This window comes from Simochromis diagramma, unplaced genomic scaffold, assembly GCF_900408965.1.
Source record: "Simochromis diagramma unplaced genomic scaffold, fSimDia1.1 OVJJ01000449.1, whole genome shotgun sequence".
Taxonomy (NCBI): Eukaryota; Metazoa; Chordata; class Actinopteri; order Cichliformes; family Cichlidae; genus Simochromis; species Simochromis diagramma.
This window is the reverse complement of record NW_024387274.1, coordinates 195,163-260,578: the sequence shown is the minus strand read 5'-3', so window position 1 is coordinate 260,578 and position 65,416 is coordinate 195,163. Positions and strand designations below refer to the sequence as shown.

Here is a 65,416-nt window from a genome sequence, read left to right as displayed (position 1 = left end):
GCCCCATGGTACCACCACCAACTTGTGTGGAATACAAACCAGAAACTCAAATTATATTAAAAGTTAGTCTGTTGTAGAAAATGTCATTTGGGCTTCCACTTCTGGACTTTCTCTAGTATATCAATAAGATCCTGTTTTAGTTACATTTTACTAAGGTTTTCAGTCTGTCATCTTCTTTCAGCTTCATATTTCATTTTCTGTGATTTAATCTTTTCCACAATAGTCATATTTTTCTGTATGGTGATTCCTATCTTTAAGGCTGGGCGACTGGACGAATATATCGACTATCGACGTAGGCTGAGCCTTTCACCAGTCGTTTTTACAAGAGCGATTTATTCATTTATTTGCCCACGAGTAAGTTTGCTAATAATGTTGACTGAAGCTAAGAGAAGCAGCCAATGGAAAAATAATTGGGCTGTTTTGACGGCACCGTCTTCCAGCTGTGAGCAAATGCACCGACCTCAGAGTGCGCCCAAATGTAGCGATTCATTTATTCAAACTCATAACAGAAAGAAAGGCAGAAGCCCATGTTCAGAAAAAATAAAAACATTTGATTTAAATGGGAAACAAAGAGAAAGTGGCTTCTTTTTCCACTATAACTGTGTTTACAAGCTGTTCCAGTGTTTATCTGTCACACACACTCGACCAAACAATAAATGCAAGCTCAAACAAAAACGAAGTTAAAAATCAAAATGTCTCTTCCAGTGAACATTAAAAAAATCTCCATCATAAAGTTAAGTGTTCTTTGTAATTTAGCGCATCTCAAATAAATACATTTGAAAAAAAATCCAAAAGTAGCTATATTAATACTGAAACAAACAAGAAAAGAAGGTAAAATATTCCCTCAAACAAAACTTATAAATTCTAAATGTGCAAATCAGTCCGTGCATGATTGCATTGCTCCACCCATCAAAAATTCTGCACCTGCGCAAAGATATCGGCGGTTATTGGACTGATGATTATCGGTTGGAAAATTTTTACGTATCGCCCAACCTCACTGCGTACAACTCGTTAGTGTAAAACTCTCAAACCCATACCTTAAAGCAGATGACTCGTAAGCTGGAGAGGAAATGGCGTGTCGCTACTTTAGAAGATCATCATTTAGCCTCGAGAAATAGTTTGTTGCTCTATTTTAAAAAAGCTCTCTATAAAGCTTATTCAGAAAAAGGAATTCAGAAGGATTTGTTTGTAAAAGAGGAACATGGAGGAGGCTTTTTCGCAGGTGATATCATTACATAGCAAACTTTTAATATGGGCTTCACTGTTTCCCTTGTTTGGACCAACAAAGACAGAGGATTCATTTTCAGCATGGAAGGGAAAACAGCTGTTTGTACATTAGTGACGGGAAAGTATTTAAAACATCTGAACAAATAAGAAAATAATTTAAATGACAAAATAATGACTTGGTTAATGTTTTTTCTAAGATGAAGAACGGTGTTGAAGTAGAGTACAAAATATGTACAGAATATAAAATAATAATAAAATATAATAATAAAGATTAGGCTAACAATACTGTGTAATCAGCATTCACGCTAATAATTAATGAATAAGGTCACATGGATGGAAGCCTGACAGCATTTCGATTGTCAGACCAACTTTGACTCAGACCTCCTTCAGTGAGTTCGTCCAGAAAACATGGAAACATTTCTACATAAATAATTGTGGATTTAAAATAATTCTCATGACGTAGTGTTTTTGAAACAATTCCTTACATAGTATTGACTGACATAAGGAAACTTTTAACTTAGTGCTGTGTGTTTGTGTCAGATCTTGGGAGTGTGGCTCACATATTGCTACAGGAACCAGAAGGACCCACGAGCCAACCCTAGTGCTTTCCTGTGAGACAGCCAAAGCTCCACTGACCAACATCCAATCACCTCATCCCCAAACGACCTCTATGGACGTTCTGACTTGTGCATTTTGACTGATCACTGCAGTAAACCTGATGTGTTTCGTTTTCAAGAGCTAAGTTATGTGTGAGGAGCGGCGAACATGCTGCCTTCAGCATGACATTCCTGCAAAATACAGATACAGTTAGTACACTGTGAAATAAAAAGAAGGAATGCTGATCTGCTGTATAATCCAGAAGTATTTACACACCCTGCCTGAGAGTTAACTCTGAACACTTTTTTGTCATTTTGTTTCTTTTATAAAAACAGTCGATTCCACTGGAAGCAATAATATCACCCACTTCTCTGCACACTGACATTACAGATTCTGATGTTTTACCATGTGTAGAAATGTGAATGTGTGACGAGCGGCTTTGTTTGTAACCTGCAGATGTTTTGCATATTTGAAAGTAAGTGTGTGCCTATGAGTTTTTCTCTGTTTGCTGTGGATTTGCCCTTTTGCATGACTCTGTCCATTAAAATGTGGGCTACTGTATAAAAAACTGCAACTATCTGTAAGCAGTTCCTCTGAGCCTTTGTACTGGAAACCACACTATGATACTAATCTAATAAAAAGAATCAGTGTCTTCATCACATGCTTTCTGTGTCTGATACATAAAACTAAAGTAGCGATGCACCACTGCAAAGTATGTTGATGCTGATATTCATCTGCAGGACCAGCAGCCTAATGAAGGACGTCTGGGTCGGCTCTCTGATTCTCCCCTCTAGATCAAAACACTTGGAATATTTGGGTTGATGAGGGCTGTGGGCAGTAGGTTTCAACGGACTGTTACTTCTAAATGCCTGGAGTATCTTGAAAGAGCTATATACCCTAAAATACTCATATTTTTACCAGTACTGTTTCACAGAGGGCTAAAAAGGAAATGTCCACAATTTAGACTTTTTGCAGAAAATTTAATAAAGAGCAAAGTAAAATGTGGGTTAAACTCTAATTAACCTACTCTGAGCTAACGCTGTTTTATTCTTATCTTTGGGAAGAGAAAGGTTGGTGCTGGATCCGAGGATGCACTTATCTCTGTGTCCTGTCCTGACTGGAAATACAAATCTTCTTGATTCTATAATCTAACACGACAAAAACGAGCAGAGAAAAAGCCACAAAAACACCAACATGCAGGTTCACAGTCTGGGCAGCAACTGATCCCCTGGTGTCTCTGCTGGAATTTTCTACCGTGAAAGCCTGAGGTCCCTCTTAGCTGCTCGTCTCCCAGAAGACAAAAGGGAAGCACCCTGAATCTCTTTTTTACACCTGTTCTCTCTTTCTCCCCTCTCTCCTACTGGACGTCACATCTGGCCTCACCAATGGTGACATCCAGTCAAGTTGTTGACATTTAATCACGCGATGACCAACCAAGCTGGCTCAAGTCTCTGCATACAAAATGTAGACATTAGAAAAGATATTTTCATTTAACATATTGATTAAACTTGTCTTTTGATTTACTATTAGCAAAAAATGGAAAAGCTCTGTTATAGCATTGAAGACCTTCTCTAAGCTCTTCTCTTACCCTTTCTTGTTGTGATGACAAGAGAAACCCGGGGGGGGGGGGCTTCAATCTCTCTCCGCCCACCTTTTCTCGACACATCAGATGATGAACTGATGAAGCTGCATTTGACAGTATGTGCAGTCCAAACTAGGACAATCACAGGGAATCATGGCTAACTTTAATTTTACAGGGACAATTATTTTACATTTATTCATGTTGTAGGCATTATAAACATGATTTTTAAATTGTCATGTTTCAGCACTTACATTCAAACTAATAGATTCTTTTCATATTTGAATACATACCTCACATCTATCTGCTAGGAGACATATTTATCTCCTTTATAGTCTGTAACTCTACAACAAACTCACCTGGTCAAACAAACGTACAAACATAGCTTCATAGCAATTGTTTTGCTTCTTTCATTCATTCATTGACTGACATATTAATTCTTTGTCCGAGCACCAACCACAACCTGATCAGAATATTAAATGACTCTAATTCCTCCTTTGCCTGTCTGGGTCTAGTTAAATTAGGAGTGGCATGGTTTGCTCCTTCAACTTAACCAAGTCATTAAATCCCTAAAAAAAGTGGCACCTCCTCAGGGCCTGGGAGTGTTTTTTGTTTGTTTTTTGTTATGGGGGGGGGTAAACCCTCTGAGTCAGCTTCCTCCTATAAGAGGTCAGGAAGGGACAAAATCAGACTTAACAAAAAACATGATAAGCCTGATTGACTCTGTTGAGCCGTACGCAGCGCACACACATACACACACTTACTTTCAAATATGCAAAACATCTGCAGGTTCCTAACATAGCCGCTTCTTTGTAATTGAAAAGACTTGAGACTGGGTTACCCAGCAACACAAAAAAGCTTTCAGTGCTGGCAGTGTGGACCCGCCCACCCAGAATTCAACTTTACTGCATACACAGTCTTCTTGAGTCGATTCCTTACCTGAAACTGTCTGACTGACGGACATCGTGCTGACAGATCGCAGATCAGGCGTCATTATATGATTATTTCTTGTTATCAAACAGAGTAGGCAAATCATGCCAGTCTCTGCATGCTGATTGTCACCAGCACATCACTGAATCAGAGTTGTGACAGAAACATTAACTGACCCCAAATCCACTGATTGAAAGTACCAGCACTTTCCAGTTCACAACTGCCTAACCTAACACTCACAGACTCCAACTGATGCATTTAGCTTCAGTATCCTGCCAGAGGAAAGTTTGATATGCAGGTTGGAGGAGGCGGGGTTTATACTACCAAGCTTGTGGTTAGCAGACGTGCTCTGCCTCCTTGGCCACGGCTGCCTCTGTGCTGGGTGTTACGGTCAGATATTACCACTTTGGTCTGATTCAACAATCTTATCAGTTGTTCATAAGTGAACTTTGCGTGTTCTTTTCAGAGACAAGAGTCTGTCTCCTGACACGTCTCTAGAAGTACATATTTGTATTTTGTGTTTTTCTGATTGCACTGTCATAAACTTGAACACGCTAAACTCTGGTTAGTGTGCAAACTAAATGCTGGGAAAGTTGTGGGCAAAAATGTCTGTAACTATTAAACTTTTAATGCCACGCTTTTATTGATCTACTATAATTAAAGGTGAAAGTCTGCACTTCCATCACATTTTAAAAAACCTCCTATAGTGGTGTAAGAGAAAAATGACCGCACAAATAAACACCTTTTGGCCTTTTGAGATAGATACATATAACAAAGTGGTCATTATGGTCAATACAGGCCGAATGCAGTAAAAACTGCTTTTTTCTAGCCCTCCCACACAGCCTTTAAAAGTTAAACATTTAACAGCTGGGTGAGTGGAGACCTGATGCAGGCACTGAAGTTAACAGTCATTTCATTATTTTGTTGTTAGTATGATTACACATGGGTTAAACATAAAGATTTGATTCCACACAGTCTGGCAAATAAGAAGGCAGAGTATCTGTCAGTGAGAACAGCTTCATTTATTTACTCAATATTCCTGTCGTACAGTAATAATAACAAGCATTAGGAAGGAATTCAGGGAGAAAACATTTCAAGTGAAGGTGAAAAGAAGAATTTTTCCAGTGCGTTGTTTCTCATATGTAAACTGTGGAGAAAGCAGCTGTGGATCAGCATCAGTGTGTCTTCCTGGTGCTCACAGCTCAGACTTCAGAAGCTTCTTAGCTTTCTGCATGTTGCCAACCACTGAGGAAGAGACAGGAAATGTTTAATTACACAGTGTAAATGGATGCAAGCAGACAAAAACTGCATCGTGAGGAGTACGCGTCACAGCTTATGGGCTGCAGCACTTACAGAGTTTGATGTCACTTGGTTCATAGGCATACATGCGGTTGGCGTAGCGACCAGTGATGTCAGCCCTCACTGTCATTGAGGGGTCTGTGGAGAAATTGGCGCTGGGTAAGTGAAAAAACGCCAGTTGTGTGCATCAAACTATAATTTCATAACATTTCACTATAAAATATCAGATTTTTAACATTTGATTTGTTGTCTCTGAAGTATATTCATTTACACAACAGGTTAGGATGGGCGAGGATTTTCCACAGCACCAATATTTTGGAGACATGGTTGTAACTGATATACAATACAGCTAATTATAGTTAATGTCATTTCCTTGAGAAACATTAAAAGGATTCAGTGCAATAAAACACACTGATAGATGTAATAGTAGTTACCAGTCTATATAAAAGATATGTCCTAATCTCAAGCTCTTACCAACAAAAAGGAGCCTGGGAACATACTGGCCATCAGGGGACAGATGTTTGTCTGTGGTTTCATACTGTAGGAGAAGCAAAAGAACAGTTTTTTTACAGGCACCGTAAACCTACGCGCCAGTGCTGGACCACAAAATGTAATCATGTTAAGTGTGCCTTAAAATGTAATAGAGACTGAAAGACTTTAAAATACTTCATTTTGTCAGGTGTTATAACCTACCACCAGATTAAGGACGATGAAGTCCTCATCAAGGATTTTTTGGACCTCGTTATCCTCGGAGAAGACTTTCTTCAGCGCTGTGGGAGAAAATTGACTTTAAGTTTTATAACTCGGGTGTGTAGAGAAGAGCACCAGGATGACCAAGGTGACATCACATATGAACAAACACACACTCAGTCTTCAAACAGAACAGACTTCTCGCTCGAACAAACACAGTGAGTAACTTAATAAGTGAAACACTAGCAGCTACTCACCCTGGCTGTGTGGGCAGTCTTCAAGGTGAAAGATGACCAACAGGGGCTTGTTCCTAAAATACCAACCAGCCCATCATAAGCTTCAGCAAATTTTAGAGTTAAGTCAAAGTTTGGACTTTTATTTTGAAACTATGTCTTACTTTGACCTGGACCAGTAAAGACCCTCCTCATAAGTCTGAGCCCATATCAGCTGATCGCCCCATCCTGCACAGACAAAGACACCATTAGAGATAAGTGCGTCCTTTACCTCAGTAATACTGGGCTTGATGTGTGAATGAAATGACTCATATACCTCTGGACAGAGTCTGTGGGACCCTCTTCCCACTCTTGGGGATATATTTTGCAGCAAAGGTAGAGGAAATGGCTACCAGGACCAAGAGCACAGACAGCGCTGATTTAACCATCTTTAGAGTTTTCCTGTAACAGCAAACACAAACCAGCTAGAAATTCATACCAGTTTTAGAAGCATCAGCCTTTTTGCTAAAGTAACCGCGTTCACACTTCGATCAGCACATGAGCTGTTAAAACTTGCAGTAACAGAAAGGGAAGCAAAACTGAAGAGACACTTTTATAGAGAAGACTATTTTAACAGAAATCCAGATACTTTTGTATGACATGCAATTATTTCACATAGTAGAGTATTCACACACAAAAAGGTACAAAGCTATGGCGACAAGTTCTTTAGCTTACCTGTTCCCGAATAGTCAGGTAGAAAATGTGGGCAGATCGTGGACTTGCACTGTCTCTAGCTTCACCTGTCCTGTATTTAAGTACCTGTTGGCTGAGAGCCCACCTTCTTCCCTCCCCCACTTCTCTGTGCAGGAATGCCAGAGTGACGCAAAAGTTTGTTTGCCAACCAACTGCATAGTGAAAGTGGATAATTTGCATTTTCCGTGTGTATGAACAAAGACATCCTGTTGTAAGATCATGATTTAAACATTTTATGTTGGGACTCAACACACCCTTGTCAACCAGAAGAGAACTTGATGGAGCAGCACCTTTTTAAATAATATTAAATCATAATTTGAAAAGCAATAAGAGAAACCATTTACAAATTAAGATTTAAAAAGATATTCATGTAGCCATATTTGTCAGTAAGCAATATCTGAATTTTCTAGACGATATAGGTATTCAGTTATTGTCAAATCACGGTTTGTGTTATCGTTGTGGGGTCTTTACCTTACAATATAAAGGCGTAATTTGGTGCATTTAAATAAAAACTGAATTGAGTGTTTCCTTTGGCTACTACAGCAATAATTAGTTTGATGCACATTTTGCACAGGTGTGATCAGGATGAGTTGGGCTGTTTGGCTTCGATCCATGGCCAAGTCAGCATTAAACGTAGGAAAGCGATCAGAGACTGAATGATGATTGGTCTGCATGTGATTGGTTCAGAGCACAAAGCAGCAACTTGATATCCTCTTTGCTGCAAAGTACACTGCTGTTATAGTCATGCAGAGCATGAATGATGCTTTGCATGAACAAAATGATGACCTGAGCCTTTAGTTTTTCAAAACTAGGACTTGTTAGCAGACGAGAACTAATTCACGATGCACAGAGGTTTGTATCCTGCCTGGTTTTTATCTCAGAGCATCTCAGCCGTCGCCTGTGCACTGCAGCGGGGGTCTCATGGTCACCTAGCTGCTGTCAATAGCAGCTTTGTTCAGGCTCCAGCCATCCTACCTCTCTGATTGAATCAGCCCTTTCACCACAGATCTGCCTGCAGTTTCTAACAGTCCACACACACTTGCTCTCCTCTGCTCAGTTCCAGGAAGTAGAGTAATACATTCATTTGAGTTGAGCAACATTTTTCTTTATGGGCACTAACATATCATAATATGATATGAGATAATATGAGAACATTTGAATTTGCATTTGTATTTTCCAGTAACAGACATATTTGGTTTTTTGTCAAAATATTGAATACTAAAACTTTTCCACTCACAGGAACTTTTTATCCAAGCAGCTTTTGTGTAGCTTAAAACAAATGGTTTCTATCTAAGCTAATGACATTCATAAGTCATTAATAGACACAGTTCACGGGTTTCCAGGTTTGTGAAGATCCTCTTCTACCAGGATGTGCTCTTTATTCAATCAGGACCCACTGACCCGCTGCACTGACAATTGTAATCATTGCACGATAACATGTACACGTACACACTTAGTTATTTATTTGTCTTGTAATGGGGTAAAACAACAGATGATGCAGGAACTGACCAAACAGATTTTATTAGTAACGTACATCAACTTTTGGTGTGATTAAGAAAAGGAAATTGACGTTTTCCCTGTTTCCCCTCGTGTCTCTTGTTGCTGGTGCACTTTGTGTCAGTCTTTGTTGTGTGTGTTCTTCTGTCTGGGTGTGGTGCTCCTTTTCTGCTCCTTCAGCCAACTCACCTGTACACCTGAGACTCATCAGCTAACCGTGACCTGCAGCATCTGTCTCAGCTTAGCTCTCCAGTTCCATTGTCCAGTTCACCCATTGAACTAACACAATGGCTCATTCTGGCCGCTCTGAGGGTCTTCGTGTTATTCGACCTTTTTCCGTAACTCCTTGTTTCCCTGTGCCTCAGGTCCATGACCTGAACCGGCAACGTGAGAAAGACTAACATTTCTTTTTGTGACCAGTTGAACCTCATAATCATCATCATGGCCTTTTTGCCATAGTATCTAAAAACTCCAGATCCTCAGTTTCCCATTTAAACCACCATGAACATATCATCATATCTGTTGCATTGAAATGGATGCTAGTTTAGAGCTTTCCAGTTGCATCAACTCACCAAAGACAGATGTAATGCCAGAAGTGAACAGGGCCTATTTCCACAGAATACATTCCACATATTCAGTTCATAAAATTCAATTCATTTTTATTAATATAGTACTGACAGCAGTCACCTCATGGGGCTTTTATATTGTAGGTTAAAGGATGACGTGAGGGTTAAATAACCTACAATGTTAGAATTCCACATCTTAGATCCCAACACAAATACTGAAGACATATAAATTCCTTCCACATATTAAACGGCCAGATATTTTAAGGCCTTGGTGGCTACTCAAACCTTTGTTCTGGTTTTATCCATTTGATTTCTCTGTCCACGTCTTCTACAGTTTTGTTTTTTTTTCCCTTTTGGTCATTTTTAACATTTTCTTGTTTTTTGTTTATTTTGTTTTTGAAAATGACAACAAGAAAAACAAAGAACTGAATTAAAAGGGGATAAAACACATATCAGTGACTGAAAAGGTCCAAACGACTATCCTTTGAACATACAATAACAATCTAACGAGATTGCACTAAAACAAAGACCAAAGAAAATTATTAATTAAGAATAAATATTAAATAGAGAGAAGAACTGAAATATATGAGAAAATACCTCCATTTTGTATTGATTTGCCTCAAAAATTGACAATCATTTTTTAACTTTTACATACATTGTCGTCACTATTCCAGAAGTTTCCCTCATTTAGAAGATTACCTCTTTTTTAAATGTCTGACCCCTGCTTTTTGAACTCACCTTTTCTCATGTCTATTGAATTTCAAACAACCTCTGAATACATTTTGGGGACAGATTATTTTGCGCTTTGTATATTATCATAGCAATGATCAGCTAAATCATACAATTTTAAGGCATGCAGTTAAATGAATAATCCATTGGTTGGTTCATAATAATCTTGCTGTGGCTGCAAAGTAAGTACAACGTAAACTGTTGGAGTTGTATGTAGTGATGGGAAAGTAATATTGCCAAACAGGGATGAAATTAGAAAAGGAATGTCAACTTCAGCTATGCTTTGGCTTCACTGATGTGACCTATGACACCCAATCCAGAAGCAAACAAGCTTATCAGTGTCAGTGTTCTCAGCCTCTGGTGGTAGTTCAGATCATCTACTGATCGGAAGGTTGGCGGTTCGATCCCTGGCTGCTCCAGTCTGCATGCCAAATACGGGCATGATACTAACCCCAAGTTGTTCTCTGGTGCATCCATCAGAGTATGAAGGTTAGACAGAAAGCACAGAAAAGAAAATCTGTAAATGACACATGGTGTAGAAAGTGCTTTGACAAGGCAGATGGCCTGAACTAAGCCACATGGGCTCTGCACAGGGTGGTGAAGAGAACCAGTTGTTGAAATGGTGAGAAAAGTGAGGATGCTGGAGGAAGAGTAGAATTGGAGCTGGGTGAGGTTGGTGGCAAGTTAAAAACAGGTCAAGGACCTCAGGCACAGGTAAGCAGGGTAAATGGCCTTTACTAGTCCCTAAGGACCCCAAAGCATCCAGTCATCCACACATTCACACACTGGTGATGGCAGCTACATTGTAGCCACAGCCACCCTGGTCACATAACACAAAAAGAGGGCTTGATTAAAGTATACATGGAAGTGAGTTTAGTGAAAGAAGGGAAGTAGAGCCCACAGACCACATTTCCAAATATAGACCCAACATACAGATCTGTAGATACTTCAGAAAGTGAAACATTGCATTAGTGTTTAGAAAATAATCACTATTGCAAATCCAAATTCACCAACTGTCTTTAATTATGATAGCTCCCACATACTCATTTATAAGTTGCACATTTCTGAGAACTGTGACCTCGTTTCCCTGTGTTTTGTCTCAAACATCTTTTCTAGGATTATCAGCTAAAGCTGTCCTCAAAAGCATTGCTCTTATGATTTAGTGTCACTCAGCTTTTGATTCACTTTTCCTGCTTTGCAGCTTTGTTTTATGTGACACTCCACTTGCATGAGAGGTCGTCATTCATTTAGTGTTCTTCTTTGCTTTTACCCTGACTGCAATTTCCTGTTGAAATCTTCTGTTCCTTGACACAGCACTAAATAAATGTTTCTGTGTTTCTTGCAACAGGATGTGGAAGCAGCTTAGTGATGAGGTGTCCTTACTTCAGCTCCCTCTATTGCCTTTCACTCCTATGTCTTTCTATCTTTGTGTGGTCTATACACCACGGTCAATATTTGCACTAAAGGGCAGGGTTAAAGGCCACTCCTCGTAACACTTCACTCACCAGATGCACTCAGCCCTGCCCTGATAACACGGATCTGACGTCAGCTGTCTCCACACGCACAGAGGATAGACCTGCCTGAACAGGATGTGTTTTCCTGATTTAAAATGAAACACCTGAACTGACAAATATTCCCAAGGTGTTGTTCATCATTCTGTGCAGTACAGACGCACATTTCACTCAAACTGCTTGTTGCTCACATCAGTCACACTTCAAGGGAAAACACAGCAACACTTGCTCAGTATTTAAACATTTATTTAATACACTGTGTACAAAAGAATTCAACTGAAAATGAATTTGTATGAATTTATTCATACAGTTCATACCTTCACGAAAAAAAAAAATGACAACAAAACCAAAAAAAGATCCTGAAGCACACTGTCAAATTTATATAAAAAAAATGTAGAGGGTGAAAAGTTAAAAAACAAAAACAAACAAAAAAACCTCTTACAGTCCCACAAGAGACACAAATGACTGTTTTCACAGAAAACACATAATATAGGCGACCCACAGAGGGACTCATCGTCCCATCTTTAACACTGACAACACAAACCCCTCCTGGATTTAGATGAGTACAGAGGTGACAGGCAGCGGCTCTTCTGACAATAGCATAGCATGTTGTGATTGCCCCACCACGCGCTTACATATGACACACTGCTGTTGGAGAAAAGCAAAAGCAAAGCAAAGGATCTACTCAGATCAGCAGAGTTCATAGCAGCAGTTTTCTCAGGGGTAGGCAAACTCAGGCGGTTTAAGTGTTATGTTTCTTTACAGGCCCAGTTTTCAAAAATCATAGATGAAGCCAAGTTCAGCTGGTTTTTCTAAAGTTTTGTCTCATGCAGGAAGGGAAAACATTTCCAATTCTTCTGTACAAATCTTACTGATGGTGCAACAAAACTAGAGAGCAACACTATAAGAAGGAAACGAAGTGGTGTGCTGAGTTGGACGTTTTCATTTGGCCAACTCTGTTAATGATTTGGAAAGTGACAAAGCAGACAGGCACCAAGCTGCAGCAATTCAGACGTAGTGGGGACACATGGTAGCCCAATCTCACTGTTAAAAATGAACACGATAAAAACAAAGTCACATCAGTGATCATCTCACAGCCTTCCAGTCATTCATTTACAATCTCTTGTCTTCTCTCTTCTTGTTCTGTCACAGACTCTTCAGTTACCAGCAGCAAGCTTACTGTTCAGGACAGATCATCCTGGTCTTTCCATAATTGTCTAAAGACAGACGTCTGCATTAATTGGATCGCCGTTAACGGCTACTCTAGTGTCTTTCAGTTATTCCCAGGGTGATGGCAACATCACCTAGTGGCCATGCTGTGGGTGCTGATTATGTTGGTTGTTAGCGGGGTATTTGGGGGGCAGTGGTGGTCCATTAACACCAGGGTGGTAGAAAGCACAGCTGCCCTCATACCTGCAGCTTCCTTTCATCATGAAGTGACGACAAACAGGCCTCTTGGACATGTCTGCCAGGAGAAAACAGCATTATAGATTTAAGGGTGAAGTATGTGAAACAAAGAAGGTGCGAGCAGCAAATTGGTTACTATTATATGACACTTGTATTCAGTACATTTGAGTGAAACATACTCTAAATGCTTCTGCACAGTCTGCAAACTTTGCAAACACATTTAAAATAAGACTTGAAAATAAGGTACCATTCATATTGTTGTGTCCTCCTCCTCTGGGACCTCCTCGCCCTCTGCCTCTAAATCCTGGGTCTCCTCCTCCCCGACCACGGCCTCCTCGGTGAAAGTGCCCCCCTCTGTGGGGCCCTCCTCTCATCGAGTCATCTCCCCAGTAGTTGCCGTCTCCTCTCCCCTGACCTGGCGGTGGTCCCATCATGCGTGGGCCTCCACCGCCACTGAAAGGTGGTCCGTGGTTGTGAGGGGGCGGGGGGTGGTTAAACCGAGGACCACCAGGTGAACTGTTGGGCGGGTAGCCACCATTCATGGGCATCTGCATGTGCATGGTGTTCATGCTGTTCATGCCTGGACCATGTCCCAGCAGACCCTGGTTGACTGCAGAGGAAGAAAAAGAAGAAGTAAGAAACACACGGACACGACCCTACGGTAACATATTTAATATAACAATTTAATTTAACAGTTAAAGATGAAAATGAATTCAGTTAATTCACCTGGTGGAGGTCCACTCTGGTTCTGGTTCTGATTCTGAGTCTGCTGGAGGGAGCCCAGCAGCTGTTTAATTTTATCTGAGAAGTCTGGTTGCTTTATCAATTCTTCAGTAGACTGGTTACCAGAGGGCCCCTGATGATAGACAGTTGTCATTAGTTACACTGGCCAGCAACAACAAAAAGAAAACTTAAACCAAGTGCAGAGATATTTTACAAAAACTTCCATAATTAGAAAAGATGCTACTTTGTGATGATTGTCCTATATTTACCATTATGGATGACAGCAGCTCCTGTATATTGACAGAGGGAGGCACAGTGCTGCTGACAATGTTGGAGGCTGGTGGGCTGCGGGAACTGTTGTTCAGGTTACCAATGAGATTGGCCAAGACAGGCGGCAGCTTGGCGCTCTCGCCAGAGCCTGGTTGTGACGTCGTGTCCATAGGTTCTACGTAGCCGTCATCCTGCATTGACGAGTCCTGGATTGGAAATCAGACTGACAGCTTAGTAGGCTGGTAGTACACATGTAGAATATGTAAATGACAAGAAATAGAATTGTAGAGAGTGTGTGTGTTTAGTGAGCCAACCTCATCGAGTGGGATGAGACGGGGGGGCATGGGTTCATACGGCTCTGGATCTGGTTCGTGTGGACTGTCAGGCACACTGATGATGAGAAAGGATAGAAAACTGTAAACACCAAATTCTGGTTTTAATAACAGGACAATTTAACTTTTTGGTATGAACATGGTAAGACTCGTTTCTTAGAGTGACCTAAAGTGGCTTTTCCTCATTTTCTCTCAGACCACAACAATGGCGGATGCCCATACTAAGCAAGACCAAAGCTACTAATATGAAGAAATGTATGTAAATGATGCTTGAAATTGTAATCTCAGGCACACAACTGAGGGCATAGCAGCACACATACTGTTGAAATGTCTTCTTCTACATTTTGGCATCTGTAATGCACAGCTTGATCCTGGAAAAATGCACTTACTAACCACCACGGATACATATGCCCTACCTCTCTTTGCTGAGAAAGATCTCTTGCAGGATGCCCATTTCACGGTCTCTTTGGGTGAGTTTCTCTGTGCTGTTTGCACCTGAAGTAACAAGACTGCCAGCCAGCGTCAGGGGTCTTGGGGGTGTCCAGGGGACTCTTTCTTCCATGGTATCATGGGAAAGCCGACGAGCCATTTCAAATGTCTGCCGGTCCATCATTAGCTCTCGTTTTGCCGCCTCACCGAAGTCCTTAATTTTGTTGACATTGACTGTGAATTAAGTATAATAGCATTAATAGTTGTTGTTTTTTGATGATTTACAGACCAACTGTAAAAAGTCAACTCAAACACTTTGGTATTTGAACCCTCCAGCTTTACCTCTTTCTGTCTCGTCCAGATCAAAGTAAAAATAGTGTTTGAGCTGCTCCTCTTCAGCCCAGTGAACCGTCTTCTTCTTCTTGCCTTTCTTGGTCAAGCTTTCTTCTTCTCCACGTGGCTCTGCCAGTGCATTTGGTTTCTCGCCTGTAAACAAGACCCAACAAGGAAAACATTTTATGCTCGTTTCCAACAAAACAAGAAAACACCCTGGAGGCAACATGTGCTCATTACAAATCATCATCCTCATCATCATCTTCAAGAACTAACCATTGTCAGAGGGCTCTGGGTCCTCAGAGGGAACAGGGGTCCCAGGCTGCTCAGGTTCCTGGTTTTCATCTGCAGGAGTGCTGGAAGCAGCACTTTCTGGAGATGCTGGTTTTGTAGAAGATGCAGAATATACAGGTTTGCTGTCGAATGGGCTTGCCTAAAGGAGACAAGGCAACAGTGGTGAGTATCTGGTGAGAAAAACCGACGATTCTGTACAGTTTCTGTGTCTCACACAACAACAGACTAAAGAATTCTATACAAATTAACAGAAATACAGCAAAACAATGTCTATAATTTTCTGTCAAGCAAAAACAGACTAATTCTGGGGACATTTACATAAAACAACAATAATTTTAAAAATGACAAAATTACTAAATTAATTAAGAACAACAACAACAAGGAAACAAAATCTTGAATAAAATCTGAGGTCAGACTGTCCTGAGATTCATCACTACCTTGTTAGTTGTGGGGGAGACCACCTTGGTACTAGCTGTAGCGTTAGCACTGGGTTTCTTTTTCTTGATCTTGATCCCGGGAACTGGGGCAGAGTTCAGAGCATCTAGGAAGCCAGTGCACTCCATTGCTGCAGGAAGAAAAGAAAACAAGATTACTGATACGTCACCATCATGTCCTTGTATTTAAGAGCAAAAGTTCTTCGGTGGGTATATGTGAACTCACGTTGTGCGGGAATGATTTTGACTTTGATCTCCTTGGCGGAATTGGAGGGTGTATTTAGAGGTTTATACTTTTTCTCCTGAGGTGGAGCATCTCCTGAGCCAGAGCTGTAGATGAAAAAATGAACACAAGAAGAAAAATGTTAGTACTACAGTGTTAGTACCACCTGAGGGCACCAGTGAGAAAGCTACAAGACTATGATGCTTTGCTCACAGAACAGGCTGTTGTGGAGGTGCAATACCTGTGTCGTTTGAGGACTGGAGGCTTGATGTTGTACTTGCTACCCAGCTGTGGGGCAGCTGGCGTCTTCTTAGGAGGGGCTGGGTTGGGAGGGTCTCCGATTTCCAGTCCTAAGTAACATAAAACACTGATGCTCACAAAGAACTTAAACAATTCCATTTTATTTATTTACTACAACTTCAGAACAACAGTCCCCTTAAGGTGCTTTATATTGTAAGGAAACCCAGTTTTAGAAAGAACCCCAACAATAACACAGACATTTATGAGCAATCATTTGGCAACGGTGGTAAGAATAAACTCCCTTTTAACAGGAAGTTTCCCTTAGGCGAGCCAGGCTCAAGGAGGGGCAAAGTTGGTGAGGGAAATGACAAAAGCAGAGGGAGGCAAAGAAAGACGAAGAGACAGACAAGACACACTATTGGAGAAAGAGCCAAACAGCTCTCCACCTTTACCTATGGAGCGAATCTTAGTGTGGCTGGGTGCATGAGCTTTGGGTTTGTCCTTCTTCTCCTCATCTCCACCTTTTTCCTTCATGTCACGCACAGGCACCTTAGTCTCCTCTTTCTTCTTTTTCTTATCTATAAAAGACATATAGAAAGTCTTTAAATCTGATGCCTACAGGATACTTTGATGCCAAAAAGAAAAGTAGATCTGTACCTGCAGGAGAGGTGGTACTGCCTGAGACACTTTGGGAGCGGATTGTAGCCATCCAGCCATCCACAAGCACAGCAGCCAATTTCCTCAATTCTACAAACAAAAGACAACACAATAAATTGAAAATACACTGCTGCCTATATTTAAGAGGTTTCATTTCTAATGTAAAACTAACTCACCCTCAGTCTCCGCACTCTTGCTCAGCTGCTTCACCAACTTGGCAGTATTGTTCTGGGACAGATTAAAAGCAGGTTAGATGTTATTGTTTCTCTATAGATTACAACTATAAACACAACAATAAAAAATACCTGTTTTAGGTGATCGACTTTAAGGGGTAACTTCTGCAGTGTTAGCAGGATAAGTTGAAGTAGAGGAGAGTTGTTGGTGGTTTTGGAGTAGGTGAGCCAGGCATTAAGCAGCTTGTAGCCACCAACTCTGATAAACCTAAGTGAAAGAGCGAACAACAAATTATAGAGAAGGCATGCAAGGATAGACAGAAATTGAATAACCAGCAGGTTTTGCCACAACACTATTTTACTGGGACAAATAATTAAAAACAACAGTTGGGTAAATTACACAAACACACAATTGTTCTATAAACCTCCCACCCCAATTTTAAACCTACACTCCAGAAAGTACTAAAACAACTTCACACAGCTCTATTCATGCTACAAACAGGGATGTGTATGCTGACACAGTACATATGCAAACATTGACACGCGTGGTGGCGCCTCAGGGCAGGGTGCTTGGATGTGTTTGGATGAAAAATATAAGAAGTCAAAAAAAAAAAAAAGTGTGACTTGAACTGAAAGTTAACAGCTGTCATGCTTTTATCAAGTCCGGTGAATGAGAGTAACAGAATAGAAACGTGACCACAGAATGTGATTTCCAGCATACCTGTTAAGAACATCGTGGGATTTCGTCTGCAGCAGGATGTTCAGGTACATACATCTACTGACCATCTTAGTTGAAGCTTTCATCAGGCTGCATTGGGAAAAGGTGTTTAGAAATCATTGAGTTAAAGTCCTGAACTAAAGGTGTTGTTCACAGTGAGTGCATATTCACATTTCAATTCAGTTCTTTACCTAAACACTTTTGGGACTCCTTCCAGACTGCGGAGCTCTCCATCCTTGCCCAGCAGAGCCTCCACACCTTTCAAAATCTCTCTTGGGTCTACTGGTCCCCCTGCCATACCCTAAAACACAATACTATATTAAATACACTCATCTACATCACACAGCTGTATTACATTTGTGTTATATGGAGATGCTTTATCTGTTGTAATAAGTATCACATGGGCTATTTGTCTGCCAGATAGAAAAACAGGGCACCGTCCAACAGAATTCCAACCAGACTGTCTTTTAGACTTTTGACTAAGACTACAACCACCCACCCCACACACACGCGCGCTTCTCAGGGACACACATTGACAACTGTATTAATCAGATCCCTTAAAATGTGTCAGAACAACAAAGTTACAGCAGAGTCAGCCAACAACCACTAACACATTCAGATTCCACTTTGAAACCGGTCCTACAGCAGCTCAGAGGATGACAGCACCAACCTGTTCAAGGACATTCCACCAAGAACACACGTGCCACCATACGCCAACAAGGCCCTATTATATCCACTGTACTGCACCAAAGGAGGCCTCTATGACCAACTATCTAAGAAATCATTTAAATGTGTGTGTATATGTGTGTGTGTAGAAACACAATCTGAAACACAAATCACCAAGTACAGACAGTCAGTAGCATTTTCTTGCAGCCATATAGCCATAAAGGTTATATGTGCTGTGCTGTCTTGTACTTGAGGTGTTTGGAGTACCAACTGCAGTAAAGTAGTGACCAGGCCGGGTCACTGCTACTTGCTCTTCAGTACCACAGGGGGTCTGCTCTCTGGGACTTTCACTTGCAGGACAGCACATTGCCATAATGCTTTCATTTTGTGTGCGAGGAAACCCTGTTTATTCCATTTCAAGCTACAATTAAAGAAGCAGGAGCAACGCAGACAACTATGCACATTTATAAAGTTCATGTACAAAGCTTCACACCTGCCATTAATCGTTTTTATTTATTTCAATATTTCACTATTAAAATAAAAAAGAATATTGAAAATCTATTTACCTTGGATTTCATATGCTTATTTCATCATACATTTCCACTTATGTATCACAGCTATATAAAATAGTTCAAAATATCCAAAGAGAATACTTTTAAGTAATGCTGAATATGACTTATCAGTGTTTGTTTTTAATAACATACATCTATCACAGTCATATTCATTTGTGCAAAAAATATAACTTTGTAAGAAAAAGAGAAAACAAACAAATACTTTATACAAACAAAATCTACTGTCATTAATTAATTATGACATCTAATGAAAAGGTGAATGGTACAAAGATTATATTCAACGAAAAAATAAAATATGATTAAAAAGAACTGTATGAAGAATGAAATGCTTGGAAACTGTGACATTAGTTTGTTAATCTTCACCTGTGGTCATGTGATCATAGTGTCAGTTTCTCTGTACTGGATTATTCTGTTTTAATGAGATAACTGACAGTTATCCCAGCCAGAAGGCACAAGTCTAACCACTTACTGCCACCTATAGGTTAGTTTTTGCACATTGGCACTGCACTCTCTGTAGTAACAACACATTTTAAATGGAAACACCTGTTAAACATCACATGAAGCTGTCACAAATTAAAGTGACTGTAAAGTTTAAAGGTGTTGGGTGTTTACTTTTCATCTTTGAAAAGTGCAATATGAGCCAAACACAAACAGTGAACACTCAAGCACATATGAATGCTTCAGTGTTTTAGATTATTATTGTGTTAATCTGAATAACCCTCAAATGATTCATAATATAACTGCTCGAACTGACCTTTATAATAAGCATGCACTTTATTTTCTTTCAATGCATTTCGTAATGAAACATTTTGCCAATTTATGGAAATGTCATGATGTGAGGAATCAGTTAGGTCTTACCCGCGTAACTGTTGTAGTAGAAGTTTTATATAGTCTCAGACCTCCACAACACTGCAAATAACTCAAATCCTGTAAATGTCACAATTGTTACACATATACACACAATCAGTGGTTATACATGACCCTGGTTCCTGGTTCAGGAGGAGAAGCAGTTTTGCATAGACATACTGTGGTGTTACTACACATCACCAATACCTTATGTAAAACAAATGTATGGCTTTCTATGCTTGGAACAAATAGATCGTCACTGTATCGTTCATGGTTACTCAACAGACGGCAAATTGAATATATTCAATCAAGAAGCCTCAGAAGAAATCGAGCAACAGTGTAAAACGCCCTCTGTTATATAAGGGCAACTGAAGCAGCCTATAAAAGGCTGCTTCTTAACCTGAAATCTGTCACAGCAGAGGGCAGGCCTGCTCCTGCTCTCAGCTGCTTGACGAAGGGGAGGGAGGAGGAGGCTGCCTGCTAATCAGAGCACTCCCTCTGTTAACCACTTCGGCGACAACCCAGCTCCTTCACAAACAATCGCTGTCACAGCGGAGACAGTACTGATGGAATAACACAGCGAGCACCATATGCGTATCAAAGTCAGACAATGCGATGGCGTATGAGTCTATACTTGATCTGCACAGCCGTTTGCCAAATACTCCAAATGTAGTTCCGAGGAAAACACGGCTAGCCCTCGGAGCTGTCCCGAGGACAAAAAGCAAATCGCAACTAGTCCACCATATTTGTCAATCCTGTTTGTTCGCCGGTCATCTTGCAATCTTTATCCTCAGATTGCCGAGTACCTGGTTTAGGCTTTTCGTGAACTCCCTGTGCTATAATTATCGTCATTTAAACACACACGCATACACACACACACATACAGTGCTTCACAAAATGTCCACAATCCTCAAACTAACGCAATCTTTATGTATAGATTGCGGTGGGTGTTCGTTCCGTGGATCAGCCCCTACAAAACAAAATCTGGCAGGCAAAAAGTCCGGCTTCATGATCTGGAAAGTTCCCTTCTGTGCCTACGGCAATCTTTATGAACAGATTGCTTATGGTTATTTTACGAATTTTCCAGTTATATCTTTATTTGTATAATTACTCAATTCCGTCTCACACACGAAGAAACGGAGCATTTTGCTTCCGTCCACGTTCCTGTGTGAGCTCATACTACAAGTCTATGCTCAAATTATTTGCTAAGAACCAAGCTAACATACGGTGCCTGCTAGCCAGCTACCGCTAGGTAGCCTATTGTCTACGACTAATTTCATTTGAGGAATTTCAATTCAACTTCAAAATCAACTTACTATTGATAATATAGATCCTCAGCGTCTCGGGAATATTATAGTGTGCTTTTAAGGCACTTATAGATCCTATTTAAATAATTTTATGTCTTCAACCTTCATGGTTTTAATTTCAACTGAAAAACTTCTTGTGGGTGGGGCTGTGATAGCTAAATGCTAGCCTTTCCTTCAGGAACAAACTGGAGGCAAAAATAGTAATCAAATGTCCATTACTTGAAGAAAAAACATGAATTTGAGTTGTTCAAAGTCCTCGACGGCTCAGTCTTCGGGAAAGCAAATTCATACCTGAAAAACACACAGAAAGCGCACATTTAATTTCATTTGTTTACAAAATTCCCATCCATCATCAACATCAACGTCCTTGAATGTTTTGTTTTATACACTCAGCAGCAATTTCGCATTAACAGCTGAACAATGCGTCGAAAATAAGCCCCTCTGTTTTTCTGACTTGACTTACCTTTGACCAAATCCAGGAATAAGCGCGTGTAGGAGGGATTTACCTTTTATACTACGTGACGTTTTTAACGTCACCGGAAACGTTTTTTTTACGTTTTCGTTGAAACAAAATGGAGGATAACGGTCGTTCTTTGCCAATCAAGGACAATATGGCGCATCTCACATTGTTGGAAATCTAATTTTGAATTACTCCTCGTAATCGCCATTAATGCGTTAAATTTTTGTATAATTCGAATCAGACAAAACTACATCAACATATTTTATCGACAAACCCCAGTTTCACTGATTCTTTGATATATAAATTTAGTAAACAATATTCCTTCAAAATGGCGACTAGTCTTTTTGTTTGTCACGTGCTATAGATGTCACATGTTTGTGCTAACGGGAACGCCTCATTTTTAAAATAATCGTCTTCATTCAACTAATTGAAATGAAAATGGCAGGATTGAGTTTTGCATCAACTAAGATTGATTTATTACCGAAATGATTTAGATTTAGATTATATACTTGAGAAGCAACTTAACCTTTCACCTTTTACCTCTAACCCGGGTAGGATCTGAAAATGGCTACCTCCATGAAGTACATCGCGACGTTTTTATGTCGTGTGTCGCCTTTAATTTCGTATTCAGTTCGTCAGTATCAGGTATTATATTTCATTAAAACGACGTGACGTGCTGACTGACACATTACATGTATGGTCGAATATTAAGTGCGGGGAAAATGCTGGATGCTGCCTTGTTGTGTTGTACCGCTTTTGTTAGTGCTGTGGTTTTTCTACCACATAGACATTGGTCCTACGGATATCAGATATCTGTTTGTAAGTGAGGCATAATAATTAAATGAAAACACTAATTGATATGTTTTTCATCACGATAGTGGTTTAGCTGGTCTTTAGTTGGTGTGTGCTCCAGTATAGATCTATATCACGCTGCTCCTGCCTGGGGGTGGGGGTGGAGGGGTTTACAGCTTAGTGACACTTCATTTGGTTGAACTGGGGTTGATATACAAGTTATTTAGAATTAGAATCTAAACAGTTTTTCAAAGTTCTCAAATGGCTTTAGGCTACATTTATGAAAAGGACGTTTTGATGTTTTATGGTGTGATGAGGTCATTTTCTTGTGCTTTCAGTCCCGTCTACAGAGGCTACCTGCAAGGACGTGTCTTTCTTTGTCTCCATTTATACATCCCAGACACTCGTACTGCAAAGCAGCATCGCTTCAGGACGAGGCTGTTGCTCAGGCTACTGAGGCTTTAGCCCGCTACAAGGACAGGCCCTGGGATTACCTGGAGAGTGAAGGTAAGTGTCTGTAGGTACCTCGACAGACGTGTTGCCTTCTGTCCACATTTTGTGATCTCATTGCTTTTCCTTACCCTGACAGAGTATATTGAAAGGTATGGAAGCAGTCCAGTGTGGGCTGACTACAGGAGGAACCACAAAGGAGGCATCCCCCCTCAGAAGACTCGCAAGACTTGCATTGTAATATTTCAGTTGTTCGTTGTTGTTGTTTTTTAACCACAGATCACTTATGTTAAGATTGTCAAAATAACCAGGGCACTTCTGTCTCTAGAGAGGTGACAAGATATGTGGAAACCCCTGCCCAATTTGTCGTGATCCAAACATCATCATTCACCATCAGGTGGGTTACTATGTTGGTCTCACACACACCAACTAAGGACTTGGAGAATATTGAAGTTTTCTGTATTGAGCCGGAGCTTTTGGGCCAGATTTAATTTTTTTAAATAAATAATATTGTTCTTATGATGTGAAGTTTTTATCTTGGCGCATATCAGCGACAGGCCAATATCAGCTGTAGTTTTCTTATACATCACGTGGTTGGTAAAAATAAATTGCATGTCTGATTTGTCTGCAGATCAGTACTTTCATTTTTTTGACACTAATGAAAAGAACAAAGCAGAATGAGAACATCTTGTCAGCTACTTCTCTCAGTAATGAATGATCAGTGTCTTTATGACAGTTTGGTCATAACCCTGCACAGCAGCAGCCTGCTGGAGGTCATTTTGTAGGGCAGTGGTCCTCCTCATACAAAGGAGTAGATACTGGTCCTGTGGCTGCACTGTTACTCTGTGGTCCTCTCCAGCTCTTCATGTGTAAAAAGTCTATCATTTGTTGGTAAGCTGCAATTTATTTTTCTTGCAGAATGTCAAGTTGTTGCAGCAATTCATTAGTCCCCACACTGGAATGGTGTTGGATTCCACTCGAACTGGTAAGTTATACCACCAATGTTAGGAAGTGTATTAATGCAGCAGGATGTTCCACTCATGTTCTGATGGTTCTGCCGCCTTCAGGTGTGTGTATGAAACAGCAGAAGAAGCTAAACGAGGCAGTTGACACAGCACAAGATCACGGTAGGTGAATCGTGATTGCCTTAGCTGCCACTCATCTCCGCCAGAGCACTTTATAACACTTATAGTGCATTTATAGCACCTTTTTAAATAAGCACACCTTCTTGCACTAATCTTTTCTAGTGCAACAACTACCATCTTCTGTGCAACCCATTTAATTTGTCTTTAACTTCCAGCTTAGCTACATGCTAGGTAACTGGCTCAGTCTTAAAGTATAGTGTCAGGCTACAAGTTAAGAACTATGACCTCAAATGTAGTTTTATTTGCTGTTAGAAATAAAATGAAATGACACGAGTGGTAAGTCGTGTCAAGCGGGCGATCGTGGCTCAAGAGTTGGGTGGTCGCCTTGTAATCGGAAGGTTGCCGGTTCGAGCCCCGGCTCAGACAGTCTCGGTCGTTGTGTCCTTGGGCAAGACACTTCACCCGTTGCCTACTGGTGGTGGTCAGAGGGCCCCAGGTTGGCTGTGGCTACAATGTAGCTGCCATCACCAGTGTGTGAATGTGTGGAACAAAGACATCATTTTAAAACAACACTCTTCTCTTCTAGGCTTGCTTCCTTTTCAGATTCCATATGTGGAATTTTCAGGGGAGGACTACTCCAATTCCCATGATGCTGTGGGCTCCACACCACCACCCTCATCCTTAACTTTAGGTGACAACTGGTATAAATGGTATGGGGAAATACTTCCTGATGAGAATGAAGTGGCTAAAGTCAAAAAGACATATAAAGCTTACTTAAAGTGAGCGAGGCGCTGATCATGCTGTCGCAAAGAACCTATTGCAAAAATGAGTTTGTTTTTAGCCCCTGTGATGTTTGTTCTGCAGGTGCACAAAGCTGTACAATAAACCACAATGAAAAATTGAATCACTTCCTGTTTTATTTAAGCAGATTATAATTCAAGACATTTTATCACCTACATATTTATAATCCAGTATCTGTGCAACTTCAACCCCATAAAGATGTTACAGTCCAGAGGAAGATCCATATTATGTGTGCCCACACACACACTGGAGGGCTCAGCAGGTGTGTGTGCTCACACACACTGGAGGGCTCAGCAGGTGTGTGCCCTGGCATCAGCTCTGATCATGGATTGACCTTGCTGACCACAGTCTCTCCCAAGGCTTCCAGCACCTCCCGCTTGTAGTCATCAAAGTCTCCATCAATCTGGTTGATGGTACAGTCCTCCACCACCCAGAGCTGGCACTGTGTCTCTGTGATGAGCCGTGCATCGTGACTCACGATAATCACAGCTGGACGAGAAAGTCAAGATGTTAATGCTCCGATACACACTGGAGTCTAAAGATTTATTGATAAAACCAAAGCTCACTCATTCTTTTGAGTACAAATATTATATTTTAACAGAGCGTCTACATGTACCCCTAGCTGCCTACTCCACGATGCTGCAGAAGTCCCTACTTTTTCATTTACGACTTTGGTGCTGGTGAAGAAACAGTTGCAATTACTCTTCCATGTATATAATTATTCTGAACGTCCACACGGTGACAGTGTGGGCACATAACTGTGAGTGTGATAACTTCAAATTGATATGGGTGTGTCTGCTAGGAGGCCGTCCTAATAAAGGCAGGCACAGCCATATCATTTCGAAAGGTTCTGCCCAAGCCAGGAGTAAACAGAGGGATGGAGTCATTTAAAAGTATTTAAAATAAAAATATTTCCCAAATATGGGATAAATAAAGAATTTCTTAATTGTTCCACAGTAGTGCTTTCCATCTAGCACATTACTTCAAGCATTTGAAATAGATGTGTGAATTATGTGAGCACTTAAGCAGTAAGAATAGTCATCCCTACTGAACTGACCAAGCAGCCAGTCTCACCTCCTTTGTATTCATTGATGGCCTCTGATAAAGCATCGATTGACTCAATGTCCAAATTGTTGGTAGGTTCGTCCTGTGAGACGAGAAGCGATTAATCAACAAGACAGTAGAAAGTGTTCATCACGAGGAAGAGCAAAAGACCGAACAATGCTTACCAAGATCAGTACGTCAGGCTGACGACAGGCCAGTTCAGCAAACACTACTCTGGCTTTCTGACCACCTGATGAAGACAAAATCCAGACACTATTAGAAAATATTTCCCTCACAAGATAGTACAATAAACATTCTCGTTCACCAGTTTGTTTATACCAGAGAGTTTGGAGATCTGAATGGTGTGGGCGTGGCTCTCGAGGCCAAAACGTCCCAGGCACTTCCTGCCATCCTGGTAGGGAAGATTGAAGTTCCTCATCAAGTACTCTGTGGCTGTTTCCTCCATGTTAAGCTGATCTGCATACTGCTGGTTAAAGAAGCCCACTTTCTGCACGCAGAAAAAACCTACATGTTAGCTGGTGAAAACAGTATTTCAGATTTCCACATCGGCTGTAGCTTCAGTGTTTTCTAGTAAAACAGAAGGCAAGTTTTGTGGTCTACAAACTGAGAGCAGCAAAGTTAACCTTGGTTTCATCTGTCCGAACAGTTTTTCTCAACTTTCCAGCCTCTTTCATGTTTTCCAGCCTCATTAGTCTGATTGTCTGGTGTCTCACAAATGGCACTGTACCACAAAGCTGATCTGAATTCCAGTGAAAAGCTACTAAAAGCACTATCGTGCAAAAGTCTTCAGCCACACCTCCTTTTTTTGTCTTTTTGAAAAGCTTTTTTTTTATGTTGGCTGCTTTTTCACACTCTGTGCAGAAATGGAGGAAATCTGACAAACGGAGGATAAAACAAGACCCTCATTAGAAAATGTAGCTGTCACAAAGCCATTCGTAAGGATGAGTTCTCAACCACAGAGGAAGACCAAGGTATGACAAATCCCACCAAAACGGAACTGAAAATCAGTGGGAGCTGATCTTATATAGTGATGAGTCCAATTTTCGATTCAAATCATCATCGACACAGATGGACGAAGTCAGCAGAGAGGTAAATAGTGAATGTCTAGAGTCATTTGTAAAACATGGTGGCGGCTCGGTCATAATTTCAGACGGTGTCAAAACCTACAGAACACATAAGTGGGTTGACCATCGATATGTAAAACCAGAAAGGATCTAATGGGCCACTGCTTCAGTTTTTAGCACGACAATGATCCCAAATATAATATGTCAGTGCAGTGAAGCGAAGCCATACAGTGGAACATTATCAGTTAAGGATCAACAGAGCCCTGAGCTAAACCATGTGGGATCACCTTCACAGCGAATAGAACAAAAGACAGCCAACATCCAAAGACACTTGTAGAAGAAAGATCTCAATAAACTGTTTGTACATCGACTTTTAAATATTAGGCTAAAAACCCTACAATATTAGAGAGAAACCCCTCTGTAAGCATCAATAGAGGGAGGGAAAAACTCCAGGACCAGGCTCAGGGAGGGGCAGCCATCTGCTGTGCCTGTGTGCAGGTCAGGAAGACAGCAGAGTAAGACGGCTAACAGCCAGAGTACGGGAGAGATCGTCCAGTTACATCTGAGCTGCTGAAAGTGGGGAACTATGCATCAAAATGGTTGCAACTGTTAAAAGTAAAACCCTTGAAGCATCAGTAGGAAGTTACTCACCAGCCGATGATTCTTCCTCATCTCACCTTTAGTCTGAAAAGTGAAACATCCTGTTAAGTCAGCAGATTGTAAGTTTTTGTAAATTTGAATATTACAGCTTTACGTCTCCAGCCTTACAGGATTTAATTTGCCAGTAAGCAGTAACAGCAGGGTACTCTTTCCAACACCGTTGGGTCCAACTATACAAACTACAGCAGGAAGAGACGAGAGAAATAAAACGTGATACATTACAGAACATCATCTGTAACCACGCATCTCATTCACAACAACACAGTGAGCAGCGCCTCCACATTTAGTTTAGAAGATGCTGGGTACCAGGTGGTGATGTAATCCTTCCTGTATAGAAATGTGTCTCACAAGCCTACAAGCAATAACATGGAATACAATCTGGATAAAACAGAAAGACGCAAGACAAAATCTCAACGTCTTCGATGTCAAAGTCGTTACCCTGGAAGGAGTTTTTCAAAAGCTTTGTTTCCAGTTACCTAAAATGACATTTACGTGTAGATGAGAGGCTAAAAAGTACCCGATTACTTACTGAAAGTGTTCTTATGAAGCCGAATACTTACTCCTCGATTCCATGTCAATACCAAAGTCCACATTTTTGAACAGCAGCTTCTGACCCTCATAGCCAAAGTCTACACCTGCAGGTGGCACAAATGTTTTCATCAACAAGATGAAATGACTGTTACATTATTAAACAAGCCACAGGAAATGTTCTACATTATTGCTTTTCTGTCCTAAAGATGGCATCATTTAAAGTATTTACTGAACACACAGACTCCACTTGTTAACTGCTTTATGTTGATATTTATACACTATTAGGACCCATGGACAGAACCAGGATCACAGGAGGTGACCTGTCACAGGAAAGAGTAACACAGTGTTTCCATCCACTCACTATACTGGAGAAGTAAGTAGATGAAGTGTATTGTTTAGGTTTGAATTAAAAAATGAAAGAAGCACATGCTCAGTAGGGGAGGAGGGGGGGAGATGTGAATATGAATGAAGTGTGCCAGCAGGGCTGGGCAATATATCGACTTTTAAAATATATCAATATATTTTTATACGAGATATAAGTTGTGACAATATCGTTTATATCGACATAGTCTATGTTACGTTATAATTATACTTGTGGAGCCGCAGGTTTGCCTCTCTTTCGTCCACTTTTGTCTCTACACAGCGTTACTCTGCCTCGCCTTCACTGAACACAACTCCCCCTCCTCCCCCATCGCTTCACCTGCAGGCAGCACAAGATGGGCACGGCAGCTATCAAAGAGGAGCTGGTCATAATTATTATTACTCTTATTTGGAGTGTCAGACGAGCAGCAGAATAATGTATTCTGTAGAGAATGTTGGGAAAGTGTCCCGACTAAAGGTTGGAGCACTACCAGTATTTTCACCCTTTACAACAGCGCCATAAAGTGCAAATGAAGAGTGTGTGAAACTGTGCGCCGAATCCCAGCCTCCTGCCCCGAAACAAACCACCTTACAAAACTCGTATACCGTATTTTCGGACTATATGCTTACACTAAAATCCTTTCATTTTCTCAAAAATCCACAGTGCGCCGTATGTATGAGTTCTGGTTGTGCTTACTGACTGCAAACCAATTTTCTGTGCTACACGGCGCTCAGCAATCTGTCAAAAATATTTTAGTTCGACTTTGGTAAACTACGGTGCTGCACCGCCTGATGGATTATTGGAGCATTACGGCTACCATAGTCCGGAGCCTCGCGGAGTGATACGTACTGTGCTTCAACGTAATATTACCGTATTGTGTGCGTCTAAGGACCATAAATGGCACCTGTTCACAGACGTGGTTACGAAGCAGACTTCAAACTCCAGGCTGTCGGTCGCGCAGTAGAAGTTGGGAACAGAGCAGCTGTGAAATCTGTCTTTGTTATTATGCTCAGCATCTGTTAGTTTACATTTTGACTGCACAAGTGTGAGCTTTTTGTTATGCACAAAAACAACATTGTTTTTTAATAAATGCTGATAAAAAAATGACTCAAATAAATGATGTCCATCTACGCTGTTAATAAAAGTGCCGATGTGACATCTGGGACACAGCTTGGACTAAGAACTCTCTTTTTGTTCTTACTTAATGGCTTTAAAAAGAAAATAGAAAAGAAACTTGGTTTCTGGGTGCTCAGACCACAGCAAGCTCGGTTTCATATTTGAGATATTCACATGTCGCTTGTCCTGAAACATTTCCTGTACAGCTGGGAATCAGAGAGAGTAGACTGAACGCTCGGAGCAGGTGCACATGTTCTTACTATGCAGTCCCAGTATGGGTGGTGAGAGAGGAGGTGGGTTGGGGAAGGTGAACTTTACGGTGTACTCTTTGGGTCTTTTCAGCAGCTCTGTGGCCTCATGGCTCTCCTCCTCCTGACCTCCCTTCTTCTTGCCTTTTAGCTGCTTTCTGGTCAGGGCGTCCTTAGTCTGTTTCTCCTGAAATGGAACAACGTAAGTGATGTCAGCAGGGACACTAGCCTTACAACAGATGGATAAAAGTGTCACCTGGAAATTAAGAAATATTTTGCTGAGTCTAGACCTTGCAGGCATATTACAGCAGCATTAACTGCAACAGAATGATCAGCTGATCATAGACGGGTTCCCCTGACAGCCTAAACGGTTGGATTTTGTTTAAATTTTAAATCCTTCTTCTCCTGGTTGAAAAGACAGTATTTTTGTAACTAGTTGATTTGGTGCTCAGGTGTACTTGAGTGAAGAGAAAGCCATACTCACAGCCTGTTTGGTAGACTTGCCACCAGCCTTCAGCTCCTTGAGTTTCTTCTCCTGTTTGTCGTACTGTTTCTGCAGTTCTTTCTGCTTCTGCACGTACATCTTCTTGAAGGTCACTTAAAAAATGAGGAAGAACTGAGGTAAAGCTGTCTTAATGTCTTTAACTAAATCACATAGTTTCGCACAAACTTCTCTCGCTGCAAGTAATTAGTGACTAGCGATGACACATTGTCACTTACAATAGTTCCCTCTGTAATAGTAAAGTTTCTGGTTGTCCAAGTGGACGATATCTGTACACACATCGTCAAGGAAACTCTGGTCATGGGAAACTATGAGGAGAGTCTTCTTCCAGCCTTGAAGGTAGCTGCAGGTGGGAAAGAGAACAGTCAAGAACAACAAATGAGTCACATTACTAAGACTGAAGCTACTTTCATAGCTGATGGAAGCTGTAGACTGTAGGAAAGAAAATGTGACGTTTTCTTCTGTACAGCAATTTCAATAAATTAACAACAAATCATGGCAATGTTGTTTCATTCATTTTTCACACGAACCAAATTTAAACGAGTTAAGAAATAATTAAGATAAGACCTACTTGTCCAAAATTATGCAATCATAATAATAATGGTTAAATGTCATTTAATTCGCTGAAATCAGAGACAGAAAAAGGTAACAAAAGAGGGAAGGACAGAAGAACAGGAAGTTCTTTCCAGCACCACTGGTTCCAACAATACCAGTTGGAAAGTGTATGGAACTGCACCATAATTAGAGACTTGAGTCTCTTTCACTGTGAGAAGTAGGCTAACATGTTTCATGAGAACCTGTTAGAAATTTAAATGAGCTGTTATTGGTTAGAAAGATGACTCGTACTTGTTAAGCCAGATAACAGCATTCAGATCCAAGTGGTTGGTGGGTTCATCCAACATCAGTAAAGTGGGCTCCATGAACAGGGCTCTGTGGGCACAGACGTTAAGGTTGAGACAGGTTGATGCTATACCAGTTCCACTGAGGATGTTTGCTGCAGCGCACCTGGCCAGGGAAACTCTCATTCTCCACCCTCCAGAAAACCTCTTGGTGGGTCTGTTCTGCATCTCAGGAGTGAATGACAGACCAGCCAATATCCTTCTCGCCTTGGCCTCAGCTGCTGCAGCTCCTATTGCCCTCAACTCTTCATAGACCTGTGGAGAGAAAAGTCAGATAATCAGCATACAGGCCAGCAAAGATCACTAAAGGACTCTTAATGTGGGTCCATTATTAATGGGAAGGCTGTCGACAATTAAGGGAAGCACCGTCTGCCAGAACACTGTGAGGAATTATTTTACTGCTGGATGGTTTTTCAAACGTTACATCTCTACCTAATGCTGAAACGGAGCCTCTGGCTCAGCGATGAAAGTACTGAAATACACTTTACGTGGCATGCCCGAGGGTGTCTCTGCTCACACTGCTGTATAACTTACTGCTAATGCATTTGAAGTTGAAGGTTAACTTATGGCCACCATAAATTAGGAAGTCTTTATTCATTTGTAAAATATGGCAGCAGGACTATGTTCATAAGCTGTATACTGTATCAGGTCTGGTAGTGCACATGGACACCAACCTTATCCAGCCTCTCAGCTACACTATCCTCTCCCTTTTCCAGACGAGCCTGGAGCTGTTTCTCCTCTTCCAGAAGCTTCAGGCGGCGAGTGTCCGCCTTCAGCACCGCCTGAACGGCTGGCGTGTCATCAGCGACCACCTCTAACAAACAAAAGCATTCCACAGAGTCAATGGGTGATAACAAAGGGCACACAGCAGAAAAACGACAGAGCACAAGAGGGACTTATCGCCTACCCTGTTCACACAGCAGCACATCAATGTTAGGAGGAATACTGAGAGCTCTATTAGCTATATGCTTCAGTAGAGTGGTCTTTCCTTTTCTGAAAGAAAAAATGAACACGAGAAATCAGATTATTTCTGATTCAAAGTGCCTGATGTGATTTACATACGTCCTGGTGTTTGAGCCCATGCTGAAGAAACCAAGTAGTGCTATAAACGAAAAACCAAACATTGAAGCACACATGTATATTAAAAACATTCCTCTCACGCCCCTGCAGGCGGTCTGTCCTCCAAGCTCGGGTCCTCTACCAGAGGCCTGGGAGCTTGAGGGTCCTGTTCAGTATCTTAGCTGTTCCCAGGACTGCGCTCTTCTGGACAGAGATCTCCGATGTTGTTCCCGGGATCTGCTTCTCGTGTTCCTTCTTCCTGATGTTGCTGTCATTCGGTATCACTACGGCTGTCTTCTTCTGTTTGTCTACCACCACTATGTCCGGTTGGTTAGCCACCACCATTTTGTCCGTCTGTATCTGGAAGTCCCACAGGATCTTAGCTCGGTCATTCTCCACCACCCTTGGGGGCGTCTCCCATTTTGACTTTGGGACTTCCAGGCCATATTCGGCACAGATGTTTCTGTATACTATGGCGGCCACTTGGTCATGGCGTTCCATGTATGCCTTGCCTGCTAGCATCTTGCACCCTGCTGTCATGTGCTGGATTGTCTCTGGGGCATCTTTACACAGCCTGCAGCTGGGGTCTGACCCCAGCCTCTATGGATCTTCAGATCAGAGCTTGTTCCTGTGTTACCACGATTACTGCCTCTGTGCTGTCTTTCAGTCCAGCTTTGTCCAGCCCCTGGTAGGATTTCTGGATGTCAGCCACCTCCTCTGTCTGCTGGTGGTACATACCTTCCATGATGGTTCCTCCTCTTTCTTGGGTTTCTGCTGCCTAAGGTATTCACTGAGCAGGCAGTCGGTTGGGGCCATCTTCCTGATGTATTCGTGGATGTTTGTCGTCTCATCCTGGATGGTGCTGATGCTCACCAGTCCCCGGCCTCCTTCCTTCTGCTCAGCGTACAGAATCAGGGTGCTGGACTTGGGGTGAAACTTGTCTTGATGTCAGTGGCTTTTATCTCCTCCTTTAGCCAGCTCATTACCCCAGCAGGGTACCTGATCACGGGCAGTGAGTTGGTGTTGATTTGTGAAGTGCTCAGCCAACGCCCCCTCATGTGTCGACACTGTGTGGCACTTTGGCCGATTGGGCCCCACTCAATTTTGTGCCCCTCCATTTTAATGGTTTTCCCACATAGAAGCTCAGAGACATGCAGATATACAGCGGACGACGTTGGAACAGTTTAAAAACTTGAGTGTTTGTGGAACAAACCCACTCAAAGTCTTGGGTTAAAGTTTTCACTTCTTTCTTTCTACATCAGCGCTTATGTGGTGGTATTGTCTGAGCGGCGACACCTATCGTACTGCAGCGGCTTAACGGCGGTTATAAATATAAGTGACTGTAAGACGAGGATGCGGCAGAGAACAAAGTGACCATTGTGACGGTAGCTGCTTTACACCACACCCTCCAAACTTCAATATAGCATTTTTAAAAAGAAATCTACGGTAATTAAATGTATTGCCCACTGTGGTGCAGTCCATCATCATACAATTACATGTTATATATAAAAAAGGGTTTACATGTCAGGACAAGACAAAGTGTGATTAAAACGATGCTTTTTAATCATCCAGAAAACGTCAGCCTCTGTCAAAACCTCATATTAGTCACGCAACAATTTTTAAATTCCAAACGAGCAGCGTGCCAAACGGTTTTTGTTCGTTAGAGCTGCTTCTGCACTACAAGAGGAAAATGTCAATCATATATATTTAATCTCTGTTATATTCTGGATATTTATATCAGAGCCATTTCATATATTTTTTAACTTTGTGATATATTTTATTATTTAACTGAGTTAGTCTGTTACTGTTCTTATTGTCTTGGAGCGACTGTAACCACAGTATTCTCATTATGATTGTGAAAATGTCATAGAGCCAAGACGCCACGTTTCCTGTTGACTGTAAGAGTGAGAGAGTCTCCGCATCTGAAAAATGAACAGACCATGTCCCACCACGACAACAGAAAAATCCATACTGTTGGTACACTGTGCAGCTAAAGTAGCTAATGTTACCATCATGGTTGGAAACACACCCACAGGGCAGAGCTATGTGAAAAACGCCTGAAAATGAAAAGATTCAAAATGATCTGAAAAAAAATAAAAAATAAAGATATTCAGTGCAACTTGAGTGGCTTCATATATTTTCATCCCTTTTCTTGTCTTCCATCCAAATATTGTACATTAATATAGTCAAATTCCCAAAAGTCAGTTATGAAATGACAGAACAAGTTTGAAACTGGTACTGAAAAGTGTCTGTGCTGCTAAAGTACTGATGACAAAAAGATATTTACCCATTTGGTCCAACTAAACCATATCTTCTTCCTGCCACAATCAGAAGGTCAGCATTGACGAAGAGCTCCTTGCCATGAGCAGATATGCTGAACCTCTCCAGCTAAAACACACAAAGCAAATCACTGACAGAGATCGGAAAGAACAGTCTGACAACAATCTGTCATTCAGAAATGTAACAAAAACAAAAACAAAATGAGGAAAACAAAAATAAATGAGCAATTCCTATACCTAGTTCATTTTTACCCTTTTCAGTATATGGACATATGAAGTGAAAGGTTTCAAGGAGGCTAATTGCAGAACTGGGAAAGCCTAAGCACATCCTTATCACTTTGTCCGGGATTAAAAGGACCACCTGTACCAACAGGTTCAGTTCTGAAGTTTTGTTTGTTGCTCTGGTGTGTGTGTTGCTCTGGCGTGTGTTAACACAATCTTTCTAGCAGATTCAGCCCAAGGTCAGCAGTTACATCTCAGACTTCACAGGCCTGAGTTAGCATGTGAAATATTAAAGTTCATGATAGCACAATGAGGAAAAAGACACACGTGGCTTGTTTGGAGGGACTTTCAGGAAAGGTGCTTCGACAAGCTATTAAATCATGGGGTGTACTTATTTTTTCAAAGAGCTTTATAGGACAGAATTTCAGGCAGTAGTCGCAGAACACTGCAAGTATCAAGAAAGCTATAATAACCTTGATATCAGAGGCGTTCTCCAGCATGGCCTGTCTGGAAGACATCTCAGCCTGGGAAATGGAGAAATCTCCTTCCAGTGCATTCTGAGCACGGACAATGGCCACCTGACGCTCATACTCCATCTGAAAGGAACGGCGCACACATGGACGCACAACCACACAAATGAGAACAGCAAGGCACAAAATATGCTAATTACATCAGGACCACAGAGATTATACCCGTGAACCCACAGTGATGCCATAGCAGCCTATGGTGCCTACAAAAACGTGTACGATCCTGCAGGGCTGCTCTTATGTTTTCATTTCACACTGACAGCATAAACAGTGACGATGAAGTCTTTGACTCTGAAAGGCAGTTGCACTATATAGGCCTTCACACGCATATGAACTTTGTGACATCTCATTCTGGGTGTGGTCCTGTTGGCTTCATCAGCTGATGGCCTCCAGCTCGCCTTGGAACGGCCTACTTGGGCACTCCACCCTTTCAAGTGGAGGAGTTTAAGTATCTCGGGGTCTTGTTCACGAGTGACGGGAGAAGGGAGCGGGAGGTCGACAGACGGATCGATGACCGAGTATACAGCCATTTACTTTCATGCCAGTTTTAACTGCTTTTCGTTTTTAAATAAGACTCAGCTATTTTCATAGGTTTGGTAGTTCTCTTAACATTCTGACACAACAGCATGGAGAGTAATTACCTGTTTTTTCTTCTTCTTCTTCTCCTTTTTGGTGAGATTAGCATACAGGTCATCTTCTGGCTTCTTGGCCTGCTCTGCGATGACATCCTCTGCACTCTGAGGGTAATAGTCAGAAAAGGTTTATTCACTAAGCAAAGCAGAGAAGACAGGACAACACCCTTAGAGAAAGACTTACCATCGTGGTGTCACCTATGTCACTACCCTCCTCTTCCACATCTTCATCCATGCTACGTGGTCTCTGAGCACTTTTTTCTTTCTACGTGGACAGATTGAGAAAAAGCACACCAACTCCATCATTATCCAACAGGTGGCATTCCTCTTGTGCTGTTGTCCAACTTCTTCGTGTTCCAGTGACTCTAAGACTTTAAAATAGAAACTGACTGGTGCTTGATTGGTTCTAGGTGTTGCACCTCTTACTGTTTGTAATGGTTCACGGTTGCTGCCAAGAAACTCTGTTTTAACAATATATCAGTACAGAAGCTCACAGATCATACAAAGGGGGATATGACAACAGTGTGAAAAGATGAGATTTTCTGTTTATATCTCCTCCTTTTAATAAGGGAATTCTTCTTTCTCACTAAGTGCTCAGGCAGCCAATCACCTGAAGGGTTTCTCACTTATATTGTGGGGGTTCTGGCTTGAATATCAGTGTCCGATATTTCATACTTTTAAAATTTCACATTTCAAGTCTTTGAACTGTGATGGCTGAGATGACAACTACTGCAAATACATTTTAAGGTTAATGAAATGCAATATAAAAATGTAGTCCACTGACATTTAATAAACTACGGTCAAAGCTAAGAAGCAAACAGAGAAGATGCTATAGACTGAAATAAAGCTGTGATTAATGCCACTGTAGAGTTTGCCATACAGACGTTATTTGCTCAGCAAGACACGCATTGACAGGTATGGATGTGAGCAGGACTCACCTTGGACTTAACTTCAGCCTCCTTGGTCTTCTTTGTAGGTTTCTCTTCAACATCCTCCTCATCAGACCCTGACTGACAGTAAAAGAATCAGAAACTGCTGTTTGGTAAAGTGGAAAATGTCTGCAGACCAACATTACAGACGAGACACATTAAGTGTCCAGCAGCAGACCGAAGGAAATCTGATGCAAGCATGCATTTTTTAAAAAGAGAACACTGAGTCAGTCGCTGGAATAAAGAAGTCAGAGATGTTGACCAGCCTTCTCTTAATAGTACAAAGGTTTTACATTCTGTATGTGCGCTGTTATGTTATCAAAAAGAAAAAAATCAGAAACTGAATATCAGCAGCACGGTGGTGAGCACTGTCGCCGCACAGCAAGAAGGTCCTGAGTTCAGTTCCACCATCAGGCTGAGTCTTTCTGTGTGGAGTTTGCATGTTCTCCTCGCGTCTGCGTGGGTTCTCTCCGGGTACTCTGGCTTCCTCCCCCCATCCAAAGACATGCACTTAGTGGGGATAGGTTAACTGATTCATCTAAATTGCCCATGGGTGTGAATGCGGGAGTGAAACACAAACTACCAACCAACGAGTTCACGCGACTTCACGTAACCAAGCAAACAACACATTTTCTAAAAGCCGAGATCTCACAGATTCCAAAACTGCAAGTTTCGGCACGCTCCAGCCAAGATTCACTGAGACGGCCACAAACATGTTTCCCCGTTTGATAAACAATAACATGAAATCATGGATATAAACACAGTCTATCTGAAGCAGGAAGAACACAGCTTATGTTGTGATTTTAATGCTTTTTTATGCAGACTGTAGCAGACTGCTGGATGTACCAACAGATGGCTTATGTGTCTCTATTGCATTGTCATTAACTTCAGTCTCTTCCATTGCTTGAGTTTTATCCTTGTGTTTCCATGCTCTCCTTCTTTCTCTTCTCCTTCCTGCACCACCAGCTTCTTTTGTTTGGTTTCTTGCTAGAAAGGAGTTTTTCCTGTGCTTGCTCACAGGTCTGATTGTTAATACTCCAAGGTTCTTCTCTTATATTCTAAAGCCCCTTGAGGCAAGTGTTATCTGTCTGCATTGGTAATATATATATTTATAGAATTAAATGCCTGCACTTAGATAAAGCTACCACATTATGGTCACAGCCATACTGGCAGGAATATTAACTGTTAACACTCTTAACCCACATGAAATGGAGTACTGCACCTTTTCTGCAGGTTTTTCATCTTCATCCAAATCACTTTCCTCATCCTCATCACTCTGTCCTTGGCTAAGAGCAGCAAAGATGTCCCCACCCTGAAAGAGACCAGAGATGCTTTACAGAGAGTCGGCGTGTGAATGTTGCTGATGGCGGAGGTCAAGCAGAGTGTTTGTGAGTGCTGACAAACCTTTTTCTTACTTCCTTTACTGGAGACAGTGACTGTGGAATCAAAAGATAAGTACATTGAAACAGCGTCATACACTTTATGAGGAAAAAGAATGATATTGTTTTAGAAATATACCTGAATCCTCATCGCTTGCTTCCACTGAGAGTTTTGACAGTGTCAACATGACATTTTCATCATCTGCATCGTCACCTTTTCCTTTCCGCCGATCTTTCTTTTTTTTCTGAGGCTTGAAAAAAATTCAAATGTTACAAGAAGTCAGAATCTTAAAGACACTGTTCCTGGTGCTTTATTTAGAATTCAAGACCAGTTTGAGCTTAGTGACACCGGTTCTTTTTCAGCAGGGCTGTTTAACCTACAGGCAGGAAGATGGATTGCTCCATCACATGCTTTTGAATGAGCTGGAATTCAATGTGAAAAAGGGTGGAGGGGGAGGGGGGCAAACAAAAAAACATCCTACGCGATACAATTTCCAATTCTGGTAAGATGTTCCTGTCTTTTTGCCCGTGTTAAGTTACAGAAAGTGAATGCTGTTCTTTTCAGTGTTTTGGTTGAACACCTACATGTCATGTTGATTACCTGTTTTCCATGCATGTCTTTCACAGGCACCACGTCCACCTTTTCAGCTTTGCTATCTGTGGCAAGTTCCTCAAAAAACTGGAGAAAAACACATCCAATGAGACATGCTGTCTAAAAAACAATAATGTTATATGTTATATTAAACATGTACTCACAGACTTTTTCCCCTTTTTATCTTTCTTCCCCTTTTTGACAGTTTTTTCTGTTGAAAGAAAAGCGATTTGAAATTTTACAGAAACACAACTGGGCATCACTGATGTAGGAAATTCTGTGTATCAAGCTAGAATAGTAACTGTCATAACCTAGTAGAATGGAAGAGGGAATTTACCAACAGTGTGAGCAAGTGCACGTCAGTGCGACAAAAGCTGTACTACAAAGGTAGAAGCACTATGGGGTTGGCTGGCTTTATGCATGTTTGTTTGTGCCGATTTCAGAAGCACAAACTTTGAAAAGAAACACGTGAAAACAAATGAATCACACAACCACGACTGACTAAGGACTACTGGAAATGGCGACACATTTAGAGCTAACAAAACATGTCGTTTTGCACCTGGTGTGCCGTTGAGAGGTGCTGAGCTGGAAAGAGCTGAGCTTTCCGTCTGGTCTTCAGTATTCCTGCCAACTTAAAATAACACAGTGGAAGGAGTTGGAGAATATTTACACCCCAAAAACCCAAACAAAAACACAGTCTAGCTTCTCTGGATGTCTTAAGTTACATTTCTCAATGATCAGAGTGGTTTTCAGCATTTAAGGTTTTTAAATCACATTTCCAGAGTGAGATCACTCCAGAACATCTACAGTGAGCACAAAACCTGCACGAGGGTCAGCAGATGGAAATGAGCCCAAGGCTATAACCTGGCATATGTTCATTAACATGCATTGTCCCTTTTTCTAAGTAAATTCCTGACTTTATTCAACAGTGCACACAGATGACTTCTTTTTTAATTTGTAATGTTGGATCTTAAACACTGACTACAGCTTCAGTCAGTTTTAAACATCGTTTTTTAACACTGTCCCATGTGTCACTCAGTGTATTTTCTTTGCAGGGACAGTTAGTCGCCCACAGGTGGCAGTGACTCTGTTTTGATAAATACTTGCAACCAAACAGCATGTAGTTTAATTTACGCTGCAGTGGTTTCACAGCAGGGCGATTTCACGTTTATACAGTAGAAGAGTTTCTAAAACTCAGCCCTCCTCTAGCTAAATACTCCAAAATCACTTGAGCTGTCAGATTTACCCAGATATAACTCTGCAAAACACCCGTCTCAATCTACAGCCGTCCCTCGTTATCACGGTAGCTACGTTCTAAAAAGAACACACGATAGGTGAAATCTGTGAAATAGCCAGCTTTATTTTTTACAATTATTGTAGATGTTTTAAGGCTGGAAAACCCCTCACTACACACTTTATACACTTTTCTCTCACTCGCAGGCGCCTTTGACGGTGCGAAATCGACATTGTGGTGTTTGTTGGGGAGAAAACGTACAAACAGTACAGTACAGCACTTTAGAGTCACACTGCCATCGAAAAATCATTATTTAAATGATCAGCATCTGTGCTCAGAAATGTACTTTTTTTATAGTCGATTCTACAGAACCATTCACTCCTTTCAGAGCAATAGGATCCGTAGATGAATGATGGTGGGCTTGTTGTCTGTTTTAACAATAGTTTCTCAACAGTAGGCTGGAAATGAACATGCCATCTCTATTTATATAAAGACCTTCAGGAAGGCTTAGACCACAGGATTTACTATATGCTGTCAAATCAGTTGTATTTAAGTAGAAATCCAAACGCAATGCCTTTCAGGCAGTTTACCATACTGAAGGCCTTACACATGTTAAATCTAGATCCTAGGTACTTCATAATTGCAAATCCTCTAAAATGCTGCAACATTAGCCAGTGTGCACCTCCCTGGCAATTTAACTATATCTGTGCTGACACAGCTATCGTGATTGGCCTGTTCAGTACTGTCGATTCCTCCTGTGCATTTCCAGGCACGTTTTCTTTGCAGGTTTAAAATAAATCAATGAGACAATAACAATCAGAGCTTTAATACAAGGAAATGTAAAAACCTAAGGGTTTCCATAAAAAAAAAGAAAAAAAAAAAGACCACAATTCTTTATTGTGGCAGGCGATGTATACAAAACAGTGGGACACAACATGGTCTCTAACACATAAAACACTACGCAAAAGCTAGAAGGATAAAACAGACTGAATGCTGGTAAGACACTGACCACTTACGTGGGTTACATAGACTCTACAAAGATTAATTACAATAATCAAAATAAGCCGTGACTTCACAACTAAGTCTGCATCACTTAACCTTTTATTCTCATTCTGCAGATCCAAATACTTTGACACTATGTAACATCACTTTTCTTGTTATGTACATCCTGATTATTTATGCCTCACATGTTGACAAATTATGTCATTCTTTCCAAAGGTTGCTTTTGTGAGCAGGACAATGCAATTTTAAATGGAATTACATATTAATTAGTGGTCAGAAAAACAAACTTTGAAAAGAATAATTCATATATATATATATATATATATATGTGTGTGTTAGCTAGTACAGTTTATTCGGACCACTTGGTAAAGCTCAGCGACATATCTGTCGTTCATTAAATATCAATTTCTACTTTTATCTTTTACTATTCTCCCTTTATGTTACACGGGTTATCAGTGTGGCATTAGCTTAGGAAATGGGTGCGTGGTGTAATAGCTTAAAGCATGTTGTTTGCTGATCCATCGTTTGGCATCAGGTTGTTTCCCTAAACCTGTACTGTACCATCACCAACATGAGCTTAGAGTCGACCGGTGCTGAGCCTCTGCGTGACCATATTTAAGCTAAACAGCGATTTGGTAAAAGTTGGGCTTCAACAGATCAGACAATACTCAGGATTCATGACAGTTGCGCTTATTTATGAGATAGCGACTCTTGGCAGCGTGCAGTTTTAAATGAAGACTGTAAGTTTTCGGTATTGTTTCTGTTTATATTCTCTTTATCTGTGCTACTTATCGTTAACTTAGCTGTAATGCTACTTAGCCTACTGGCTAGCTTCTCACGCGTCTCTCACCAGATGCCGGAGTTGCTTCATCGTCCACCCACTCTGCTTCTTCTTTCACCTTTTTGGGCATTTTATTATTTTAACTACAATTTTCTGAAATTACAGCTGCTAAAAATTTGGTTTGTTTCTCTTCTTTTTTAAGCCAGTAGGCTTTCACAGCCCCACACACATGTGACACAGCGACCTGATGACGTGAAGAAGTCGGATCGCCAACAACGTTAAAATTCTTCTTCTTCGCCAAATGAGTCAGGTACCACCTCACTTTACCGCCACCATTGTGTTGGATGACCGCGTCCAGAATATTTCTTTAAATACAACCGTGTTTGTTTATCTGACTACGGAATCAGTTTCACTTATAATTTTACATTAGGCTGTTTTATTTGCAGATAAGCACATCTGGAGAATAAAGAATACAAATATGATATACCCGGGTTTAAGTAATGAAATGAATTGAAAGGAGGGTTTCCTGTTCCTGAAAGAGAATTAACTTTAACTCTGAGTCAGCTGCCGTGGTAACAATCTCTGTGAACCTAATCTGCTCGCTAACAGGTTTTCTTTAACAAACTCTGAATTTCTCACTGACCTTTGCCCTCCTGCTGCCCCTGAACCAGCTGACTGACACACCGATTCCTTTCCTCACTCATAAAGGAGCCAATTAATTTGTACAAGTTTACAGTTTTACAAAAACTGAAATTCAGATTTATGTTAGTTTGCTATTTTGTGTAATTAACTTGAATGTTTTTACAGCCACTCAGTCGTAAATATGTAATTGAGACAGCGTTTACATTTATTTATCAGCTCAGAATAAAATCAATAGTCTCCATCTTGACTCCATCTGGACAGTGATGCTCTGAGACTGTTAGCTTCCATGCACTGCAAACATTTATGGCCTAGTGTATGTTACACATTTATGAATGATAAATCATCTGTCACCTTGAATGAAAAATGTCCATCACAGTTGAATCTTGGAGATGATCTGAATATTTGAGTGAAGATGAGGCTGAAATGACTTTAAGATTAAACACTTAACTAAATCTACTCAAAGTAACATGAAATGCAGCTGACAGTCAGTGTTCTGACTACATTAATGTTGAATTGTGTTCATAGGTTGAACTTCAGTCGTTTAATGACAAAACAACATTTTGGTGGTGTCTGAAATTCAGAATCTGAGCCTCGACATATTTTTCATTTTTGGCATATGTGCATATGACCTGAATGATATAACAGTGGGTTGAGTCACAATGTTCATCAGTGTGACAGCCGGGGGGAAAAGCTGTTTGTGGCGTCTGGTTTTAGTAAAGCGCTCTGTAGAGCCTCCCTGAAGGCTGCAGTTTGAACAGTTTTTATCTGGGATGTGAGGGGTCTGCAGAGATGTTTTCTGCCTGCTTCCTGGACCTTTACAGGTCCCGGATGAAGAAAAGATCAGCATCAATGAGCCTCTCTGCACACCTGATAGTCTGCTGCAGTCTGGCCCTGTCCTGCTACATGACTGAGCTGAGCCAGACAATGACTGATGTACATTGGACAGACTGGATGATGGCAGTGTAGAAGATGACCAGCAGCTCCTGTGGCAGGTTGAACTTCCTTAGTTGCTGCAGGAGGTACAACCTCTGTCGGGCCTGCTGAGCGGGTTCAGCTCCAGGTGGTTCTGACTGCACCATCTTATTGTTATATATCAGACCAATGACGGTGGTGTCATCCATGGACTTCAGGATTTTCACAGATGGTTCTCCTGAGGTGCAGTCATTAGTGTAGAGCAGGGGTCCCCAATCCCAGTCCACGAGGGCCGGTGTCCCTGCAGGTTTTAGATGTGTGCTTGATCCATCACAGCTGATGTAAATGGCTAAATGACCTCCTCAACATGTCTTGAAGTTCTCCAGAGGCCTGGGCCCTATTTCAGGAAGCCGGTTTAGAAAACTCAGAGTGAAAAACGATACTCAGGGTTGAGTAACCCCGAACTGTCCAACTCGGAATATTCGGTTCCAGAAAGGCTGATAACAATTAGTTCAGTCAACGCGGAGTTGCTTTAACCCCAAGTTAAGCGCGCGCACGAGGATACATAAAGCCCTGATTAGTGGAGCACAGATTAAGCGAGTCACCATGGAGACGGAGGGAAAGAAGGCGCGGTCAATGTATTTTACAGCGCTTGAGGCCGAAATTCTGATGGCAGCATATGCCGATAACATGCAAATTTTGCGGGAAAAAAGTAACACAGCCTCAGCTGCAAAACAAAGGGAGCATGCATGGCAAAACATAGCCGACAGAGTCAATGCGTGAGTGTTAATTTAAACATTGACCCATTTAACACGTTATTTTATTATATTTTCTTTAATTTTTTATTTTATACATTTTATTTTGTGATGTGAGCGCAGGTGCAACCCAACAGGCCCCAAACGTTCCTGGCAGCAAGTAAAAATGAAATATAAAAATATAGTCCAAACAGGTAAGGTGTAATTGTATTATGAGCCATAGTGCTTGGTCTGTTTGTAAATCAATTGCAGTTAGAGGCTACATTAATTTCCCCTCTGTAAGCACTTATTGAAATTATCTGAGCACATTACAAGTACATATTTGCTTACTCTGTATGCTCAAATGTGACCCGTTATAGCCAACAGAAAAAAAAGCGGAGGCCCGAAAAACAGGTGGGGGTCCTCCACCACCACCGCTCACAGAGGCTGAGCAGTTGGCTTCCACATTTGTGATAATGTTGGCAGCATCACATATGATCTTCACAGTGCAGAGAACACAAATTAGCATCCATTACTATAATGAAATAATCTGTTAGTTTGAAATGTTACAGGGAACTATGTACCTGTACATTAATGCTGTGGAAAGACTTCCTGTTCACATAGTCTCCTTCATTTACTGAAGGAGCAATGATTGGAATGTGAGTGCCATCTATACAGCCAATCACGCCTGGGAACCGTGAGAATAAATGTAAAATTTAAGTAGTAGTTCAAGTATCACCACATCATGAATTAAGTTTCGTTCATCCTGATACCTGCAATTTTGTGGAATCCCTCTTTGATAAATCTTGTGGGTCTATGACCGGGGAACACCACAAACGAGTACAGGAGACGTTTCAGTGCAACTGTAACATTCCTGACTGCTCGACAGACGGTAGCCTTGGAAACGTGCTCAGCGTCACCAATATTATACAGAAAGCTCCCGTTTGCAAAAAACCGAAGTGCAATACAAATAATATGTACAGAACTGAGAGGATGTCCGCGATGTGTCACATGAGCAATATTAGGCCTGAGGATGTTATTCAAATAAATTATAGATTGTGCTGAAAAACGGTAACGTTCACACAGGAGATCATCAGGAAATGATAAAATGTCCGAACGCGCTCTAATCACTCTCTCCCGGCGGAGAGCTCTGCGGAGAATTTGGGCTTCAACATCTACTGGCTCTTCAAGGAAGGAGCACGCCATGTCTGACACTTCCTACAGTCAGGTTTCCGACAAAGAGGCGGAGAAAGTCTGGGTTAGTTGAAGTAAACCTGCTAGGGGGCAGGTTAGCTTCACGGAGTGTGTCGTCATAGTAACTCACTCGGAATTAATCTAAACTCGCTTTGTGAAACCGAAAACCCAGAGTTTTCGTTAACTCAGGGTATACTTACTCAGAGTTTGCACTAAACCGGCTTCCTGAAATAGGGCCCCGGTAATGAACTAATCATGTGATTCAGATGTGTTGACCCAGGGTGAGATCTAAAACCTGCAGGGACAGTGGCCCTCATGGACTGGGATTGGGGACCCCTGGTGTAGAGGGAGATCCTGCAGACCCTAGTCAATAAATTACTGACTCTTGGACTGAACTCTTCTCTTTGTAACTGGGTTCGCTGTTTTGTAGAGAAGCTGTTTTGAGGAAGGCATTTCTTTGCTACAAGAGTTAGTAGGGATCTTGTTATCTGGTTTCCCCATAACAACATACTTGAAACATTTGTCAATATACTGTCGCAAACTGTCCAGGTCTTCCTTGTGGTTCTTCACAATGGTGAAGATGCTTTGAATCTAAGTATAATCCCTATTTTTGTAACTTTAAAAGCTGTCATGGAATAAACTGGCAGAGAAAATTAGTGGTGTAAATGTTTCAGTGGTGCACCTTGTTCAGTGCTGCTGAGATTCTTGCTGCACTGCACGTTACAACAGCATAGTTCTCCTCACTTACCTGTCAACCTGGTGGTTTTCTCCATGTCAGTTATCTGGTCAGTGAGCTGTTTTTGAGCCTCTGACACGCAGGTTTGTGGTGGGATGTAAACACTGACCAGAATGAATGAGGAGAACTCCCTTGGCGAAGTTTGCAATTTAAAAGAAAAGCCTGTAGGGGAGGGCTACATGACTTTCCTAACACTGTAACATCAATACACCAGCCTTTATTGATGTAGGAGCAGTTTCCACCTTGTCTTACTGAAATATACTGTGACTGATACTGAAGTATCCAAAATCTGTAAAAGTTCAGACATTTGTGATATGTTTGCCTTTTATAATAAAACTGTACACCTATTAGACCTAAAAAGCTCCCCTGACTGTCAGATAGCCATCATCAGTAAAGGCTGATATTAGATTCAATTATAAATGCTGACAATGGGAACATCAAAGCTGAGGTTTAGTATCTTTAACAGTTTTTATCTGTTGATAGCAGAAATAATGGAGTTCTTTATTATTATTATTGGAATTATAAAAAAATGAAATGGTCAAAAACTTTTTAAATTATTATTATTGTTGTTGTTGTTGTTGTTGTTGTTGTTGTTGTTGTTGTTATTATCATCATCATCATAAAAAGGCTTGAGGACAGATCCACGCTGGAGTCTGGAGGTAACTGACATCACAGGCCCATCACAGTGTCTGATCTCTTCCTCCAGATTTTTTCACTTTCTGTCACCTACCTCTGGTCCCTCTCAGATTACAGCTCAATAATTAGATTTAAATTCAAATGTAAAATTAGGATTCATATTAGTGACTCATAGGAATCATACAACATATTAGTGTTGGCAATGACTTTCTTTCTCTGCTCGGGGATGCTCTTAATTTAGAGGTGACTGAACTAAGTCTGATCAGCTAAAATCAAAACTCCCAAACATCCAGCCAGCTGTTCTGTTATTCTGGTTAGATCTTAGCTGATCTAAGAGTTATTCAGAGTTTATTTTTAAACTCAGAATTTGATGAACATGTTTTCTGGAATAAGGCCTTGTCCTCTACTGTCCTGTGAACCTGGGCCCTGTTTCAGAAAGCCGGTTTAGTGCAAACTCTGAGTAAGTATACCCTGAGTTAACGAAAACTCTGGGTTTTCGGTTTCACAAAGCGAGTTCAGATTAATTCCGAGTGAGTTACTATGACGACACACTCCGTGAAGCTAACCTGCCCCCTAGCAGGTTTACTTCAACTAACCCTGACTTTCTCTGCCTCTTTGTCAGAAACCTGACTGTAGGAAGTGTCAGACATGGCGTGCTCCTTCCTTGAAGAGCCAGTAGATGTTGAAGCCCAAATTCTCCGCAGAGCTCTCCGCCGGGAGAGAGTGATTAGAGCGCGTTCGGACATTTTATCATTTCCTGATGATCTCCTGTGTGAACGTTACCGTTTTTCAGCACAATCTATAATTTATTTGAATAACATCCTCAGGCCTAATATTGCTCATGTGACACATCGCGGACATCCTCTCAGTTCTATACATATTATTTGTATTGCACTTCGGTTTTTTGCAAACGGGAGCTTTCTGTATAATATTGGTGACGCTGAGCACGTTTCCAAGGCTACCGTCTGTCGGGCAGTCAGGAATGTTACAGTTGCACTGAAACGTCTCCTGTACTCGTTTGTGGTGTTCCCCGGTCATAGACCCACAAGATTTATCAAAGAGGGATTCCACAAAATTGCAGGTATCAGGATGAACGAAACTTAATTCATGATGTGGTGATACTTGAACTACTACTTAAATTTTACATTTATTCTCACGGTTCCCAGGCGTGATTGGCTGTATAGATGGCACTCACATTCCAATCATTGCTCCTTCAGTAAATGAAGGAGACTATGTGAACAGGAAGTCTTTCCACAGCATTAATGTACAGGTACATAGTTCCCTGTAGCATTTCAAACTAACAAATTATTTCATTATAGTAATGGATGCTAATTTGTGTTCTCTGCACTGTGAAGATCATATGTGATGCTGCCAACATTATCACAAATGTGGAAGCCAACTGCTCAGCCTCTGTGAGTGGTGGTGGTGGAGGACCTCCACCTGTTTTTCGGGCCTCCGCTTTTTTTTCTGTTGGCTATAACGGGTCACATTTGAGCATACAGAGTAAGCAAATATGTACTTGTAATGTGCTCAGATAATTTCAATAAGTGCTTACAGAGGGGAAATTAATGTAGCCTCTAACTGCAATTGATTTACAAACAGACCAAGCACTATGGCTCATAATACAATTACACCTTACCTGTTTGGACTATATTTTTATATTTCATTTTTACTTGCTGCCAGGAACGTTTGGGGCCTGTTGGGTTGCACCTGCGCTCACATCACAAAATAAAATGTATAAAATAAAAAATTAAAGAAAATATAATAAAATAACGTGTTAAATGGGTCAATGTTTAAATTAACACTCACGCATTGACTCTGTCGGCCATGTTTTGCCATGCATGCTCCCTTTCTTTTGCAGCTGAGGCTGTGTTACTTTTTTCCCGCAAAATTTGCATGTTATCGGCATATGCTGCCATCAGAATTTCGGCCTCAAGCGTTGTAAAATACATTGACCGCGCCTTCTTTCCCTCCGTTTCCATGGTGACTCGCTTAATCTGTGCTCCACTAATCAGGGCTTTATGTATCCTCGTGCGCGCGTTTAATTTGGGGTTAAAGCAACTCCGCGTTGACTGAACTAATTGTTATCAGCCTTTCTGAAACCGAATATTCCGAGTTGGACAGTTCGGGGTTACTCAACCCTGAGTATCGTTTTTCACTCTGAGTTTTCTAAACCGGCTTCCTGAAATAGGGCCCTGTTCAGGGACTCCTGGTATCAAGCGGCCACCAACACACATATATGTAGAATTTAGGTCTTGTTGTTGTTGTTGTTCCTTTTTTTTTTTTTTGAAAAAAACAACAACAAAAAAACAAACAAACTACTTTTCCTGGGCTTATTGGAGAGCAGTAAACCAGCTTAAATGAGCATTACCTCCACCTACTGGACTGGAGTCTTGACAGGAAAAGTCGAGCAAAGCCTTCTGCAACAATGTATTGCTGCCATTTATTAAGAAATGTTTAGTTAAAACACATTTTTTTACGTCATAAATGTCTTTTGAATGTGAGCTTCCACTTAGATGATGGGAGGAATGCTGTGTAGCAAAACTATTATACAAGCCACTGTGTCACATATAATGATAAAGAGATTTTAACAATTTAAAAAATGAAATATAACTATAGTTATATGTTTTACAGTTATAAATATAACTGTAAAAATACTGATATCGATTTTAAGAGCGGGTGTACTCGCGGCCTACTACCAGTGCTTTCTACAGTCATACATTTTTTTAGATTCAGAAACTAAAACGTCACATGATGTGGAAGCTACTTGTGTTTTAAACACTTTTTTATAAGTCAGAGAGAAAAACAAACCACAAACAAGAGGAATTTTCTTTAGTTAACGCGACTGAAAGTGTAGACGCTACACTTGACATTTTTTATGCCGCATTGTTTGATCGTTTGTGGCGCTTTGAGCCAGTGGCCGTTTTTCCAATAGACTTGAAAGCAGCATCACGACTGGGTGCGTGAGGTGTGTTTGGCCGGGCAAGGACACTTGCAGGGTTGGAATGACATTTGTGTAAGTTACTAGCGGAATGTTACTAGTTTGTTAATTGATTCTGCGGCGACTGTTGTACACAATCTAACCGGAGACTTACAACATTTGGACGGACCAGGGACTTCGTCTGGAAAAGATAACATGAGGATCTTTTCCAAACCGGTGGCTAGCTCATTGCTAGCTGTTGACTAGTTAGCATTGAAAGCTAACTGCTATTATTTGACTGTCACTGCATGTAACCAGCACTAGCTGAAATCTCCGAGTTAATATCAGCGTTGCAGGGATACATGTTATGGTTTATGTTGCGATAGTTTCGGAGAAAATCCAGATGTGACCATACAGGGATGTCTGACAACTTAAAACGCAGCTGTGCCCCATTTAACCTCCGGAGAATATAAAAAATTTGAACATTCATTTTTCCAAGTTATTTAAAACAACAATTTGTACTGCAGTAATTGGATTGTGTGACAGTCTAAAACAAAATAGTCCTGAAATTTTCTAGCAATGCTGTTTTTAAACTTTTTTGTTAAATGCTATAACCCAATAATTTCCTTTTACGAGTTATGACCTAAGAAGTGTCCACTCAAAAGCCGCTGTCAGCTGGAATATATGCAACTGACAACTGAACTTAAAGAAACTGTTGAGACTGCTCTGATCATTTTGGCTGTAGTGCATATTAAGTTGTAAGGAAGAGGCCTGTGTTGACGTGTTCACGTGTTTCACTGGATGCCAGCTGTCACCATGGAGTTTCTGATTATAAACGTGAGGTGTGCTTCAGGTCCCGTGCTCCTGGCAGTCTGAGAGAACCTTCAGTTGAATGCCTGAACTGTAGAATTTGTGTTATCTTGCTGCACAAATACCACAAGATTTATTATCACACAAAATCTTCCTAATACATGCAAATGTCGGAGCTTGCATAAAATTATTGATTTAACAAAGCATATTTGTTTTTAAGATGAATCATGTGACCAGTAAAACGTTACAGCTTTAGTCACAGTGATTGCCTGATTTGATTTTGCCAAATGAGGTGCTGCAGCAAAAGCTGAGACGAATCCTCTGCCAGTGTCCTCTGCACTCCCTGCTGTACTGATGCAGCTTTTTTGAATAACTAGTGTGTGGTGCAGTGCTAACTGTCAGAGAAGCTGCAGGACCTAGCCAAGCATTCAGGAGCTGGTGGTGCCAAAAACAGAGCTATAAGACTTGCATCTGTTAGGTGGACAAAATAACCTTCAGCCGTTAGCCAAGTGCGGTTTTTTGTTTTTTAGAAAAGAAGGTGCAGTACAGCTTTTGTGTTTATTAAGCTCTTATTGCGCCAGACTGAACAAAATGTTAGCCAATATTAACTTTTTAGCAAATATATCATATCCGTGTAGTCAGTTGATTAAAAAAAGTCATTTGGTTATCAGACACTGATAATGTTTCATGTTTCGGGTACGAATTACAGTGAAAACATAGAAAACTGCCTTTGCATTTTTTGCTTGATAATCAACTAATAATTTTGTCAGCAGGTTAATATCTCTGTTATAATAATGTCATGTAGCCGTGTGAACAGCTAACTCGATCTATTCTCTCTTCTGTGGTCTCAAGTAGATGAGGTAGAGGGCCTCTGGAGTAGTTGGGAATCTTCCAGTCGTAAAGTCTTTGTGCTGTTGTCTGTGCTGTGGGTGATGGTCATCGGGTGACCGGGGTTGCCCTGACCCTGTGGTGAATGTCTGTGAGCAGAGGAGGCGTGGCCTTCTGGGTGGGTTGTATCCGCAGCCACGGGAGAAGGCAGCCCATCCAAAAATGGAGCTGGAGTGTCAGACAGGTAATTTACTGGATTTCTTGTTATGCATCAGTTGACAAATACTCCAGTATTCCAGTTATTTTAGGCTGTTAATAGTTTGTTTTACTTAGACCTGTACTACAAAACAATTGAACATACCTAGAAAAGCATGTGTGAAAATTTCATTCAAGGTCCACAAATACAAATAGGTTCCCTGTGAAACATTTGTTTAATTACTTAAGGTCCAAGAGAAATCTTCTGGAAATGCTGTTTTACAGGAATTTGATTGTTCAGTAGGCAGTGATTTCATACCTGCTGATCTCAAGTCTCCAGCATAACTATTTCTGGAGCAGGTAAAGTCTGCAGCATAAACCGATGGACCTCGGTAAGAAGTAAAACATCTTCATGCTACTAAAACCCAGGATTAACCCTAAAGCTACCTCGATGAGCCCAAGTCCTGTTTCGTAGTACAGTCCTCTGAACTGTGTGTTAATTTAGATGTAAACAGACATAGACGAAAGTGAAAAGGGGCGTGACCCCATGACCCTAAACTGAATAAGTAGTTAAGAAGGTGGAATTTAGTACTCAGTATCCTGAAAATAATGCTATCAATGAATGCCGATCCCGTCTGTCTGTTTTTTAAAGAGATTTCTTTGCATTAACTGGTTGACAAAGTTCACAGTTGGACCTGTAGCTTTATGGTTGCTGTCAATTTTCACTGTTAAATTCAATTTAGTTTATGTATAGCGCTAAATCATAATATGATGCAGACCTGCAGATCATTTTTGCTGCATAGAGTTTTTTTTAATAGGTTTTTAACTAACCTATAGAAACAACGTGAGTTGTAATAAGAGTATATTTTTGGGCAGAGATGCAGCTGTTCTCTGTTCTAGAACAGGTCTGTGTTCAGCTTTCATCGTTGTCTGTCCAGGTAAAAAGCAAACTCAATGTTGGACATGGAAGGCTGATTGCAGGCTTCACATACTTCTATCACAAAGAAATCTTACTTCTTGGACACCCTTCAAGAGTTATACTTGAATTAGTGGGAACCAGCTAGGCTAGCTCCAACACTTAGGTTATTAAGTCTTCACACAACTTTTTATGTCAATGTTTAGCAGCGTAGGAACGTACAAAGTAAACAATCACATCCTCCCCAGGATGAATTGCATTCCGTTTACATTTTATTACTACAAAAGGTTGTATTATGACAGATGAGTCACGGTGAACTCACTAGGGTAAAGTGCAAAAAAAATGGCAACCAGACCGTAAAACGTCATGATCAGTCACTGCACAAAGGTTGTAAAACTTATTATAAAACAGGTGCTGCTCATCAGTTGCTACACTGAGCTGATGGGAAAGTGAGATGTGCTGAATAAAGCTGACAGGCAGATGTGTCCAGTCAGGCACAGCGAGACGCTGCAGTGGAGGAAATAATGATCTGATCTGAATTTCTCATTTTCTCACTTAGAGAGATGGGCAGTAACGCGTTACTGTAATCTGATTACTTTTTTCAAGTAATGAGTAAAGTAAGGGATTACTATTGCAAAAACGGTAATTAGATTACCGTTACTTTCCCGTAGTAACGCTGCGTTACTGCGTTACTAAAACCGTGATTTTTTGAGAATGTCTCACGACAGTGACGTAAGCGAGTGCGCTGTTAGTGACAACAGCTGTGTGCAGATCAACAATGGATCACATATCGATTGTGGGAGAGAGTATGAGCGTGCAGCGTTTAAAGCGTGGAAGTACTGACCTTACTTTGAGTTTGATTCCATAAAAAGTGACAAAAACATTAGTGTCCGCTGTGCGTGGGAAGAAAACTTCTTTTTACAGCGAAAAAAACCCCTAAACTTCCAAGCAAGCACCGAGTGCGCAACGACGTAATGGGAAACTCACAGAGAAACTCGCGGATTCTTCCACTGACCGCCGCGGCACACCTGCACCAGGGTAAACCTCCGCCTACCCTAGTCCTGCTTTACAGGTGAAAATAGAGCAACAGGACCGCTGAGTCTTTGACTTTATTTATGTTCTGCTGTGTTTTACTTGCATCTATTTGAAAGACTGAGTGTAAACACAAAAAATATCTTATTTTATGTGCTGGAATGTGCAGAAAATAGGTTTAAATGTTAAACTAATTTCTTCCAGTCAGAGAAAGTTGCATATAATTAAATTTTTGCTTGATGCATAAAGTTAAAAGATTAAAACTAATAAAACAAGTTATAAAAAGAGACTTTTCCATTTGATTACATTTTGTATGATGGATTATGTAGAAAAAGTAGAATTGGGCTGAAAGATCTATCACTTTATCACCTCTTCAGGCTGTAAATCGTGTTTTTAAAAAGTAACTAAGTAACTAAGTAATTAATTACTTTTGAAAATAAGTAATCAGCAAAGTAACGGGATTACTTTTTTGGGGAAGTAATCAGTAATTAGTTACTGATTACTTTTTCAAGTAACTTGACCAACACTGCTTACAAAGAAGTGAACAGTCTCTACTTTTTAGAGACAAAACATGGGCCACAAATCCAGGAAAACTACGTTAATAACAGTTAATAAAGGGTATAAACTGATTTACATGTCACAGAGAGAAATAAGTATTCGATTGGCTCTGTGCTCATGTGACACACATTTCAATCAATCAGGTACAGATCTCAATTCATTATGTGTATAAAGCATAGCTTTATACACATAATGCTAATTTACACCATGGAGCCCTACTCTAAGCAGGTATTATACATAAATACATAAATCCAATATATGACAGCTTTTTAAAGTTTTTGGAGCTTGTTTAGCTCCATGTTTAGGGTGGCTGTGGCTCACAAGCTAGAGCAGGTCATCTACTTATCAGAAGGTTGGTGGTTGAATTCCTGCTGCTCCAGTCTGCATGTCAAATGTCCTTGGGCAAGATACTAATCCCAATTTGCTCTCCAATCCAGAATAAATGTGTGTAAGTAAAAATGGAAAAACCAAGGATATACTGAGAGATTAAACTGTTTACAATCTAATCTAACTCAAAATCTCAGACCGCTATTAAAATGAAATATCACATTCTATATGCTTACAATAATAACACCAAGTCCTTGTTGCTTCTTTAGGTGGTGGATTGCCAGACCCGCCCCCTGAGCAGTGCAGCATGGGCCCTGGCCCCACCCAACAGCCTGAGATATCAGAACTTTAGGCAGCCGGTGCTGTCTAACCCAATACATCATGCGAGCCAGCCTCAAATGCTGCGCTACGGCGAGGAGGATTGGGAGGACTCTCTCAGTGTTTGTGTGCTGGTGCGACAGGGCGAGTCACACGGCCTCCACACCCTTCTGGAGATCCCTCTGTTTGGTCACAACAAAATGGGAAGGCCCCTCACGTCTTCAGAGTTCTTGTTTCCACTGACCACAGTGGATGGTAGCAGAGAGGATGACATTAATGTAGAGACCTTCAAACGTAGCGACACTGATGCTGTAAAGAGAGAACACGGCTGCTTCAGAAGCCTGTTTGAAACTGAGGGATGTCCTGCACCATTCATGTCTGGCTCCAAGTTTTACTGCTTTCATTGCCCTGGCACACACTTGGTGCCTAACAGTGTGCTAAAATACAGCCAGGACAGCGGACTTGACAAGAAGGCGGTGGAGCTGCCCTCTGTATCGCTGTGTAGCCATACAGGCAGAGCAGAGGGGGAGCATATTGAGAGCGACAGGGAAGGAGAGGAAAAACTGGCCCTGATGTATGAAAGGCTGAGGATAGAGGTAAGAACCACTACAGTATGATAGCTGTCATTGGTTATGTTGACAGCTGTATCTGACTCAACGCTTGCCTGGCAATCAGTCTCTTCCTGGAATATAAATAGACACATTTAAATAGTCTCATACTCTTATTGACCATTCAAAGCATTTAGTACTACAGTCTGTACTGACTGTTAACTTAGACTGTACACTTGAGGCTTGAGGTATATAAATGAATCCAACTTGTGCACTGAAATACAGATTATTTTGCATTCTCTTTGTGATAAAGCGTATGGCTTACGAATGATTAATTAATTATTGTCAGTAACTTTAGGCTACTTGCATAACCCCAGCAGCATGAGTGAAATGGTCACTATGATTCGCTTCCCGGTGTAATCCTCAGAAGCATTGATCTCATTCTGCCTGTCAAACTGCACAAAGGGAGGGGTGTGGACCAGCTTCCTGCTGCTGCACAAATGTCCTGGACTGATAACCCCAGGATGCTGCTCCCTCCTGCATCCAACACCACTGTTGAATCTCTAGGGGGTGTCTGGTCTCCCTGGAGACGGGGAGGAGCCTTTCATAAAATGGCACACCAAGGGGTACTGTTTTGTCCCCAGACCCTTTAACCTGTCAGTCAGATCCTGTAAGAATAATAAAATCACACCAACACCAGACACAGAACGTGTCCCTTATTGTTACACCGTTTGTCAACCACCTCCAGTTACATTTACAGTCGAGGCAGCAAGTGGAGGACGCCCCAAGCATTTTCAATAGCGTTAAAGTTACATGTTGCACTGGACACAAAGCTCTATTTTCAGTGGTTGATGTAAAGCCCAGGTTAGTTAATGCTTCATGCCAACAGATATAATTGTGTCTTATCTTCCTGCGTGACTATGCATCTAAATATGTAGCAAGATGAATGTCCTACTGCTGCAGCATGTTCAGTGCAGCCTTCAGTGCAACCCTCAGACAGGAGGGACGGTAACACTCTGCACAGATGCCCTGAAAAACAAACCTCTGATCTCCTGGGAGTGGGATAGAGATGAAAAATATGCATCCTTCTGGCTAATTGATGTAAACCAGTAGCTCCCCGGCCCCCCAAACTGGTAACCAAAAAATATCTGCAGTGATAGCTGCTTTACTCTGTTCACAGAGCACTACATATATAGTTTTTTTCTGACAGCAAGTGAATTTTCTCCTGAAGAATGCAAATCGAGTCTACATCTCTACAGAGAATGCATTTTTCCAGGAAATTAGGGGGAGTGACAGTAAACTGAAGCCAGGAGCCCTGTTATATTGTTTTCAGTAACTAGTCTGAAGTTGTGAGTGTTGGCCATCTCTATCTGTAGAGAGAGAAAAGTGTCAGTCTCCTGTGTTTAAGGCGTCCTGTGAGTCCCCAAAACCTGTGTCGTGGGCCCATCTAGTGGCAGGTTGTGACAGCTGGTTAACAAAGTACATGTGCAGGGCACTAAACACTTTGCAGCATCCCAAACAGTAGATTCTGTTCAACTGTATTCAGTGGGAGAAATGTTTCGTCACTCATCCAAGTGACTGAAAAAGCTACGTCCAGATGAACAGATTCAACTTTTTGGGATGATTGGACATGCATGAAGACTTTACAGCATCATTTGTAGCCTCCTCTCAAGACAGGAATGGCACTCAGCAGTTTACCTGTGTGTGCATTTAATAATTTATCCTTGAACACACTCCACCATAGGTCTAGATGTGACAGTGGGGCACGCTTTATTCAATAGGAACAAAATTGTGTGCTTGTGTGACTTAGAAGAAGAACAACCTGTTGTCTCTTTCCCCTTGTGTGGTCCAAAGGGCCATAACAAGCAGTGACAGCGAGTTGTATCTCAAGGCAGTGTAACAATAGTGTAAAATTAATTAACGACAACTACAATACTCGTTTGTACTTTTGTTCACAGATCAGAAACATCATCAAATCATCACAAAATAATTTTTCATCTTCCTCATGAATGCATCTCATGCAGTATTTAGAAATGTAACTGTTTGTTCATAATAAAGTCTTATCACTATTATCCTGCTACACCTCAACAGTGACAATACTGCAAACCAAGAAATTCTATTTTAAAACCACTGCAAATGTAGCAGTTATCCACATGATAGGATTTACTCAGCTTCAGGTAAAATATTTTATTCATTTTTGCACAAAACCACCATAAAAATTATGATGACTTTACACAATCATTGAAAAGTAAATTTGCTCCAAGGACAGGTTTTTGGGACAGCCTGTTACCATACAAATACATTACAGTGTTGATAGTTTACATTTGTATCCAAATGTTTTGATGATGAAAACAAATCAAGTATCTTCATTTTTCCATGATCAGATCGGACATGTTTACCTGAAATTTACAATTTCGGATCACATGGTGAATAATCGGCTTTGCAATTTAACACCACCAGGATCATTTGAACACACATTTGTGTTTTTGTTTTGTTTTTTAATGTTTGAAGAATTAAGACATTTTATAATAGTTTCCACACTGTATCCACATTGTTTCCATAGCACAAAGGGGCAAATGAATAACAAAAAACAAACACGAGAACGCACATTTTCTGATATCAGATGGAGTACAGGGGACACGGATATGAAAAAACTCTTTTTTTGGGGGGGGGGCGCAGCAGCAGCAGCAACTTGCCACTGCTGTGACCATTGAAACAACTCTATACGCTTCACCTTCTTCAGTTTCCTCACAAACTGCAGCCTGCTTATTGTAAAACCAAAACTCTGTTTTTAGACTTAAACAAATAGAATTGGAGAATATCTTGTTGAAGTGTTTGTCTTTAACATCAGCACCTAAACTTTGAAACTGATCTTCATCTGTTTGTTTTGCAGCTTCCAAGATTCTTTATGACAAACCACGACTACTCCATGTACTCAAACGATGTGGAATTCATCAACGGCCTCATAAACATCAAGACCAGGTGAATGTGCTTGTCTAGCGTGATGGTGATGCGTTATAAGAGACTCTTATCCTTTGACCAAACTCTTGATAAGTGTGTCTGATTGCGTGTTGGTGTAGAGGCCGTGTGATGTACCGGCTCACGCTCTCGCTGTGGCGCCTGCTGTGTCTGTGCTACTACGCTGAAGCTCGACTGGATGTACTGAAGCTTACCAAACACATAGAGGACGGGACCATTAAGGCTCGCTGGAGGATCAGAGGGCTTCCTTTCCACTCTCTGCTGCTGCGCTTCTATCGCAAAGACAAATCGCACCTGTACAGGTAACAGCACATCCAGAACTGGGTGCACGGGAGTTACAAGGTTAAGTGGATATGGTGATTTCTGTCTGTATGTTATTTTAAAGCTCCCAAAAATGTAATGAAGTAATCTTTCCATAAAATAATTACTGTTCTGATATACTCGCCTTTTGGTGTTACGTATATAATTAACATTTCCTTGTTTTTGAATTGAGTGTTTTTGGAAAGAGGAAACAGATTTTCAGACAGGTTGCAATGTCCACTATAAACACTGTCATGTTTGTAACATTAAAAACATTAAGACTCATGAATAACTGATTCTTCCGTTCACACTTTTACATAAAAATGGGTGCATATTTTGTCCAACCTTAATCCAAATGTCCTCTCTTACACATAGGTCCTATGATGCGTTCTCTACATTCTACATTGGACATGATGGATTTATTCACTGTCACAAAGTTGAGAAGGTAAGGAAGCTAACAGCTTTTTGCCAGAGCACCCACAGCAAAACGCCTTCAGTGCTATAGAATAACTACTCCCAACGATTGTCTGACAGATTGAAAAAGATTTCTTTTTGGGTGCAGTTTTCCCAGCACCACTGCTGATAAACTTTCTGACCAGGCAACAAGTACTTCTTTTAACCCGCTTTAACCTTAGTGTAAAACACACCAGCGTCTTCAGCCAGGCCTCTCATCACTGTCAGTACTGGCATAGATCGAGAACATAGACAGGCGGTCAGTTAAAGACGTTCATCAGCATGTGAATGTTGGATAGAAAGCAGTGAAAGGTCAGATTAACATGATGATAGTGAGACCTGCTGTGATATGTGTGGATATGTTATATTTGTTGTTCTCTTTTTCCTGCAGGTGATGCCAGCTCAGCCCCCCGTCCTGCCCAGAGTAACTTCCCTCTTGACCGGGGTTCTGGTGGCACTGGGAGTGCAGGAACACCGACCTGCTCTCAATTTGTTACCCCTGCTTCTGTCATCACTGCGACAGAGCAGAAACTGACCCAGAACAAGCATTAGTGGAAAACCAGTGTCTCTATAGCCATGTGACCCTGAAAAGCTAAAGTGGTCTTCACATAGGAACACATGAAAACTGAAAGTTATGCTTGCTGTTCAAAAATATTCTTGTCCCTGAATTAAAACAACATCAAGTCTTTCTTCTGCTTCTCCTTTTCTAATGCTAGATCAGGGAATTGTTCAGATATTTATACCACCAAAAAAGTCAATCAGCTTTTTCCTTTTTACTCTGAGTATTGAAGTGGTCAACAGTGCAGATGTTTGTTGACAGCAGAGCAGCAGGAATAAGAACACACATTTTGTCACTCTGGAGTAACAGAGTCTGAAATACTACTGGCGGCTGCTGTACCACACCTTTCATATGGTGCACTTTTGTGTAAATGTAACCTTTGAGATTTTTATACTATATACGTATGTATTGAAATCTGCTTTTTGGATCATTAATCCAACTAGCTGCCCGCTCAGTTGTGGTAACCGGCTTGTTGGCATATTTAAATGAGTGGCACAACAATCTTAAACAGTTAAGAGAGCTGCCTTTTTGGATCAGCACAAGTTTGACTTCACTATAAATGAATATGCCAGCATTTGTCTAGAAAGGTTTTCGGTCATTAACAGTGGATTGTGTCTGCTTGCCTCTATGGAGCAAGTCTAGGAGATGTAGGAATAAAATGATACACATACACACATATACTGTTATTTCACATGTTGGGAATTGGAGCTAGAAAGCAGATGAGGGAGAAGACCTTGAGCTCACTACAGAGTGAGCATCAGATTTGGGCTTCTTACTGTTAAACAGGATGTTACAACTCAATTAATGGTGAATTTAAAAACTGCAAAAAGGAACTAGAGATGCTGTTACTGGTGGAGCTCAGATTAGCTACACCACCTCCTTTGGTGACCATGCACCTAGTCAGCACTCTGGATGAATGATAATATTGACCGAGGGTGGAAAAATGATCAAGAATCAATGTCTGATTCTAAATTTAACACAATTTCTATTATTGTGTGCCATCTGGATTGTGCTGTGAGTGCCATACTAAGTCCAATTCAGTTGTATTTTTCACAGCTTCAAATCACAACAACAACAGTAAAGTAATTTTGCAAATTAAAATCCTACAATACAGAGAAAACTAAACGATCAGATGACCCCTTTTATGTCTTTAAAACATTCCTACAATTTTAACTAGTTGGTGTGTGTTACTTCATTGATAGACAAAGCTGGGTGCATAGATGGATGCTACGTCCTCTAATGATACTGCCTGGGGGCAGTATGGAACAATTAACCTCTGTGTGAAGAGGACCTCCCATTTCCATGAACACATTGAGTCTATTAGATAGATATGATTCAAACCACTGCAGCACAGTGCTTCTACAGCATGCTCTAATCGCTGTGATGAAATATTATGGTCAACAGCATCGAACACGACACTCTGGTCTAGCAGGACAAACACAGATGGGTCCACTGTCAGAGACCACAAGCAGAAAGACATTTGAAGCCAATCATCCAGATGGATAAATACTAAAAATTGACAAACACTGATTTAAAAGTGGATTTATGATCATGATGTTATCAAGCAGGTAGTAACTGTTCACAGTTTGACAAAGCTGACAAATATCACCGATCGGGCTGTATCCTGTATTACTCAACAGAGTCAATTACACGTAATGCTCTAAAATACCCCAAAATTTAAAATGTGCAAGTCTGTGATTCACTGAAGTCAATAAGATGTGAAAATAATATAAAGCGGATATCATGGAAACACTAACGACAATCACGACTTTATATGGTAAAGTGCAACTGACAAAGCTCTATGCTACTATGTATTTATAACACAGGGCAGAACTGCTCAGTATTACAGTGTATCAGGACCGCTGCTGTTTGACAGCAGAGTACTTTAAGAAGATCATTTTTTAGCATAGATTTGTGCTCACCTATGTTTTTTTCACCATCACTGTTTACTATAACAATAAATACACTTTATCTCATAAAATATTTTTGTCCTTAACAACACTAGAACACTTTTCCTCCTAATATTAAGCACGCTGGCTTATAAATTCGGACATTTTTTTACACTGTCAGATTACACGTTCACTCTCATTGTGCATCTGTTTCACAGATTAATGAAACTTTATTCTCTGAACATTCTGACTCTGTTCTTTCCTAGCAGTGACACCACCACTAACTAATATACAGTAATATACTAATAATATCTCGAACTTTGGCCCACACTGATTAGAAACTGCATACCATAGAGGATTAGTTCTGACATTAAGCTAGATCCTGTGGATCTGTTTGCTTCTGCACTGATGTCAGGTCCTTCTGTCAGGTCCTTCTGTCAGGTCCTTCTCAGAGGTGTTGGAGGTGGGGTGTTTTAGCAAGAGTCTGCAGACTTTCCCATTCTAACCAAACTACAGCGGCGTGTGTCTCCATGACACAGAAGAGAGGAGGAAGTGAAGTCAGCAGCTGTCTTCCTTGCTTATGCCACATTACATGTATCAGGGTCTCACGCTGCAGGGTAGGTTTCATCGCCCCATCCTGCTCCTCTGTGGCACAAGCTGTTTGACTGGCACTAGGAGTCTTCTACAGAGAAAGCTCGATGTGTGTTGGGGAATCTCTGGCCGGTAAAGTCTGGATCGTCTCTCACTCGTTGTGTGATGTCACACTTTACCTGGCAGGAGGATACAGACAGAGAAACAGCAGCTCACACACAAACCTAACTCAGAACAGTGAAGTACAAGATCTGTATTCCAGGGCTGCTGGTACTGCCACGGAGTTCGTATCTCTTTTGGAACTTACCTATTTATCTACCAGTATTGTTTTTTGTAAAGTTGGGTTCTCTCACTCTTTCCTTTGAATGGGGTAATGGACCTCCTCACTCTTCTGAAGGTCATTTACAGAAAACCACTAAAAGTGGGAGCCTGGGTTTTCTGTTTTTTATTTTGATGATGTTTTTTATTTGGCTGTTAATAAAGTTAAAGCTAATACATGACGTTGTTTCCTCATACATCTGCCGGTGACAACTTCATTTTTAGAAACTCTCTGAATTAAATGCAAAATACTCTCTGAGAAACATTTCTGTTCACTTCACAATAACAACCTACCATCTTTTCAAGCCAAGATCATTTTTCTAGACTGGAAAAAGAATTGCATCGCATAATTTTTCATCGATCAGAGTGCTTCCTTCTCTCAACTTCAAATCAACATCTATTTTCCTCAGTTACATTTTTATTGTTACCTCCAAATCAGACATTTTGTATGGGAATGTCCTTGAAAAGTCAAACTTTGCATGATCTCTTATTGGCGCAACAAACTTCTAAACATTTAGTATCCAAGTTTTCACTACACTAGTTACAGCAAATTATCTTAGTAAAGCCAGTCCAATGAACTGAGATGAGCTTTGGTAGGAGAGAGTGTATTCATCACTCCTGTCCCATGGAAGACCAGCTCTGACAGAAGGCACGATCGCTACAGAATCATTCATTTTATTAGAATGGAAATCGGCATCACCTCCCTGTTTTAAAAGGTGGCTTAGTGAGATGCTGCTAAACTTGAATGGATTTTGGTGTAGATGTCCTCACCTTTCAAGAGGCTTGGAAACCTTTCTTGAATTGCTGGATGGGACCTTAACCTTTGTTTAATATTTAACCGTTGTTTAATATTTGCTTGTTTGTACAGGGCTTACTTTAGTGTAGTGTATGATACACTGCAAAACAGGATATGTCAACAATCAATACTCAATTTTGGATGAATAACAATAAACAGGAGTAATTAAGTAATCAAGGGATCTCACATCATACTACATCATTTGCAGCAGCTGATTACCTGTTTGGCGTAAGCGTCCTGTATCTCTGGGCTCTCCAGCTCTACCTGCAGGCTGTTTGGGGAAGAGACAGGCAGGACTCCCACAGCACGAGCAGCTCGACTAACTGCGTCCGACAGGGACAGGTGCGGTCCTTCACACTGGCTCGTCTAAGGGTAGAAACACTAACGTCATCCTTCTCTGCCCGACAGCCTTTTTCATTATCAAAAAACCTGCAGTTCTACCTTCATATGCAGGTGAGAGAATGCAGTCTTTTTGTTAGAGCTAAGGCTGACAACAGTGAGGAAGGGATCTGTGACACAATCAGTGAGTTTGGAACAGCAGTTCTCACCTTCCTTCTCTTAGCAGGCATCCCATGCAGGTACGCATCAGACAGCGGGGGCTGGGCTTTGATCTTCCTCTGGGACAGCATGTCACGTCTGATGATAGGAACCCATTCCTGACCAATGTATTATTGCACAACTGTAAGTGATGGTCACTTTGCTCATGTATGTAGCTAAAAATCTGTGTAAAAGAAAACCACAGATTTGTAGAGGGCTTTGCCCTCCAACAACGTTTCCCTGGATGTCAGAATACACACAACTGCTTATTTACATTTCCTAACAATAACAAGCTGCCACAGATGCCTTTATGAAGACCATGCTGGAGAAAACAAATGCTAAGGCAAATAAATTCTGTAACTATAGTGACTGTCACTCATTTTTTAAACAGTGTGGTTTCATTAAAATAAATTAGCTTACCATCCCAGTACCATCCATGTTTAAACTTCAGGGGACTGAGAATGGATCGCTTTTTCCTGCTCTGATTCTTTCTATTACACAAAGTTTCAGTGCAATGTACAATAGAGAATAGTTCAGCATATTAAACATTAAACAGCACTGGCATTACTGGCAGCTGCCCAACTACACAAGATACCCAGAAAATAAGGTTTTGGGGGGGAGGGTGTTAATCTGTGGGCTACTCAGAGACAATAGTCATGAGCCTTTCAAAGAAGTCCAGAGAAGGGGACCACAATTTATAAAATTTCTTTTTTTTTTTATCCACAAACTGTCTATTTTTTTCTAAATCCATACAGGACATTATATCTTTTACCAACTTCTTTCTATTTGTTCTGGGCCGCACCAAAAACAGCACAGAGCGGATCTAGTTTAATTTGATGCCGCAGGACTTCACACATAGTTTGGAAAACAGAGTTCCAGTGAAGGACAGGACCAGTACACATGAAGTAATGCACCAGGAGCACCCCTACACCTTCTACAGGTCAATATACCAACTTAGCCCTGGACCAGTGTGTGTCAAGCACACACTGATATATTGTGCACTTGGCCAAGGACAGAATCCCACAGTTTATGTGTGATATGAAAGTTAAGATTTGTTCCATTTAGATTGGATAGCAGCTACTGAAGAACATTGGAAATTTGAAATTAAATTATACAGAACTGATATTGTGCTCCTAGAGGCTGGTTTGACCATTAAAGAATTGTCTACAGGATTGTCTGGAGGTTTTGGGAGAATTGTGCTGTCATAGTGTCAGACCTGTAAAAACTGAGCAGTGGCAATGCCAAAGCAAATGACAAGCAAATTGTCCATTTACATATAAGTTTGCAAAAGAGTTTAGAGCAGGGGTCGGCAACCTTTCTGATGACGGTGCCATCTAAAATTTCCACAGAGGTCAGTGTGCCATATTAGCAATAAATGTAATAACGCTCTATATGAACAGTTACTCACTATATAGAACCACTTTATAGGATTATATTTGTTCGCAGATGTTGGCAGCTGTCAGCGAATAGTTATCAGCTATATTGAAACAAAAAAAGACTTTTTATCCATAACAGCAAATGAACTGTACAACAGAAAATGCAAATGCTATTTATGGTCTCCTCACAACAATGATAAGAAAAATAAACTAAGCCAATATGGCATGTTTGTTAATACAGAGACACACATGTTAATGTGATCTCTGGTCTCCCACTCAGAGACACAGGTCTCAGAGTGTCCAGCATTCAGACCTGAGGACTCATGCGAGAGAAAATCTGCTCACACAGACATGTGGAGCCAAATACTGTCAATAAGGCCTCTGCAATGTTCTGAAGACAGTTAAACTTGTCAGGTACTGATGTCCAG

At 40.9% G+C, this 65,416-nt stretch overlaps 6 protein-coding genes across 16 annotated transcripts in view; 2 read left to right on the top strand and 4 right to left on the bottom strand.

Annotated features, from left to right (window-relative positions):
- Nucleotides 1-5,332: 5,332 nt before the first annotated feature.
- agr2 (anterior gradient 2) lies at nucleotides 5,333-7,398 on the bottom strand. Its single transcript, XM_040002734.1, has 8 exons — nucleotides 7,270-7,398; nucleotides 6,872-6,996; nucleotides 6,720-6,783; nucleotides 6,580-6,632; nucleotides 6,326-6,402; nucleotides 6,107-6,170; nucleotides 5,687-5,770; nucleotides 5,333-5,578 (listed from the first exon to the last, which is right to left on the bottom strand). The coding sequence occupies exons 2-8, from the start codon at nucleotides 6,981-6,983 to the stop codon at nucleotides 5,529-5,531; spliced, it is 504 nt and encodes a 167-aa protein (XP_039858668.1). The 5' UTR covers nucleotides 6,984-6,996; nucleotides 7,270-7,398; the 3' UTR covers nucleotides 5,333-5,528.
- A 4,421-nt stretch (nucleotides 7,399-11,819) lies between these two features.
- Nucleotides 11,820-21,802, bottom strand: ppp1r10 (protein phosphatase 1, regulatory subunit 10). Of its 4 annotated transcripts, none has more exons than XM_040002708.1 (19): nucleotides 21,678-21,802; nucleotides 21,434-21,505; nucleotides 18,015-18,124; nucleotides 17,827-17,913; nucleotides 17,238-17,373; nucleotides 17,109-17,160; nucleotides 16,933-17,022; nucleotides 16,728-16,853; nucleotides 16,277-16,385; nucleotides 16,039-16,142; nucleotides 15,816-15,943; nucleotides 15,361-15,517; nucleotides 15,094-15,237; nucleotides 14,739-14,985; nucleotides 14,305-14,380; nucleotides 13,990-14,196; nucleotides 13,724-13,853; nucleotides 13,245-13,607; nucleotides 11,820-13,055 (listed from the first exon to the last, which is right to left on the bottom strand). In XM_040002708.1, exons 2-19 carry the CDS (start codon nucleotides 21,446-21,448, stop codon nucleotides 12,895-12,897), a joined length of 2,442 nt encoding a protein of 813 aa, XP_039858642.1. In that variant the 5' UTR covers nucleotides 21,449-21,505; nucleotides 21,678-21,802; the 3' UTR covers nucleotides 11,820-12,894. The 4 variants fall into 4 exon arrangements, with proteins under 4 accessions (XP_039858642.1, XP_039858644.1, XP_039858643.1 ...); XM_040002710.1 differs by having other exon boundaries at nucleotides 21,224-21,505; nucleotides 21,678-21,800; XM_040002709.1 differs by having other exon boundaries at nucleotides 21,224-21,715.
- A 309-nt stretch (nucleotides 21,803-22,111) lies between these two features.
- On the top strand, nucleotides 22,112-24,905 carry mrps18b (mitochondrial ribosomal protein S18B). 2 transcript variants are annotated; one of them, XM_040002718.1, is made up of 7 exons: nucleotides 22,112-22,319; nucleotides 22,805-22,973; nucleotides 23,056-23,153; nucleotides 23,245-23,313; nucleotides 23,835-23,901; nucleotides 23,984-24,043; nucleotides 24,588-24,905. In XM_040002718.1, exons 1-7 carry the CDS (start codon nucleotides 22,239-22,241, stop codon nucleotides 24,782-24,784), a joined length of 741 nt encoding a protein of 246 aa, XP_039858652.1. In that variant the 5' UTR covers nucleotides 22,112-22,238; the 3' UTR covers nucleotides 24,785-24,905. The 2 variants fall into 2 exon arrangements, with proteins under 2 accessions (XP_039858652.1, XP_039858651.1); XM_040002717.1 differs by lacking the exon at nucleotides 22,112-22,319 and adding an exon at nucleotides 22,369-22,493.
- On the bottom strand, nucleotides 24,901-42,148 carry abcf1 (ATP-binding cassette, sub-family F (GCN20), member 1). 3 transcript variants are annotated; one of them, XR_005691690.1, is made up of 27 exons: nucleotides 41,954-42,148; nucleotides 39,427-39,498; nucleotides 39,032-39,078; nucleotides 38,877-38,954; nucleotides 38,415-38,526; nucleotides 38,301-38,332; nucleotides 38,119-38,208; nucleotides 36,906-36,977; nucleotides 36,152-36,232; nucleotides 35,977-36,072; nucleotides 35,282-35,404; nucleotides 34,595-34,695; nucleotides 32,156-32,241; nucleotides 31,923-32,062; nucleotides 31,355-31,503; nucleotides 31,196-31,279; nucleotides 30,568-30,692; nucleotides 30,332-30,444; nucleotides 29,860-30,034; nucleotides 28,152-28,226; nucleotides 27,700-27,770; nucleotides 27,583-27,615; nucleotides 26,186-26,354; nucleotides 26,032-26,096; nucleotides 25,877-25,949; nucleotides 25,075-25,291; nucleotides 24,901-25,037 (listed from the first exon to the last, which is right to left on the bottom strand). XR_005691690.1 is itself a non-coding variant. In XM_040002706.1 (26 exons), exons 1-26 carry the CDS (start codon nucleotides 42,012-42,014, stop codon nucleotides 25,125-25,127), a joined length of 2,490 nt encoding a protein of 829 aa, XP_039858640.1. In that variant the 5' UTR covers nucleotides 42,015-42,148; the 3' UTR covers nucleotides 24,901-25,124. The 3 variants fall into 3 exon arrangements, 1 of the variants encoding a protein (XP_039858640.1); XR_005691691.1 differs by lacking the exon at nucleotides 39,427-39,498; XM_040002706.1 differs by having other exon boundaries at nucleotides 24,901-25,291.
- A 7,472-nt stretch (nucleotides 42,149-49,620) lies between these two features.
- cunh6orf136 (chromosome unknown C6orf136 homolog) lies at nucleotides 49,621-59,611 on the top strand. 3 transcript variants are annotated; one of them, XM_040002712.1, is made up of 7 exons: nucleotides 49,621-49,754; nucleotides 51,324-51,540; nucleotides 54,594-55,238; nucleotides 58,084-58,172; nucleotides 58,271-58,471; nucleotides 58,845-58,914; nucleotides 59,314-59,611. In XM_040002712.1, the coding sequence occupies exons 2-7, from the start codon at nucleotides 51,442-51,444 to the stop codon at nucleotides 59,455-59,457; spliced, it is 1,248 nt and encodes a 415-aa protein (XP_039858646.1). In that variant the 5' UTR covers nucleotides 49,621-49,754; nucleotides 51,324-51,441; the 3' UTR covers nucleotides 59,458-59,611. The 3 variants fall into 3 exon arrangements, with proteins under 3 accessions (XP_039858646.1, XP_039858647.1, XP_039858648.1); XM_040002713.1 differs by having other exon boundaries at nucleotides 49,626-49,754; nucleotides 51,321-51,540; XM_040002714.1 differs by lacking the exon at nucleotides 51,324-51,540 and having other exon boundaries at nucleotides 49,645-49,754.
- Nucleotides 59,612-61,008: 1,397 nt separating this feature from the next.
- bag6l (BCL2 associated athanogene 6, like) overlaps nucleotides 61,009-65,416 on the bottom strand; it is a 22,047-nt gene continuing 17,639 nt past the window's right edge. For 2 of the 3 annotated variants that reach the window (XM_040002699.1, XM_040002700.1), the window contains exons 22-24: nucleotides 63,624-63,731; nucleotides 63,295-63,441; nucleotides 61,009-62,140 (exon numbers count right to left, since the gene is read on the bottom strand). In XM_040002699.1, the coding sequence (XP_039858633.1) occupies nucleotides 62,042-62,140; nucleotides 63,295-63,441; nucleotides 63,624-63,731 (354 nt within the window). In that variant the 3' untranslated portion in view covers nucleotides 61,009-62,041. Of the gene's footprint in view, nucleotides 62,141-63,294; nucleotides 63,442-63,623; nucleotides 63,732-65,416 lie in introns of those variants that run through there. The other variant, XM_040002701.1, reaches the window with a different exon arrangement.

Excerpts from the sequence above, each read along its gene's own strand:
- agr2 (XM_040002734.1), bottom strand. The coding sequence starts at position 6,983 with ATGGTTAAATCAGCGCTGTCTGTGCTCTTGGTCCTGGTAGCCATTTCC. Across the intron at positions 6,784-6,871 it reads CCCACAGACTCTGTCCAGAG|GATGGGGCGATCAGCTGATA; the intron begins GTATATGAGTCA and ends TTGTCTGTGCAG. Across the intron at positions 6,633-6,719 it reads CTTTACTGGTCCAGGTCAAA|GAACAAGCCCCTGTTGGTCA; the intron begins GTAAGACATAGT and ends TTGGTATTTTAG.
- ppp1r10 (XM_040002708.1), bottom strand. Across the intron at positions 17,374-17,826 it reads TCCCACGATGTTCTTAACAG|GTTTATCAGAGTTGGTGGCT; the intron begins GTATGCTGGAAA and ends TCTTTCACTTAG. Across the intron at positions 16,143-16,276 it reads CCAGTCCTCAAACGACACAG|CTCTGGCTCAGGAGATGCTC; the intron begins GTATTGCACCTC and ends TTTCATCTACAG.
- mrps18b (XM_040002717.1), top strand. The coding sequence starts at position 22,404 with ATGCTGCCTTGTTGTGTTGTACCGCTTTTGTTAGTGCTGTGGTTTTTC. Across the intron at positions 23,154-23,244 it reads AGACTCGCAAGACTTGCATT|AGAGGTGACAAGATATGTGG; the intron begins GTAATATTTCAG and ends TTCTGTCTCTAG. Across the intron at positions 23,314-23,834 it reads ACATCATCATTCACCATCAG|AATGTCAAGTTGTTGCAGCA; the intron begins GTGGGTTACTAT and ends TTTTTCTTGCAG.
- abcf1 (XM_040002706.1), bottom strand. The coding sequence starts at position 42,014 with ATGCCCAAAAAGGTGAAAGAAGAAGCAGAGTGGGTGGACGATGAAGCA. Across the intron at positions 32,242-34,594 it reads GGTTTAGTTGGACCAAATGG|AAAAGGAAAGACCACTCTAC; the intron begins GTAAATATCTTT and ends TTTTTCTTTCAG. Across the intron at positions 31,280-31,354 it reads ATGAGAGTTTCCCTGGCCAG|AGCCCTGTTCATGGAGCCCA; the intron begins GTGCGCTGCAGC and ends CTGTGCCCACAG.
- cunh6orf136 (XM_040002712.1), top strand. The coding sequence starts at position 51,442 with ATGTCTGTGAGCAGAGGAGGCGTGGCCTTCTGGGTGGGTTGTATCCGC. Across the intron at positions 55,239-58,083 it reads ATGAAAGGCTGAGGATAGAG|CTTCCAAGATTCTTTATGAC; the intron begins GTAAGAACCACT and ends TTTGTTTTGCAG. Across the intron at positions 58,915-59,313 it reads ACTGTCACAAAGTTGAGAAG|GTGATGCCAGCTCAGCCCCC; the intron begins GTAAGGAAGCTA and ends TTTTTCCTGCAG.